The sequence below is a fragment of the Elgaria multicarinata genome, chromosome 7 (genome assembly GCF_023053635.1).
Source record: "Elgaria multicarinata webbii isolate HBS135686 ecotype San Diego chromosome 7, rElgMul1.1.pri, whole genome shotgun sequence".
Lineage (NCBI taxonomy): Eukaryota > Metazoa > Chordata > Lepidosauria > Squamata > Anguidae > Elgaria > Elgaria multicarinata.
The window spans coordinates 76,287,427-76,359,515 of NC_086177.1; the positions used below are offsets into that span (position 1 = coordinate 76,287,427).

Genomic DNA, 72,089 nt, shown 5'->3' on the forward strand with positions numbered 1-72,089 from the left:
GGCTGAAATAAGATGGCCGCCTGGCTCATTTAGGAGCCATTTCCTTCTGCAGATAAGCCAAGGCCCTGTCTGGCTGTGGAGGCCAGGGAGGGAGAGAGAAACCATCTGCCTTGCTTGGAGGGAGGCCCTTCCCTAGCCTCCAAGGAAAAAGAAAACTTGGCTGGCTCAGGTAGGGGTTTGATTGACTTTGTTGTGTGTCTGTGATTGTGAAGAGGGAGGTGTGTGTGTGTGTGTGTTTGAAGTGCTGGTGCATCCTTCTTAATTCAAAGTAAAGAATATATGGCAAACTTTCCTTTGGGGCAGCAGTTCTTCACTCAAAGTTTAAAGTTCTCTTAAAGTTTAAACTTTATGGAAAGAAATATTTTGAGACTAGGAATGAAAGGAGGTTAACCGTGGCCTAAATGCCATGAGTTTAAACTTCTTCAGGTAGTGTGTGTTTCTTTAAAAGGTGCTGAACTACATTTAAAGCTTTCTTTTATAGATGTGTGTGTGTGTGTGTGGGGGGGGTTATAGGCCTGTGAGCCTTAACTCCCAATTTCCCTGCTTTTTGGAGTTTGGTTGAAAACTGTAGAGCCTTTAACATTGTTTTGTAAATAGTAGGTTTTTTGTTTATTGAATATTCTCTAGAATGATTAGCACAAACATCTAGCAACAGAAAGAAATTATAGATAAATGGTAGTTTCTTGGAGCTGCTAATGCAGCCTTTTGGAGAGCTTCACACCTGAGCCTGCTTACCTCACGTTTCATGTGCTGGGCCTATTATGTGTTCCTGCTTTTGGCTATCTACCCTAAACACATTACTGATTTTGTCTATCTGTCATAAGTCTCATCTACACCTAAGGCCTTCCAGGATGGAGGGGAGGATCCCAAGCTTACCTTCTTCCGGGAATGTCCCACTGCATCTAAACACCAGAGTGTCATCCCAGAAATGAAGATGGACGTTTCTAGTGCGGTGGGTTCCCCCCCGCCCCCGGAGACATTCGCACAATTGCAGGGCCCCAATCCAGTGCCTTGGTAAGTTAAAAAAAAAAAAGTTGGGAAAATTCAGCGCCTCAACACGCCAAGAGCCATCCCCGGGATGGCAAAAATGCTCCCCCCATCCCCGATGGGCACGGACCCCCTCACACAGCTCCATGCCCACTTGAAGAGCCCTCCTACTCATGGGGAGGAGAGAGGAACCAGGAGCCCACATCACACCACCTGTGGTCCTCAGGGGTTGTCCTGGGACCGTGGTAAAAATCAGGATAACTATGGTCCTGGTTATTCTGGGACAACAGAGAGGTCATCCCCAGTAGACCCCAGGATCCCCTGTGCATCATTTGGATGCACAGGGGTGACCTCAAGCTGACCCCTGGGATAAATGGTAGGTGTAGATTAGGTATTGGGCTTTGAGGGCTAAACCAGGAATTTTTGTGGTGCCACATGGGTGAAAATAAAAGCTTCATGTCAGAGTATTTCCTGGTGGTGATTTCTTTCTAGGCTTTGAAGTGACTCCATCCACTTATCCCAACTATTGGCTCACCACGACCTGAAAGAAAACTGAAGGCTTTCAGGTCAGGCTAGAACATTGTGTGGGCAACAACAGGATCAACTGCATATTTCTGATCCTTTCTGGCCACCATCCTTTCTTTTTTTCTTTACTTACTTTTTGCAAAGGATCGGGTCCATGCAGTTGCGTGACTGGTTTCTCTGTCAACCCCCGTCCCCTGGAAGCCACACCGGAATGTCCCTTTTGACTTCCAGGATGACACGCTGGGGTTTAGATGCAGGGGGACGATCCCGTAAGCAGGTAAGTCTGGGATCCTCTCACCCAGCCTGTCCCGGAAGGCCTCAAGGTGTAGATGAGACCTTAGTCTTGAAGACTTTTCCAGTCCTGCTCTCTGGCTATGGAACTTATTCTGACAAAATCCTGGTTTCTACAACTTTTGCTTTTCTTAAACAATATACTAACTTAGTTAACATTGTTTGCCTTATGCACTTTTACCATGGTTCTTTTGACTATACATTGGAAGAAAAGGCTTTTATAGCATTTTAAAAAAGAAATGGGAAAATGATGAAACATCTGGAATTAATGCATTCCCTTACGTTTTAAAAGACCCCCTTCACATATTTGGGAACAGAAAAAAATAATTGTCAGACGCTTTTATCCAGATTGCTAAAATATATATTATGTCTTGCTGACAGATCATTTTTTGAGAACGTTATCATCCTCAGTCAGTGGGTGGGTGGTCCCTTTAGGATTTGAAGAGAGAAAGCGCATAGCATTCACAGATTTGTACAGTATGAAGTGGGTTACCACACAGTTCCTGTGGGTATATGGCATGTTAGTTTTAACTGTGTGTGTAACATTTAATAATCCACTCAACATGAGCTACATGAAGAAACCCAGAGGGCATTAGCAATTCATCATCTGCTCTTTTTTCCCTTTTCATATTACACTTCTTATGTAGCAGGCAATTTTATCATGAATGCCAATAGTGGTCTTAAGTATTCAACAGGGTAAAATAGGAACTCAGCAACTTATCATGTAATACAAACAGAAACTTTCTCAAAGAAAAGTGAGTATGACTCAAAATGCGTTGTATTGGACTATGATCTTTTTATTCACACCTTGGGCTTTTTCTGGGGTGGTGGTGACACCCAAATGGTAAAACTCCCTCCCAAATTATTGTTAAGAAGTAGGCTTTACTTTATATGAACATGAATATTACACACATTCAAACCAAACACACTTTTGAGGGATCTTTGGCATTGAACTCTGGTCACTTGTGAAAACATGATATCCCCCAAAGTTGAGAGAATCAGACACCACAATGAGGTCTTTGAAAGTCCTTTGTTTAATTAAAAAAAGATTAAAAAAGAATTAAACATACACATCAATGGAATTAGAACCATACATACGTCAGGGGGATTAGAATCACACATTAACACTGGGAAAGTTAGAAGATAACAAATGTTAAAAGTCAGTAGTAAAGCTGGGTGCAATAGGATACATAGAAAGTTGTGTGTATATGTGCCTGTGGTCAAAAAAAGTGTGTATGTCCAGCTGATCACGGAAAAGGGAGAAGAAAGCCCGGAAGAAAAAAGTTTCAACCTGGAATAATTTGAATGGGAGAGAAATAGGCTCTTTTTGAATTATAGAGGGTTTTGGAGCAAATGCAAGGGTTTTAAAAGAAAGTGGATTGAAAGGCTTAAACGAGTAACAGGAAGTCCCAAAGGTGAGGGGTTTTGAAGTTGGGGATGGGGTGGAATATTATTTATTTTATTTATTTATTTTATTACATTTATATACCGCCCCACAGCCGAAAAATGGTAAACATTAAAAGTATACAAAATTTAAAAACCATCAAAAACATTGAAAACAGTATAAAAACAACAGTATCCATTTAAAAACAACAATTCTGGGGTCCATTAAAAACAAACTTAACGTTGTTAAATGCTGTTAAAATGCCTGGGAGAAGAGAAAAATCTTGACCTGGCGCCAAAAAGATAACAATGTTGGTGCCAGGCGAGCCTCATCAGGGAGATCATTTCACAGTCGGGGGGCAACCACTGAAAAGGCCCTCTCCCTTGTTGCCATCCTCCGAGCTTCCCTCGGAGTAGGCACTCGGAGGAGGACCTTAGATGTTGAGCACAGTGTGCGGGTAGGTTCATGTCGGGAGTGGCGTTCCATCAGGTATTGTAGTCCCAAGCCACGTAGGGCTTTATAGGTAAAAACCAGCACCTTGAATTGGGCTCGGAAACATATAAGCAGCCAATGCAAGCGGGCCAGAATTGGTGTTATATGCTCAAACCTCCCTGTTCCAGCTATCAATCTGGCCGCCGCATTTTGCACAAGCTGCAACTTCCGGACCGTTATTAGGGAAAAGAGAATAATTGGAGTATGGACCTTAGGAGAAAAATAGAAGTTAATCCAAAGATTCACCTCTCTATATCTGCTGAGTTGTAAAGTGACGGGGGTCAGCGTCATCAGACAAGCGTTTTATTGCACACTTGTTACTGCCCACTCATGTTTTTTTGCACATCCTTTTGATGATGTCATCTGCCTCCTGCACGTCTCCAGACCCTTCTGGTAGACCCCAGTAAATCAGACTTATTTTTTAAAGTGAAACTTGCCACCATTTCCTGCTGTGTGTAGGAAAAGCAGCACAATAAAAGTGCCCACATGGTCATTGCTGCTTCCTCTTTCTTTCCCTATGTAAAGAAATCGTCACTATTGTGGCCCAGCAGCAGAGGCCAGAGCGAGGTAGGGAAATGCAATTTCCCCCTCCATCTGTTGATACTCAGAGAAAAGGAAGGAAGGAAGGGTTTGCAGAACTAAGGCAATCAGAACACAATGGCTGGCCAGAAAATTGCTTGCAAGAGTTCTACAGCCTACCTGGGATGTGCAAGGCATGTATATCCTAATGGAACTTGTTATTTTGCCTTTTTCCAAGGCCGAGAAAACCTGTGCCCTTCCACATACAAGCCTCTTCTTTCCAGAAGAGCAGGATTTGGGGGTGATTTTTAACATTATGTTAATCAGGCACCGTTCTATTATCTTTTTGATGTCTTTTATTTTGGCTCTTCCTGCTCACCATCTTCCCCCTTTAAATCACCCACCTGCCAGCCCTCCAAACAGCTCTTTGGTGAACTGGAATGAGTGTATTTGTGCTAGGGAACAGAGCTGTCCCTACCATTAGGCCGAATGAGGTAGCAGCCTCAGGTAGCAGATGTTTGCAGGAATGAATGGTACCAAGCAGTTGAAGGTGTGTGTGTGTACAAAAATAAAATGATTAAACTGGTGGTTTGGAGTGGCATCTTTTATCCTCTGAAAACAGCAGGCACAAGATGGTTAAAGTTAGGAGTTTCAAACCCTGCTGATTTCAATGGGGAGATTTAAGCACATCTTTACAATGGCTTAGTTTTGAGTGAATCATGCCCAGTAATAACACTATTATGTTTAGGATAGTGAATTTAATTTACTGATTACTTTCTCCTAGGTGCTTGCTTGAAATATGGCAATTTAACTTTTGATCCACTGTAGGCTAGTGTAGTACAGTGGATGGACTACTGAGTTTGGTCAGGATTTGGTCTGTGTAGTTTCCACAAAGTCTTTACCAGGATATAGATTACATTTGTTGTTTTGAAATCAATGGGACAATGCTGGGTTTAGCATAAGTCCAAGTCCATCACATTTAAGGGGACTATGGGCTCATTTACACCAAGCAGGATATTCCACTCTGAAAGTGGTATGAAAGCAGTATATGGAGGCAGGATCCTCCATATACTGTCAGTATTAAAGTGCACTGACAAGTGTTGGGGCCCATGACACATGCCATATACTACTTCATACCACTTTAAGAGTGGAATATCCTGCTTGGTGTAGTTGTGTCGTGGGCCCCAACAGTTGTCGGTGCACTTCAGTACCACTAAAAAGCAGTAGTGTAGATCCTGTAGTGCAGTTCAATACTGTTATAAAGAAGTAGTGTGGCTCCTGCCTTTTATATACCACTTTCATACCACTTTTATAGTGTAATATCCTGCTTGGTGTAGATGAGCAGGACTAATTCAGGACTAACTTTTTTTTTGGATCATGCCTCCAGCATTGGAAGAGACCAAATGGCCATCTAGTTCAACTCTATGGCCTTAGCTAGACCTAAGGTTTATTCTAGGATCATCCCAGGGTCATCCCTGTTCATGTAAATGACACACAGGATATCCTGGGAGCAAGCAGGGACGACCCCAGGACAGTCCCGGGATAAACCTTAGGTCTAGCTAAGGCCTGAGTCAAAAGGCAGGAGCACCCATTAATCAGTTCACCACAGATCCAGAGAGCAGGTACCCAGCAAAATAAATACCTTTGCACTGCTAGTGCTAGTTTTAACTCAATACTTGTTTTATTATTCACATAATTATTCATTAAGGCATCTCTAAAAAGCCAGAAACGGGCCACACAAACACACAACCCTGGCCTGGCATCTATAAAGCAATTTGCCCAGTACAAGGAACCACTGTTTAGCCAGGTTAATGCTCGAGCCCATAAGCTGAATTGTAAATGACTAGCAAATAAGCTATTAATTAAAATGGAAATTGAATCCATCTTATGGGATTTGCAGGAGAAATCTGATTTTCATGAGGTCTCTTCTGCATGCTCCTTGAGTACAGCTGGAAGCAGCACTTTAATTTTTATATAATACAACTCAATAATTAAAATGATATTTTTTCATCAATTTTAAAATATTAATAAAATCTGTCTAGCCAGACTGCTGCAGGGCAATATTAAGAAGCTGCTAATGATGATCTTTTTTGGAGATACATTTTGGTTCACTGTTGATTGCAGGTTTTATTCACAAATATGGACGTTATTGAAATTAACTAAAATTGGACGATAAATGATCAAAAGGCAATTTCCCTTGTTTTGTTGCCTGCAATCTACTGGTCATGACAATTTAAGTGAGACTTCTGTTAGCGATCAAAGCTAATGCAAATAGAATGCTAGTAAATAGGTGTGGATCTCAGTAGTGATTGTTCACCCAACAGTCAAGATGAGAAGATGTCTGGGTCACTAGAACTCACAGGGCTGCTGTTTAATAAAATCCTCAAAGAGAAACACAATCTCCTTGATCACACCTATTTTTCCAACATTCCATACAAGTGAATGGAGCAAGAAATTCTTTCTTTTCCTTTCTTCATTTCTGTGGAATGAGGAAAAGAGGATTCAATAACAGGGAAAACTATTGAGAACCCTCACCCCACCCCCATGTGTCACAGACAAAATAGGTTGAATCCATTTTGGTCCTAGATATATCATCCCACTGTCTTAATAGTGCCATGAGGCAGGTTGCCTTCAAGCTGTGTCTGCTTAAGAGAGGGGAGTTCTCTGCCCTTGGGTTTCTGAGAGGAAAAGCAATAGCCTGTTTCCTGGTGGCTCATCAACCTTGGGTTGGATCAAGATTCTGCCCGTGGAAGCTGTTGGCTCCAATGTCATTGGAGTGGTGAATCCATTTTGGGTTTCAGTCAGAACCAGACAGAACTCTGAAGGAGCTACCCAAGCTGCTTTCTTTAGTGTTCTGACTGGTTCTGACTAGAAACCAGAGTGGATTCCCTGCTCCACTGACATTGAAGCCACCAGCCGACACTGGTATCTGCCCTCTGCAAGAGGAAGGGATACTTCTTAGGAACATAGGAAGCTGCCTTATGATGAGTCAGGCCATTTTTCCAGTATTGTCAACACTGACTGGCAGCAGCTCTCCAGAGTTTCAGGTGGGATTCTTTCCTTGCTCTACCTTGAGATGCCAGTGATTGAGCCTGGGAGCTTCTGTATTCAAAGCATGTGCTCTATCACACTGAGCTGGTCTGTCCCTAAGAGGAGGAAGAGCTCTGTTTGCAGAAGTTCCCTCCATCCAATTTTTGGTGATCCTCCTCCACTTCCATAACTCACTCAATTCAACAAGGTCTCCTGACCCCCTGTGTAGCACTTTCAGATGGCTAGAGGGGCTGACATGGGAAGGAGTGTAGTTGATCCAAAATGTTGCATGCATTGAATGTTTGTTTGCTCAGATTCTGAAAGTATTTGAGTAGTTGATCCAAAATGTTGCATGCATTGAATGTTTGTTTGCTCAGATTCTGAAAGCATTTGTACTACTCATAGATTGCCTTCTCTTTTGGAAGCTGCTGAGTATGGTCGATGTAGTGCTGTTTCTTAGCACAATCTGTTCTGGCCGCGAAACATGGGCAAATAACAATTGTGCAGCTTTTTAACATATACAAAAATTATAATTATAATTCAGCAATACGTAGTGGTTCATCGTATTTTAAGATCATTGTTAGTATTTTGATGATCTTATGCCAGTATTTCTGCACAAATGTATCATGATATGTACCACAATCCTTTTTGCATCTCTGATAGGTTTTAGAATATGTCATGTTTATTTCACCAATTGTTCTTGCCCCAACACAAGTTGGGCTGTATATCTGTCTAGGCAGTTAAATTCACATCCAATCCATTCCTATATAACTCAAATCTTCATCTTTATTGAAACATAACATAAACGGTAAACACAGAATAGATACAGAATCAATACAGAATATTAGAAGGATGAGGAATGGATGAGCTGGATGTATGAAATGGACAGAGAAGGTGAAAAATACTAATGCAAGGACAGGCGTTCAGGGTGCAATTCAGAGCAGTAGCAGAGGGAAGGCCTGAGGGAAGTTTCTTTCAAAGTGAGGAAGAGCTGGTGCAAACCAGATAGAAATTATTCCTAGGGACAACAAATCAATGCATGACATCAAGGTTTTACCAATTTCTAACATAAAGGGTGAGTTAGAGCGATTACCAAAGCAGAGCCTTGGGAGCAACGTAACATAATGCCCGACTGAGGTAGAACCTAATCTTCCTGGCTATTCAACAGGGCTGGCCCTGCCATGCAGTAGGATGAATAAAGTTTGGGCAGGGGGAGGGCAGATAAAGGCAGGAAATGGTGCCTGTGTGGTGCAGTGGCTCTAACGGGTTGGGGTGTGCACTTGCACTCCACTTCAGGGAGGAAAGTGTTTTGGGCAAGAACTGAAGGTCTACAACCCCATAGCTCCATCCCGAGCCAAGGAAGCCAACCGAGTGTTGTAGGGTGAGGGAATGCAGATGGTATTGGGGGTTGGGAAATAGGATCATGGTGGTGGGCCATGACTCTGACCTACATCTAAATCTTATGTTCACCACTCTGGAATCTGTTTTAGACATGGAGTGGAATAATTTTTTTTGTAAATAAATACATTAATTCAGTACATTGTTTGCATGTACACATGCAATGTATGCATTCCAAAAAACAGATTCCCTGATTATGTGTACAGCCTACATACATACATACAGCTTGTTTGCACATAGTTCATTCACTCAGTGTATTGAAGACACAGGTTTATTTTTAATTATTACATTTAAAACCTGCCCTTTTCCCCTCTTGCAAGGAACCCAAGGTGGTTTACATGGTCCTCCCTCTCCATTTAATTCTTACAACAACCCTGTGAGGTATATTAGGTTGAGACAGTAAACCATGGTGAAGTGTGAACTAGAACCTGAGTTTCTCCACTCCCAGTCCAACATTCTAACCATTATTATTATTATTATTATTAGTAGTAGTAGTAGTGGTAGTATCCTGCCTTTTGCTCAGTACTGGACCTCAAGGCAGCCTACACCACAGTGACTGTGGGCGGAGCATGCTATAATGATCCTGCTCTCTCCTTCCTTGCTCATTCATTCTGCCTACGTTGATTGTCTGTGAAAAGGCCGAGCGTCACCAACATTTCCATGAGCCTACCAAAGTGCTGCCATCTGAGGGTCTCCAGGGTTGCCTGTGAGTGCTGCTCTTGCAAGGAAATGGTGTGGTCGGTAAAGAGACAGCTCTTGATAAGTTTAAGACCACTCTATAAAACAGTGTCAGTGGCATTGGCATTTAGGCATTGTTTTATGATCACCATCGACTGTTCACCACAGACACTGACTGCATTCTTGTCGCTGGTTTGGCTAGTGCACTTCTTTTGATTCTACTTCATCCAATATGATGTAAACTGATGAAGCAGCAAAATGGTATAATTAATTGTTCTTCTGTAGAGCCACAGAGCAGTGAAGGATCTCTGTTCTTCCTATCTGAACATCCTCACACACAAAGTCCCACAGGCATCCATGTGTGAAACTGCGTGACAGCAATGTGGCCCCTCCCAGTCATCTAATTTTGCTAGCCCACAATTGTAGAAAAATGTGCTGGTGACCCACAATGCTATGTTTCATATTATTCTCTTAGGCCACCTTCGCCACCAGTAGCGTTAAAAAGAAAAGAAAAGAAAAAGTCAGCTGACCATAGTTTAGGAAAGAACAAAATAGTTCTGGTTGAAAGGCAAGTTCCTCTGAAGATGTGGTTGTAAGCTCATTCAATTCCATGGAAAGCAAAATGATTTTCACAAATAATATAAGTCTCTGAGCTTCACATTTGGAGTTTGGATAATATATACTTACTAAGTGCCATTATTTCTCACCATCACTCACAGTGATATTGCTTCTGATACAGAGACCAAGCTGTTTACATACTAAAATATAAAACCATTTTTTACTAAAAAAAAATTGCAAAACCAGGCCATTGGTCCATCTAGACATGTATTGTCTGCTCTGCCAGTAACTTTCCAAGACTTCAGACAGATATTTTTTCTAGCCTTCCTACCTCAGTTGCTTTAGATGCCACCAACTTGACCTGAGATCTTCTACATGCAAAGCAGATACTATATCACTTAACTCTGGGTACTCCCATAATCTCTAGTTTGTTCATGCATATGTCATCCTTAAACCAGATTACCACATTTCACTTTCTGTGATAGTGAGAATGAGGACTGCCTGTGACAGCTAAAGTAAATGATGGAATCAGGATGGGTGACAGAATCCATAATTACTAGTTTTGTATTATTGTTTTTAATAGTTGTATTCCGCCTTTCCATAGCAGCCATCAAGACAGTATGCAGCAGATCAAAATAAACTAGTAATACCATAGAAATTCAAAATTCAGCAATAAAACCATGCTAAAACATTAAAACAAATCTAAAACCACTAAAAATGTGCAAAACCCCACAGAAATAAGTCCCTGCTTTCCAGCCCGTACTGCTTCTGGTTTTGTGCTAAACTGCCAAAGTGGCAGGACCAGCCCTACCATTAGGCAAAGTGAGGTGGCTGCTTGGGGTGGCAGATGCTGGGGGGCAAGCAGTAGTGGCAAGATGCAGGACAGAGGTGTGTGAGCCACGGTGACTGCCCTGCATTCCCCTAAGCTAACCTTCTGCCCTCAGGTGCAGTGGAAAACTCTGTCCCCTCAGCATTGTTGAGTCCAGTCATGTCAGCTTCTGTACATGAATGGGAAGTGGGGGGTCTGCTTGGCCTTTTCCTCAGGCAGAAAAATGTCTTGGGCTGGCCTGCGAACTCAGAGCCCAAGAAAATGATATTCACTAGTAGATATTAAGAGCATAGGGAAGCTTCCAAGTTTATCTAGCCCAATATTCGTGACTGTCCCTGGCTGTAATTCTCAAGGGTGTCAGATAGTCCTTGAGAGCTCTTTTATACTTGAGCTCTTCCACATGACCATTTGCACTGGAGATGACAGTGGAAACTGATCTTCACTAAAGATTGATACTGGGATCTTATACGTGCAAAGCTCTGAACCCCCCTTTTAAATACTACCAACTGAGGGCACTTTACCAAAGATGGGTTCTCATACTTCCACCATGGGATAACCAGGCCCTCGTCTATATGACAGTGGGATAGCTCCTCATTAAATAAAAACCCGATTTTTCACTGATTTGAATGTAGGTAAAGAACGTCACACTGTAGTAGCAACAGCGATTTATTTCCTGAATTATTATTTTTTATAGTGAGTTATTAATGCACACATGGGGTATATGGGGTATCGCATTACCCCATATACGATGATAAAGAGTAGAAGCCAACGAAGCTATAAATCTTATCTGCAAAGCTTCGCAGACTAATATCACACACAAACCAAGTGGGAGCGGGGGGTGGGGGACAAGGCTACAGAGGGAAAGGAAGGAGGCTGGCTGCCTGTTTCCCACTTTGTTTCCATTGGTCCTCGTAAGGAAATTCAAAGAAACAGCCTCCATGAACCGGGAGCGGGGGGGGGGGGGAGGGATGGGGACGGGACGAGGCTACAAAAGGAAAGGAATATATATATAGAGAGAGAGAAAAATAGAGGAATGAATTTATATTAAGAAGCTTTCTCTGCGGAGCTCAGCAGAGAGACTTCAAACTAAAATCGGTGCGAACGAAGGAGGCAGCGGATTGGTGCAAAATCGGGAAATGAGCGAATCACGTTATCCTACCCTCAAAGCTCCGCCCATATGTCAAAATCTGACATAACTCTCCCAAAGACAAACAGCCATAACGCAGTGCAAACTTGAACCCGATCTAAAAGTCGTGGTAAATCGCTGCGTCATGTAACCTAAAATGTGAATATGCGCATTTAGGTCGGGGTAAAGAAGCTGTATAGACAAGCCCCAGAATGTTTAAAGGAAATCTGTGTTTTCAAAAACATGCAGTCAACATACTTATAGGAGCCACAAGCTTTGGAACATTTGTTTACCATATGCTTTCAGACATATTACAGAAAAGATGTGGCTAGCCTTCAGTGGAAACACCAGGCCCATGTTTTGAAGTGATCTGTGAAGTGGTCTGAAGCATCAAACTTTAATTTGCACAACAACAGTATCTTAAAAAAAATCTTTGTTTTTCCAGATTCAAAAGGTAGATTTTTTTAAAGCATTTAAAACCTTAAATGGAGCATGTACATTTTTTAAAAGAAATGTCTAAGATCTAGCAGGACAAGTCATATATGAAATGATAATTTGCTTTTACCCAGTAAATAAAATAATTAGAAAAATGCAGTAACTTTTATATCTTTCTCCTTTTCTATAGGGCATCTCTTTGTAATCCATCCAGAGAACAAAGGTTATTGGATGGATTAAAATATAATAAATAAAATAAATTCTGATCTTTTAAATAATCACTCACAAACAATATAATTAGAAATAATCTAATGCAAAAAGTTTTTATTTCCCTTCTATGTATGAAATTCACTTTGACTTCTAAAGTCTGTATGGAGACTCATTCTAGTCTCAGTCAAACCCACATTTGTCAAGGTTGCAGAAATGTTATGTTCCCACAAATCAAACAAATGAAGTCACAGCAGAGTCATAAAATTTAAGTGCTTATTTACTTTTTGATATTTAACAGCCCAAACTGAAATTGTAATTATCTTAAGATCTATAGCTTTTGTTATATTTTCCTGAACAAAAAGTTGCAATACATTTTTATGAGGAGATACAAAATCAGTATATAAGAACATATAATCAGCATATAAGGACATAAGAAAAGTCTGGCTGGATCAAACTAGCATAAAGTGAAATAATCTATTGGATTTAATTTCTGATTATGTAGGATTATGCAAGATTGCTTGCTATCCAAATCAAACATCACTGAAACACAAACATATCAGTAGTGGCTATATAAAGAACTAGTCTTAAAGAAGCCAGATTATCCTAGACATTGCAGTACTCTGGTTCATATGATTTGGCAAGTGATGCTGCATATCTCATGATGGTAAAAATTACCTCAGCTGAAATATTGCTGCCCTGCCCTGCCACTGCTTCTCTGGTACATCACAGATGTGCTATAAAAGTGTTTTGCTATGCTTCAAATTCAGGAGCAGGGATGATTGGAAATGCAGATGTGGCCAGTAGTGCCAATGCACCGTGAAGTGACATGATGTAAACACCATTCAGGCGATACAGGTGTTACTTCTATGTTGTAGTATCCCTCAGGCATAGAGACCATACGGGTGAGCTTACCTGCTCAGCCCTCCGCTTGCCCCTAGACTACCAGGCAATAACTTCAGAGCCTTTTCCTTGCTCGATTCCTTTATTATTGAAACCTCCTGGAACAGCGACACTCCAAACTCCATGCAGCAAGGCCCGCGCCACCAAATGGATGAAACAGAGGCCCCGCCCAGGCCTTCCATGAGGACCTGGAGTCTAGCAGCTACAGGCCTCTTAAAGGTACATACATCCACATATCACATATGTGGTTTGTCCATGCAGTACTGAAAGCATGAAACTCGTGGGTGGGGTGAGCAGCATTGATACGGACTTCGCTTGCCAACCCCCCCACTGATTTCATACGCGGATATGACGTCTTCCCACCTTCATTTCTCTGTGTTTGAGAAAAGTAAGTTTCAGTACAGACTGAGCCCCTGCGCCCACTTTCACGTACAAAATGTCTGTAGGACACTGGTTGAGTTGAGCACATTTTCAAGCTGTTTGGGTGAACAGCAATGTCTGGGGTTGCTGCTGCTGCTGCTGCTGCTACTACTACTACTTGAGAAACAGTGTGGTGCAATGGTTAAGAGTGTTGGACTGGGATTCAGGAGACCTAGTTCTAGTCCCGATCTGGCCATGAGCAAACTTTGGACCAGTCACTCATTCTCAATCTAACCTACCTCACAGGGTTGTTGTGAGGATAAAATGGAGGAGGAGGAGGAGAAGGACCATGTAAGCTGGCTTGGGTTCTTTGCAATAGGGGAAAAAGTGGGATATATTTATTCTTATTGCAAGGCCCCCATGCTTTTAATAGTTGCCTGACAGAAAACTCCAGCAGGTGTTTTTTCACCCTCACTGCATCTCTGAGCCAGAAAGTTCCTGTGTGACATCTGTTGAATGCCTGCCTGTCACTCAGGCTGTGTCATGGCACCCTGCCAGCGCCACCCCTCCTTCAGCGCTTGAGTTGAGAAGGTCACTTGGGGGCCGGCCAGCCACCAGGTAAACCCAGGCTTCCCTCTTTTCCCACATCAGCCCAGAGTAATTGCCCACTGACCCGCCCCTGAGTAGGTCTGTGAGTGACATCACACCCGGCGGCTCGCCCAAGCCCTTGACGCGGGCGGCTGCCGCGCATCCAGTCACCCAAACAGGGTCAGGCCGGTGGGCGGGCGGGATGGCGGGGAGGGGTGAAGAGCCAGGGCGCGTCAGAGTTGGGTGGGTGGGTGGCGCCCTACGAAGTGGGGATAAAGGGCCGGCGGCAAAGGAGGCAAAAAGAGAAGCGCTCAGCAGCTCCTCAGGTTTGCAGCCGGCCGGCCGCCACTGGGAGGCGGGAGACTCCGTCAGTGCCGGCGAGGGGGAAAGCGAAGGGTCCCCCACGTAGCTAGACGCGGGAAAGCAAGGCTGCAACTTGGGCTCAGGCTTGGAAGGCGCAAAAGTTTGCAGCAGGCGCCTGCTGGCTTCTCGGCAGCTTTTCCCTCCCCAGCAAGGCGGCTGCAGACTTTACTAGAAGAGCTTTGGGAGGAGGCGCGCTTGGTTCCCTTCACAGTTGTGTGCGTGTGTATGCGCGCTTGTGCGTGTACATATATACACGGGCACACACGGCGACCTGCCCTCAAACGAGGCCCGAGGTAAGAGTTTCTCTTCACTCTAGGCAAACGGTTGCGCGCGGGGTCTCTGCAAAAACCCGGCAGTCCTTCTCTCCCAGTTTGGCAGCCCCGGCTTGGAGCCCTTTGAACTGCAGGGCCTGCAAAGCGCGACCGACGAACACCGTAAGGGATCAGCCAGCCTGCGGCTCTCACGTTTCGACTCTCCGCCCCCACTCTCAAATCCCCTCCGCCCCCGGCTCCCATCCCTCCTCCGTCGAGGGAGCTTTTGGGGTAACTTCATAAAAGTTCACGAAGAGATGACTATTTCAGAATTAAAGAGCAAAACGATCATGGGTATATTGCGGTGTAGTGGCTAAAGTGTTGGACTGGGAGTCGGGAGATCGTGACTTTGGGCCAGTCACAGACTCTCAGCCCAACCTACCTCACAGGGTTGTTGTGAGGATAGAATGGAGAGGAGGATTATTATGTATGCCGCCTTGGGTTCCTTGGAGGAAAAAGGCGGGATATAAATGCAATAATAAAATAAATAAATAAATATTGCAGGCTTCAGAGCTGTGATTCGTAGCATAAGGGGAAATGCTTTTTTACATTAATTTTTATATCTCCCTCAGTTCATTTGACAAAAATAGGCACCAGAAACCAGGGAAGCAGCCTCAAGCGTTTATAAGGGGCCGCCTTCAATTTAAGTATTGGCAATAGGGTGATTGGTAGTCACTTACAGATGACATTGATGTTTTCATCAATAATACATTATTCTGTCCCTTGTATGCCTCTAAGTCAAAAACTTGCTCCACAGCTTTACAATGAAGTTTTGAACAAGGGATGATGAAACATCAGTATGGTTGTGGCCACTTTCCAAACTAAGCAGTTGTGTGCTAATAGAGATTAAATGCATGCAAGTTTCATTAATTTATGTGAGCACTGTATGCTACTTATCTAATGTGCAGAAGAACTATTCAGGATATTGACTACAGTCATTTTTGAGAGTCTCTGTACCATTCGAGTTATGCACTTAAAATATGGCAAAGTAACTTATTGTTTGTAGGGTATAGCAGACTTAGTTTGTGGCTTAAGAGTTTTTAAAAATTGATTTCAGGGAGAAAGTTAAGCACATGCTTAAATCTCTCTCACTGAAATCAATAAGTCAAGCAGCACGTTTATTTGGAAGTCCTACTTTGTTTAATTGGGCTCACTCCCTGGAAATTGTAAGTAGGATTGGAGCCTTAAGATGTTTACATTTAGCTAGATTATGCTTTATAATAATAATAATCACTCAAATCTCTTACCTCTGCACACATAATATTCCTTATTCCTTATTTTATATTCATTGTGCATCTTCAAGTTTTTAAAAAAATGTTTTTAGAAGGGTTTGATTGTAAGAGGGCAGAATTAATCAGTTAATTCTATGACTGCCTCTTTTTAAGTACCTTCGTGGGGAAAATGAGTTTCTTTCATAAGTTTCTTACATGTGGATTCAAGTAGCCTTGTACAGCATACTTAAACAGTTTTCAGTTCATGAGGGTGAGTGAAGATAAGTTATCATTCATACCCATAATGTAAATGTTGAGTGTCTGCATTGGTTGGCTAATTAGTCAGGCTCTCAAAAAACCACATTGGAATATTCCTCCTTCAAGAACAGTTTCACTTTTGTTATTCAATAAAATAATTCATAACAGTATCTTAACCTCAGAATTACTTCATTCTCTTTTGCAGTTGCAGCCAATAAAGCTAGAAGAAGGCTTTGCCTTGGAGTTAAGGCAGAAGAGTTTTGTGATCGTTCATCATGAAGCGCGTAGCTGAAGAAAGATTCAGAGTAACTGTTTTGCTTTTCATAGTTCAAGCAGTTTCTGCTATGGTACTTCCCAATGCAACATTATTTGAGGAAATGCTGGAAAAATACATGGATGAAGATGGTGAATGGTGGATCGCCAAGCAAAGAGGAAAAAGAGCTATCACTGACAGTGATATGCAGAGTATCTTGGATCTTCATAATAAATTACGGGGTCAAGTGTATCCACAAGCATCCAATATGGAATATATGGTAAGGATGTATTGCTACTAATTTCCAAAAAGGAAAAAAAATGATGTAATGATTTCCATCGCTAAACAGCATAGAAATATTGCTTACTTGACATTTTAGAACACTTATTTTCCATTTACCTTTTCATGAAGTCATAATGTCAACCAGGACCAGATCTTTACCAAGCAGGATATAACATTATGAAAGTGGTTTGAAAATGGTACATAGAATGTGTCATGGGCCCCAACAGTTGTCAGTGCACTTCAATACTGTTATAAAGCAGTAGCATAGATTATGCTCAAGTAGCATGTCTTTTTCTTCTGGGTTCAGCTCTTTCCAGAAGTATTGAAAGATTTTCTTAATTCCATATTTTGAAAATAATAATACATTAATGATAAGGAACTGTCCAACATGATACTAAACAAAATACTGATAAGATTTTCAAGGCATGAACTGCCCAGAAGTTAAACACTTTGAAGTCATATTGAGTAGGAATGACTGGAGCATGTATGTAACTCCCACACTGAACTCCTGCTTAATTTTGGCTGGGTCATTGTATTATTTTGTATAATGGCTTATTGGACAGTTTCTACAAATTACTGTAGGAACTAAATCTGTAAGATCTGTTTGCAGTATCTCCAAATGCAGCCTTTTAGTTTCCATAATTTCACTTTCCTTTTACTTTCTCAACCTTTTACTTTCCAGAAAGGCCATTCACTCAGAAGTAGGTAACTTCTCAGATGGTAATCCATTGTGGGCTATCCTTGAAGTCTCTTCAGAAGCTTAAAATAGTGCAGAATGTTGCTACCTGCCTCCTGAGTGGTACAGCGAGGCAGGACCACAGGGTTGGTACATGCATTACCTTCAGTGATGTGGAGACCAGTATAATATGGTGGCTCCCATGCTGTAACATTTGAATGATAGCAACCATGTGCTACCCATGCTGGACAATACTGGTACTGAAAGGAAAAACGTGTAACCCTGTCAATGTGATTGCTGTCATTTAAATTCCAAGAGCAGTGTAGAAAAAAGCCATGCTAATGAAGACAGTGTACAAGCTAGGCTATATCCTGTTTTCTGCCACCTGCATTTTCTACTGGTGTGCTTTTGGATCTGGTTTAAAGTTTTAGGTTTAGCCTTTCATGGCATGAGCCCATCATGTCTCAAGATACATTCTACTGCGTTAAGCTGCCTACCTTATTCTACATTTGGATATTTTTGTGCTGTTATAGAATATAAATGATTTTACATTACTCAATTTGTGTTAGCTTTGTATAAAGAAAGGTGGTACATCAATATCCTAAATGAATAGTGAAGTGTATATCCCATTGAGCAGCAGCTATAACCAGTGGTTTAATGGCTAATTTTGAAGTGCAGGCACTCACCAACACATTATCATAGCCACACCTCTAAGAGAGTCCAAAACTGCTGCTACCTGTGGTGAGCCACGTCTCTCTCTCTCTCTCTCTGTGTCAGAGAGAGAGAGAGAGAGAGAGAGAGTATGTATATACACACACACTTGCTCAAGATTTTCCAGGTGTTCTTTTCTCCAGCATCAGGGAGCTAATTCAGAGGGAATAGGAAACTCTGAAGAGGGTGGGGAAATTATGCAATTTTCTTTGCTAATCAGAATTTTCCAATGCTTCAGTCCTGTGAGCCCTGGCCCCACTATATTGGTTATAATCCCCAAAACAAGAGCAAGATGAAGATGTTTTCCCTGCTCTAATTCTCCATGGGACTGGAGAATTTGGAACGGCATGGTTCTGATTAAGTCATATCTGTACATGAGCTGCTTTGTGTTGCGATGTATCCTGGGATAGGCTACTCAGCATTGCACAATCTTGCTGGATGATCTAGGCCTGAGATCCTTCAGTACCAAGCTAATGTGGCATCCTGGACGTCATTGGCTTTTACATGAGTCATGTTACCAGAGTGGCATCCCTGGGCATGTCTTTGCTGTGCCTATATCCCGGGATCATCTCCAGGTCGTCCCTGTTTATCCGCATGATGCACAGGGGATTCTGGGACAACCAGGGACTTTCCCCGGGATATAAGACCGCAGATTTCCCGATTTTTCTGTGGCCCCATCCCAAGGAGTGTGGGCTATGTGGCTGCTGCTCCTGGGTCGTCCCTTCCTCCCCATGAGTAAGCGGAGCTCTTAACATTGGCACGGAGCTGCATGGGGGCAATCTGTGCCCATTGGGGGTGGGTGGAACAATTTAAAAGTTTTTTTAAACAACAAAACTTACACATGTGGTGGAGCGCAATTGTGCTCCGTCTCTGTTGGGGTGGGTGGGAAATGGTGGCCGCGATGTCCCTCCTTCCTTCCAAGATGTTGCGCGGCCGTCAAGGTGCTGGGGGAGGATCGTGGAGGTAGGTAAGTCTGCAATCCTTCCCCCTCCCTCCCTCTACATCCTTAGGTGTAGACCTGCGCCCTATGTTCTCTCTAGTCTTGATTCTTTTTAACTTGACATGCTGGGGATTAAACCTGAAAACTTATCTATGCGTGGTTTGCATGCATGAGAAATTCATGCATGCAAACCATGAGTTTACTATTCTCCCCATGGTAGAAATGATAGGTCTTTCCCATGACAACTGTCCTTCCCACTGCAGCATCTTCCATCAGTTCCCATGCTACGTCAGCAACATAAGGAACCAAGTTTTAGGAGTGTTAAATGCTGAAATAGGACTGGCTTTGCTAGAGTTGAGGAGGAGGAGGGGTCTATTGCTATGGAATCAGAGCTCTTCCTGAGATTCCTTAATTAGAGTAAGGATTTCACTTAACATTCCATATCTTGGGCCAAGCTACAGGCTTTAAATCTTTGCCCCATTGTGGTCCTGATCTGGATTGGTTCCCCATATCTGTAATTTTAATTGCCAAAAAGTGATGCATTTGTTTTAATGGCTCATTTGTTAGCAATAAAAATTGCAGTCATGGGCCCCCAATCTGGATCAAGACCACAACGAGGAGCAAAGGTTTAACCCACCAAGCCCCCTTGCTAAGGTCTTGATCTAGATCCATTCCCTGTGATTAGTTTAGAGTAAATTACAAAGAAAGATATAATTACTAGCTGGTACCTGAGTTTGGGCCTTAGGTACCTGAACTTTGATACCATGGGCATCTTCAGGAACAGCCAAGGAAGTGCAGTTGCTCCCCCCCCCCCCCGGATGAGGCAACATCAGTCCTGCAAAGTAGCCCAGTGTTGTCATTTCCATTTTGCACTGTGTGTTGTGCGTGTGAAGGGTTGGGTAAGACAACTCTGCAGTGTAATCCGGTGTTGTCATCCTGGTGTGTTGGTGTTTTAGGGAAATGCAGATGGGCTGTGAAGTTGATTGTAGCAGCAGTGCAATTAAGGATTAGAAGAGCTTGTTCATATGCAACAAAGTGCACACAGAAGGAAAGTGCACAGGTGTGTTGTAGTGGCTTGCGCTGTACATGCCCATATTTGATACAGTTTTTAAATGGGAATGTGTATCAGCCTGTGTATGGGTTCCACAGGCGTTATACATATTTTAGAAATTCAGAATTTAAGTGTAAGTATGTACAGGTTTTGTGGTGAATGACTTGCCATTGCCTTTCAGTTTCACCAGTATCAGAAATCTTTATTGCCTTTTTTATTGTTGAGTTAGAGACTGCGGCCATCAGAGGTATTCCTTGAATAAATTAATATATTAGCAGACTTACTATTATTGCATCAAATAAACCAGGGGAAGCATGTTAAATTGAAGAAGGCAGAGTGCTTCCAGACAATGTCTCTTTTCTCCAGTGATCGTAGTGCTTTGGCAGGCGACTAGAATACTGATATGCTGGCTGGCTGCGTACTCTCAATCTAGGTGTCAAAAGTGCCACAAGTCATGCTGATCACTGCTATTCCAAACATAATAGCAGGCAGCATGGAAAACCGCAATTGTCATGCAAAATTGTGTCACCTCTGTGAGGTACTTCCTGTTTTATTTCTTTGTTTGTGATTACCATCATTGGGGAGGCTGACACGTGGAAATAACCTTTTATTCAAGCAAGTATGGTTACATCTGCCCTACTTACTAATGTTTGGTTGCGATTTCTATTATGAAGCCAAAGGTATGGATTGTAAAAAAAAGTGAGCTCCCCTTTTTGATTACTCATAAAGAGGTGTAGGCTGAATGGGGTCCTGTTCATAGCCTGCTACAAGCAGGTCCTGTACCTTGAGTAGTCAGCTCAGTATCCACACCTTACCTCCCAAGTCCCCTCAACTTATTTGGGGCAGAAGAAGGAGAAGAACCTCCAGCTTCTCAGGAAAACTTCCTCTCCTGCAGAGGGCAGCAGACATCTCATTACCTGAGCAGGAAAGCGACACTATTCACATCAGTTTTTGCAGATGGATGGCTGTGCTGGTGGACATTGTCAGAAATAGCATCGTTTTCCAACCAAGAATGCGTAGTCCCAGTACACCCTTCTGCAGGAAAGGATGCTGTGCTGGAGAGCTCAGCACAGCAGTCCCTTCTTCTTCCCCAGGTAAGTTGGGAGAAGAACGCTTTATGGATCAGCAGAAGTGGTAGGTGACAGAAGCCAAGGTGGCATCAGGTGCCAAAACACCTGTGAATGGTTTACATATGTTCCCTTGGAGCATATACAAAGAATCGGGGCTCTCTGAGGTAGGGACACTCATAGCTAGAGGGCTGTTATTGTCATCACCATTCCAGGATTACAGGGACTGTGAATGTCTACAAAAAAACCCAGATTGTTTTGGGTTGAATAAGAAAATAATTGCTGATCGTTGAAACTTAACTACTTATAAAATGATACCTTGTTCACTTCAAGAGCAGCATATATAAACAGACTAACACTTATGACTTGATTTTTACAGGATGCTGCACTGTAATGCTGTTTCCTAACTGAACTTTGAATAGTTACTACCAGGCACAGTGTCATTGTTTTATGCAGAAAAAAGTAATAAAGTTCTGTTGCTTTTTTGTGGTTGCTTGTAAAGCAAGTGACAAAGCTAATTTGATAAATTGAGGCTGAGCCTTTCTAAGTTCGATCTTTCCAGGGATGTGGGTGGAGCTGTGAGTTGTTATAATGGAGCAGCATTACAGCACTGAACTTATGAACTTTTTCTCTGAGCTTATTCCTTTCATGTATTTCCCAATTTGCAGCAAGTAGGCATACTTCCCAAAGAATAAATAGAACAAGTAGATTAATTACAGTTCCCACAAGACCCTCATTTCATTTAAGTGCCACAATTGTATTTGTTCCCAGTTCTGTTTAGTATAAATGGTTTCTTGATGCAACTTGGAATACCCTAGCTAAGTGCTACTGGGTATACTATTTTGCAATCAACTACTGTAACTGAAGGTTAACAATAATGCTGGGCTTTTTAAAAGTTCCATAGTGTTCAGGTTGTCTTCTGGAAGAAGGAAAGAAAGCAGCTGTAAAATAAAATGGCTTAAGAACATAAGTACCATGCTGGATCAGACCGAGGGAACATCAAAGCCAGACGTGGTGCAACAGAGCCCTCCCACCCATGTTCCTCAGCAACTGGTGCATATAGGCTTACTACCTCTGATACTGGAGGTAGCACATAGCCATTATGGATAGTAGCCATTGATAGCCTTCTCCTCCAGGAATTTATCCAACCTCCTTTTAAAGCTATCCAAATTGGTGGCCATCGCTACATTTTGTAGTAGTGAATTCCATACTTTAACTATGTTTTTTTAAAAAATAAAGCATTATTGAAGAAACTAAAAGTAGAGACAGTTATTTATTTTTTAATCTGAAAAAAACTACATCCTTGACTTCAGTTGATTTCGGATTGCGATTATGTGTGTGTTAATATAAGCTGTACTTGATACCCCATTCCTATTATGATTTCAGAAAGCAAAATAATTAAAACACACAGAAGGTTATTCTGTTAAGGCTGAATGTCTACTAAGACATTTGAATATTCAGAGTTTCCACTTGGAATTCTCAGGGGTGCAAAAAGGTGGTCCAAACCAAGACTATTTGGATAGATGAAAAATTATCTGTTATGTTCAAGGGACTTATCAATGGGTGGCAATCAGGGACAGACTTTTCCTTACTTCCTTGTTTGGGAGGACCACCATTGCCTCTTTGGCAGGGGCAGTGAAACTCCCCAGAGGCCACTACTTAATTTTCTTGGACTGCTATGAGTAGAGCATCATTCCAGGACATCTTGGGGGAAATAAAGGGAGCTCATACTGGCAGCTGCTGTATTTTCTTAGATGTTGTGTCATATCAGAGCATTTGGGGTGGGGTGGGGTGGGGTGTGGCCACGTACAAAGTATTGCAGCCACCAGTGAGGCCACCATTTCCCCTCTAGAGAACCTTGGAATGACACACCAGATAAAATAAATTAGAAACCACCAGTCAGTGGATGAGTTCACTCCCTCCTCCAAATTTTCCCTATCCCTGAAAAATCACCCAAAATCCCTTCATTTCAGCTTTGAATTGAGAGGGGAAATGGGGGCAGACTTTGGCTTGGCTCTATGTTCTCTGCTACTTAGTTGTAAAGTATTATACGTGCCTGTCTTTTATTTCTTCTTATGAAATTTAACTAGATGTCTTCTCAATATTGGTAAATGAAATACGCATAGAATATTTCTTGTTTCCATCATGTAGCTATCTGTGACTTGGGTGGTGGCCCACTAAGTTTTTATGTATGGGAAAAGCTCTTAAAGCAGTGCATGCTTTAGTGCACATTAAATCATGTTTAATTTTTTTAAATGAGTTTAATAATTTGCCTCAAGTTTCTTGAAATATCAAGTTTTTGTAACTTGGGCTACCATATGTATTATGTGATCAGTCAGTGCACAATGCTGTTTCATTAATAAGAGGTAAGGATTTCATTTTAACCCAGCTGATAAATTCTTGTGGTTATTTGGACCCTGAAGTATTTTCTGTTCACAGTTCATGGTAAATATTTGGACCAATGAGTAGAGCCTTAATTTGCTGTCTGGTTCTCATTCCAGTGTAGACTGCATTTACAAACCCCATTGAAAGCTCTTTCTCATTAATCATATGAGTTGTGAAACACAAATTGGATGGAAGTTTTGTACCTCTGTGGATTGCAAAGGAATACTGTACAGTAAGGTTGCAAAGAAATCCCTCCTTGAATTACTCTGGAGTAAATGGTCTGTAAACTGTGACCATGGCCTCAGCAAGAGGGAGGTTGGAGGGAGGCAATCTCATGATTTTAGGATTGCGAGATCGTCGCCCTGGTTCACATGCGGCGTGTGACATTGCACCTGCTATTTTATTTTATTTTTGTTAAAGGGAATGGAGCTCACAAGCACTTGTGCACAAATAGTAAGTTTTTTTTTTTTAAAAAAAAATCCATACTCCCCCTACCCCACCCCCGATGGGCACAGAGCTGCCCGGCTCACAGCTCCTCATGGTTACTCGCAAGGATCCAGGACAAACCGTGATGCCGGGCCACACATTCTGCGGTCTCGGGATCATCCCGAGACTGCGGAAAAAGCAGGCTACAACTGTAGGGTGATATCCCAGGGCAAGGGAGGGATCATCCCTCCCTGCTCCTGGGATGCCCTGTTCGTCATTTGGACGCACAGGGATGATCCCGGGGCGAACACCAGGATATTGCCCCATCTATCTATGGGCCTTGGCATGCAAGGTTTATTTTATTTATTTATTTATTTATTTAATTACATTTATATACCGCCCCACAGCCGAAGCTCTCTGGGCGGTTTACAACATTTAAAAATAGTAAACATTAAAAGTATACAATTTAAAACACACACACACACACACACACACACACACACACACACACATAAAAACAGTATAAAAACAACAGTATCCATTTAAAAACAACAATTGTGGGGTCCATTAAAAACAAACTTAACGTTGTTAAATGCTGTTAAAATGCTGTTAAAAATGCCTGGGAGAAGAGAAAAGTCTTGACCTGGCGCCGAAAAGATAACAATGTTGGCGCCAGGCGAGCCTCATCGGGGAGATCATTCCACAGTCGGGGGGCCACCACTGAAAAGGCCCTCTCCCTTGTTGCCATCCTCCGAGCTTGACACAAGGTTGACACAGACTTGTTTAGATGGTGAATCCCAATTATAATAAAGTTATTTATGCTCTCAGTGAATGCATACACATTTGTTTGTAAGAGAAGACAGACAACAGGAGAACGAGGCAAAGGGGGTCAGAGGTCAAAAAAGGTTCAAGGAAGAAAATGTGGGTTAAAATTGGTTGATAACAGGGCAGTTGGGACTGGTATTCACCTGCCTTCATATTAAAGTCTAGTTTTATGACCATATTTCCATTCGCGTGTTCATTATTAAAAGGTGCAATGACTGTAGCTGAGAGGGGTTGAAGAGGAAAAAGGAAAGAGGCAGGGCTCCAAGACAATACCTTTAAGAGGCAGCAGATAATAGGTGTAAGAAGCCCAGAGAAGGATGGGACAGGGAACAGGTCCATGAAGGCATGGAAGGTGGGGTGACCAGCAGAAAAAGAAGGAGGCAAGGAAAGGAAGTTTTGGAGGCCACAAGGTCAAAAGGAGAAGGGGCATATGTGGCTCTGGGGCATCAAAGAGGGGAACATGGGAAAACAGGGGCCATGGGAAATAACAACAGTGGAACAGCAACTGGGAGTAAGCAAGGGAATTTGTGGCTGGCACTTAACTACTCACCCACTACTTTCTATACATATTCATATTATTTGATGGATATAATGAAGATTTACAACTAAGTGGAGTTGAAGAGAAGAGAGGATGTTAAAAGGAGGTTTCCATATGTTTTCCCACTTATTTTAAATCCTTGACTTTCCATATTTTTTTCTGCTCTGCTTTCTTTTCTCCATATCCACTATTTGCCAGTGGTTTTCAAAGACACCTAATGATCACAATTCCCATTTTTAAGTACAGAGTATTATGGCCTGTGGGATGTTTTAAGTGGTTGGTTTTCATAAGTGGAGCACTTAACCAAGAACTTAGCTAGAGTTTTCAAAGTGAAAATGCTTCCTCTCCGGCTCTCCACTTTCCTGCTCTACTTCAAAGCTGGGTGGAAGCGCTCCAGATTCCATACCAGGGCCCAGAGGCTATTGACATGGCATCAAAGGGCTGAGCGATATTCATCTTATCCTCTTTATTCTTATCTGGAACTTTTCATCAGTGGGATTTTGTCTTGTGAAAGTAGCTAAGAGAGCAAGTAGGTAAGTAAAGTCAGAAGTGTTTAGAGACTACAAGCACAAGTGACAGAAGTGACGAAGAAGCAATAGGGATATAAATGCAACAAGTTCACGAAAGCGGCAACAATAATGTTAAAATACAGAGGCATACTTCATTTCATCTTTTATTTAATGCATTTATTTCTGTTAAATTCTTTGTAGCAGTAAAAATGAGGGTTGCAAGCTTTAATCAGTACAATAACCAACTTTAGTCAGAGATTGATTAAGGTAGCAAATTTTGATTGAAGGTGCTGAGAGTTTTTTTCTTAACCAATATGATTGTAAAGATAAATTTGATAGTTTGTGGGCCATGCCTGGTGAAATTCAAGATGCTAAACAATATTATTAGTAGTTGGGGTGGGGCTTCAGTCACTTCCATAGTCCTTGCCCTTCCCCATAATTACCAGGATAAATTATGCACAATCGGCAAGAATATACATAGTTGCATAATATGTATAATTTATACAGGTTTCAGAATTTAGCTTTTCTTGGCACAGAGTTTGGATTTGTTTTTAGTTCAGTGTCAGTGAAGGCTGGTGGCTCTGGTTTCGGTGGTGCTGTGATTCCATTTTGGGTTTCAGACAGAACCAGCCAGAATTCTAAAGGAGCTACCCAAGGTGCTGAACCTGTTTCGAGCATAGGGTTCAGCACTTTGGACAGCTCCTTTAGAAATATGATTAGTTCTGACAAAACCCGAGAACAGAATCACAGCCCCACTGAAATCAGAGCCATCAGCCTCCACTGTTCAGAGTACACCCACATCCATGATTATAATACAGAGATATTTCAGACTGTGTGTAATTTACTCAGTGGTAAGGAACAATATTTGTACTGTCTTTCAAAGAAAAGCAAATATTTGTTTTGTACTGTTTTCGAAACAGAAGCTGAAATTTCTAGGTAGGTTCATTGATATTTGACCAGTCTAATGTTCTTCGTAAAAAACAAAACAAAAAAACACTACCCTACATGTTCAGGAGGTTTTAAAACATCCCCATTAGTGTGCAGCACTATAGTAAAAATTCAGGTTCTACCTTTTTGAGTAAGGTTTTTTTTTTAAATTAAGTGAATGTGTCCCTGTATGTCAGTGATATAGCTGTGGGCAGTTTCACAAGCAACCCATACCTTACTAAGTGATGCACATCAGATTTAAACCCATGGCTCCAGATCCAGCAAGTGATATTCATGGAAACCTGCTTCTGTACATAGATCTCTTTAGTTGGATCTGGGGGTATAATTAAAATTAGCTACTTCAGTATGGTATTTCTTACCCAGTTTTTATTCTCCTTTTTCTTATTCACTGTAATTTGTCTTAAATAATATAGTGGGTGTTATTAAAAAGTAAATAAGTACCACACTGTACTGTGATGTTTACTTTACCAGTCTATTCCTTATATTTAGAATGAATACCGCATTGAGGCTTTATATCATGCCACAGTAAATGTTTACTTTCGTTGGTGCCAACTGTATGCATTACTTTCTTTACTGTGTCTGAATCTTAGCTCTTTTTATTTTACTTTACAAGGTTTTTACATCTACCTTTGAAAGGGTTCTCTTTCTGTTCTGAATGCTATTCCAAAGTGTACTGAGACTCTGCTTGAAATGTGTTGAATGCAGATTAATAATTCAGTTTTATACCATCCTATAGCCAAAGCTCTCTGGGCAGTTCATAAAAATACATATCTCAATACAAGTTAATAGAAATATAATATAAAATCTCTAACATACAAAGTTAAGACAGTGTAAACAGTTAAAATGTTTACAGTAAGGTACTGGACTTGATAGAAAACAACTGACATAAATTTCCCATCGTATGCCAGCATATCATGGGGCATTTATATCAGTTGTTTCTATCAGGGGGTAGAGGACAATTGGCACCAAAAAGATAACAGTTGTTGGTGCCAAGCAGAACTTGGTGGTGAGAGCATTCCGTAATCGGGGGGCCACACTGAGAAGGCCCTCTCCTTTGTCGATACTTTCTGAGCTTCACTTGGAGGAAGGCCTCTGATGCTCATTGTAGTTTCTGGGTAGGTTCAGGTTGTGAAACCAGCACCTTGAATCAGGCTTGGAAACATTCAGACATATGATGCAAACAGGCGGGAATTGGTGTTACATGCTTCTGGTCTCTATTAATCTGGCTGCCGCATTTTGCACAAGCTACAACTTTTGATCAGTTTTCAAGTGAAGGCCCACATAGAACACATTGTAGTAATCTACCTTGAAGGTTACCAGACCATAGACAATTATTTATTTATTTATTTAAAACATTTCTATCCCGCCCTATATCATTAAGATCTCAGAGCGGCGTACAGATAAAAACATACAGTATAAAACAATAAATATGCACAGTTAAAAACAAATTAAACCATGATCCAAGTTAAAACAATATATAATTTATTGTTATTGTATAATTGAAGCGAGATTATCCCTGTCCAGACAGGAGTATATCTGGGCTACCGGCCGAAGCTGGTAGAAGCCTCACGTGACAAAGATGACTCCAGAACAACGCCCAAGCTACAAACCCGCTCCTTCACGGCAGGTGCAAACTCACCTGAAAGAATTACCCAATAACAGCATCTCAGTTTTGTCTGGGTTGAGTTCAGTTTATTCGCCCTCATTCAGTCCATTGTTGCAGCCAGGCACCAATTTAGGCAAAATGGGGCAAGACAGATATTACTTTAAATGTGTGCCTAGCAGTGACACTTACTCAACTGGATTGGGACCTTATGGTTGGCGGCAGGGCTTTTATGATCCTCCCACCCTGCAACTACTCTAGACAAAAAAAAAAAATGAAAGAACTACTACTACTATTAACTAGATACTCATTTGAAATAATGTCTGTTTTGGCTTTGTATGCTGCATCATCTCTTAAGTCACAAGCCTGTACAGCTTCCTTTTAAAGAAGAAACGTTTTGGTGGGAACTTTAGAACACTTTTCTCAAACAAACTGCTGCATTGTGTAAATCCAGTTACTCCTGGACCCAATTTCAGGGCTCCCTGCCTTCAGTTCCATGTGAAATAAAATGGCTATCAACTTATGACTCATGAGTCCAATTCAGTTGGGAGTTTTGCAGTGATATAGAGTTGGATGTGTTTGGACACCCTACATTTTAAGTGCCTGTGGCAATTTTTAAATAAAGCTTTGTTCTGAATGCTGACTCAAAGAAACCTAAAGATCCAGAGAGGATTAAGAAAACTGTTATCTCCAGTGTTAAATGGGGGAGGGATTACTTAGGGTTTTGGCTAGGTGTCAGCCTGCTTTTTCCAATGGACTGCTGTGTTGAGGGGGAGTGGGTGGGTTATTTCTTTAACTTTTGACACCAGGAAATCAAGATCCAGCACAATTTGCCTAGTAACCTTTGAGGATGAAGGGAATCCGTATGGGCCGTATGCATTACGATATCCCTGCCCTGATCACCACTCCATAGGGATCTCCATAGGAAGGCGACAGGCACTGGTGACCCACCAGCACCCTTCTCAATGTGACCCTTATCAGGTCACCTTGGCAGCTGCCATCTTCTTGCCAGCAGCCTTTCAATATACATGAAACGGTGCAAGTGCATCTGTCTGGTCACGATTGGCTGGGTAGGGCAGCTCACAGTCAGGTTCCATCTTCACTTCAGCTCTCTTCTCTGTTACAGTACACCAGACAGGAAATGATATGCCATTCTGCTGGCACCTAACAAGAGGAGAGGGACCTATTACCTGGCTTTCTAAAGCAGGATAGGAAGAGGGTAGGAGGATGGTGGCTAGCTGGTGATTTAGCCAGTGGTTGACTGGTACAGTAGAGATGATGTAAGCAATGTGGCTGCTGTGAGTCAGAGAGCAGCAGCGGATGGGTGGCATGGCCCTGATCTGCAGTCCCCCCTAGTGCCTGAGGCCTAAGAGTAGAGGTTCCATAATGGTCTCCATACCATTCACCTAAAGATGCATTTCATTGAGAAGTTAACTAGTAGAAATACCCTCAGTTATTGGACATGGATCAGTACTCGCAGAAGAAATGGCTTCTTTGCACAGAGCTCATTTGTGTGTTGCATAGGGCAGAATCCAACAGGGTGCTTATGCCCGTGCCAGTTCTTGTACGCGCTGCCAATTCTGTATGATGCAGCATACAGAGGCCACCAGTGAGGGAGGAAGCAGCAGCCAGGCACCTCTCCACCATGCCTGGGTCCAGCTCCAGCTGAGAGCCCCCTCCCTCCTGCTACCAACTGTCACTGCAGAGGCCACCAGTGAGGGAGGAGGCAGCAGCCAGGCACCTCTCCACCGTGCCTGGGTCCAGCTCCAGCTGAGAGCCCCCTCCCTCCTGCTGTCAACTGTAACTGCTGAACTTTGCAACTAAGATTGTAGTGCCTGAATTTGCTTTCCTTTTCCCCCTCCTCCTCATCCCTCCCAATCCCCTTTCCTTTTGTGTCATGTCTTTTAGATTGTAAGCCTGTGGGCAGGGACTGTCAAGAAATACTTTTGTAAGCCGCCGTGAGAGCCTTTTTTGGCTGAATGGCAGCATAAAAATCCATAAATAAATAAATAAATAAATAAATAAATTCTGTTGTGCAAATGGTCCCTGCTGCTTGCACAACAGCGAATGAGTGCTTCTGAGGCAACCCAAGATGAGCAGAAATGCTCATTTCTGGAAGGAGGCAGGTTGGCAGAGCTCGCATAAGGTGGGTTCCACTTGTGCAATGGAATTGGTGGGACCCACTGCCTGCAAAAGGAAATCGACAGGGGCGTAAGCACTATAGCAATGCCATTTACCAGAATCGTAAATAACATATACATTCTTGCGTCTGCATTTAAAAATACAAAGAGAAGCAAGTAAGGTATTTTGTAATGTGGAAACTTTAGAAAAGAGAATATTTTTGTTATGGCTTTTGGTTAGAAAGTCATAGGAATGACTTTTGTATGTGTGTGAAAAATGTAAACCTTTCATAAACTTCTTGAATATGCTGCCCAACTGTACAATTCCTAAGGGTGTGTTTATCTTTCATGAGTGGCCACAATGTGAATGTTTCATCAAATATGGTTTTTGCAGCGATTTAGACACCTGCATTTCATTATTCTCTACAAATATGGTTTTCTGTTAAAAATGCACTTGATCAAAATCCCTTGCTTGCTTGTAGATACAAATGACAGATTAACTAGATTAAGGCTGTGATCCGATATACATTTTCCTGGAAGTAAGTCCCATTGAACTCAGTATGACTTACTTGTGAGTAGACATGCATAGGATTGCACGGCAAGGCTGCAAACCTAGACACATTTATCCAGGAGTACAGCCTATGGAACTTAATACTGTAGGGCTTCTATCATAGTAGATATGCATAAGGTTGTGCTGTAGATCTAGCAGTTAATCCATAACTTTTCAAACAAATTGATACTTTGAAGTGGAAGTATGGAATGGAAGATCCTGAAAATACAATTAATTATCTCAAAGAAGAAAAATCTTCAGTAAAGGCTTTAGAAAATCGCTGGTTTGAGGAACTGCTTGAAGCAACGAAAAATGGATGAAATTTAGAGCAGGAATAATCCAAGGAAATACATACTAGAATATTTCATTATTTGGTTTTCTTTATAACACAGTATAGAGAACTGTAGTGGTTTGGAAAGTATATATAGCTATAGTCAGGGCGTGATAGAGAGAGACAGAACTGTTTACTCACTTACTTGCTAAGGATCCTGTAAAAATGAATTCATAATCCAATAAAATAAATAAACTAGTTTACCATAGAAAGAATTATTATCTCTATTTAGATATTTATTTATACAATTAATTTTGCTAAGTTTATTCATCACTGGTGGCTTTTAGTTGGGAGTACAGATACTTATTGGGGGTTATTCATTCGATTGATTTATATATTGATTTATGCATTGCTCGATGTTTACTTTTTCTCAGTGTATTCTTGGTATCTTTATTTACTCACCTAGGAGACCACTTCATGCATTTAACTAAGTAGATTGGTGGGCTCATCTACACTAAGCAGGATATTGCACTATGAAAGTGGTATATAAAAGGCAGGAGCCACACTACTGCTTTATAGTAGTATTGAAATACACTGACAACTCTTGGGGCCCATTGACACATACCACGCATACAGCTGTATCCTGCTTGGTGTGTGGCTCCTGCCTTTTATATACTGCTTTCATAGTGCAATAGCCTGCTTGGTGTAGATGAGCCCTCTGACTCATGGAATAGAGCAGAGACATCACACTGACAACAAAGGTCCGCATAGTTAAAGCAATGGTATTCCCCGTAGTAACCTATGGCTGTGAGAGCTGGACCATAAGGAAAGCTGAGCGAAGGAAGATAGATACTTTTGAACTGTGGTGTTGGAGGAAAATTCTGAGAGTGCCTTACCAGTCCATACTCCAGGAAATAAAGCCAGACTGCTCACTTGAGGGAATGGCATTAAAGGCAAAACTGAAGTACTTTGGCCACATAATGAGAAGACAGGATACCCTGGAGAGGAGGCTGATGCTAGGGAAAGTGGAAGGCAAAAGGAAGAGGGGCCGACCAAGGGCAAGATGGATGGATGATATTCTGGAGGTGACAGACTTGACCTTGGGGGAGCTAGGGGTGGCAACAGCCGACAGAAAACTTTGGCGTGGGCTGGTCCATGAAGTCACGAAGAGTCGGAAATGATTGAACGAATAAACAACAACAAAATGAGTTACTCTTCAAGGTTTCACAATACTGTTTTTTCGGGGTGGGGTTATCCAATAGACTACCTCTCTAGAATTTTCAGGGGGAATTATTGCTATCTGGTTAATACAGATGTAAGTGTAATGACTCTTCAGGGACAATTACAGCTTTTGAAGGGTGAAGTAACACCACTGCAATTTGGAATCTGGCAGCTGATTTACGAGTCTAACATATAAGCTCACACAAAAGCTCTCTTGTATTACGAGCTTTCAAACAATCTGTCAGTTTTTGTATATAGGTATCACCAAAATGCAACTTGGGGACATGGCTTATATAGAATGACATTCTGTTTCATAACACATCCTTTTCTGATCATTCTGAGGATGTTTGAATAGGCATTTTTTAATAGACTGAAGGAAATGAGTAAGATCTGAGCATGCGCAAAGGCGATGGGTTTGGCTTAGAATCATAGAATAGCAGAGTTGAAAGGGTCCTATAAGGCCATTGAGTCCAACCCCCTGCTCAATGCAGGAATCCACCCTAAAGCATCCCTGACAGATGGTTGTCCAGCTGCCTCTTGAATGCCTCTAGTGTGGGCACCTTAGTGATGCCAACCACAGAGGACTGTAAAATTAACTCATGATAAATATCCGTTTTAATTATGAAAATGTTAAAGTTTCATTGGATTAAGTCAGGGTTTATTATAGATGTAGAAATTACAAACAGACTAGATCCAATATATAGACCAATTTTGAGTTTTGCCAGCATCATTAATTTCAGCTCAACCTGCCTTTTAGAGAGGAGTGGGAGCACAAAAGCTAATTGCTACAAATGTGACTTTGACGTATTGGAAGGTGTTTAATCGCTGGAATAATCTTTGTGGAATGGTTGTGGGAGCAATTTTTTTTAGGGGGTACAAAACAGAGCTGGAAAAATATACGAAGGATGTCTTCTGCCTTCTATTCTGGTACCTTAGTTGTGGCCTTTAGTTGCAAAAAAAAATAGCTCCCGCTCCATAGTTTGTTTGCTTCCTACTTCATATCAAGAAATAGCATCGCGTCCTGTCATAAGTAGGGACAAGATTCTAGTCACATGGAGTTCACCTCCCCCACCCAAGAAACTTTAGAACACATGGATCTCTGTGACCTTCCCCTTCCTCTCCCCATTCTAAGGTTGGGAAGGAATGCCAGGAGTGTTTTGCCATTTCACATAAAACGTTCTGTGAGCAGCATATTATGGCATTAATATAATGCTCTGGATTGTGTAAATGGATTGACAGAAATGTTGCCTCAAGGCATTTGATGGCCATTTAATCCAGGGGTGCAAAATCTCAGGCCCACAGGCCAAATACGGCCCTCTAGGATACCAATCTGGCCCTCCAGGCATCCCCAGAAGGCCATGTCCCTTTCCCCAACCACCAATTGTTTGGTGGTTTTCCAGCTTTTCGGCAAAATTTTTCTTTCCTAAGTCTTATGCTTGATCTATGCCACTGCTTTATAGTGGTATTGAAATGCATTGATAACTATTGGGGCACAGGACACATTCTATATACTGCTTCCATAGTGTCATTTCCTGCTTTTTATTCCATGTTATCCAAAATAACGCAACAAATGTCATTGTGTGTCCTACGAAGTATAAACGCACAAGAGAGATATTGCATTGCCATGATGGGATCGTAATGATTTGACATAAGGTGTGGATCTGGCCTTAGAGCTTTAAGATAAAATATGATGGTATTTGGGGTATCTTTGGTATTTTGGTCCCACAAGTTTTGCCTTCAGCATCGTCTACCATTGCATTGCGACCCCTGAAAGCTTTTCTGAAATGGAATTTGGCCCTCGGTTCTGAAAGGAGTAATACACCCCTGATTTAATCCCTTTGTTTGCTGATTTTATGAGCGGAATGTAACATGTTTCTTACAGACATCCAAAAACAAACCACTTTAGGGAAGGAAGAAAATCATTTTCTTTTCATAAACTTAAAAATATATTAAAACAGCAAATTTTTATGTCTGCTTCTCTCTACCCTCCTTCAAATATAGACGTGGGATGTAGAGCTGGAGAGATCAGCACAGTCCTGGGCTGAGACATGTCTTTGGGAACATGGGCCTGCAAGTCTTCTTCCATCCATTGGACAGAATTTGGGAGCACATTGGGGAAGGTACAAAGAGAACATCTGTTATCAGTCTTTTCAAACTATGTGAAATGTGATTCTTTGGCTAAATGTGGTAGGAAATTATCTCTGTTGATAACAGCAGTAGCTGTTCAAATGATTTTGGCATTTCTTTGGTTCTTTTTTGTAGATACAGACCTCTAACATTTCACATCCAAGCATGGTATGATGAAGTAAGAGACTTCAGCTACCCTTATTCTCAAGAATGCAATCCTTATTGCCCCTATAGGTGCTCTGGGCCTGTGTGCACTCATTATACACAGGTGGGTATGGGTTTGTTTAACTTCCCAATATTACACTTATGTTCATTAGTTTGATGTAAGATATTTTAGAAGGATAAAAAGTTGATAAGGGATGAAATAGGAAGAGGAAATTGCCCTAAATTGGGTATATTTGGGGCAATTTCCCCTGCCACTGCAAGTTCCCCAGAACTGTTGTTGTTTAAATGGATACTGTTGTTTTATACTGTTGTTTTTATATTTTTGATGGTTTTAAATTTTGTATAATGTTTACTGTTTTTAACTTTTGTAAAACGCCCAGCTAGGGGGTGGGGTACATAAATTAAATAAATAAACAAATAAACAAATAAATTATCATGCTGTTCAGGGCCCCTTGACCCTCTTTGAGAGACTTTTGAGAGATCACAGGGGGATAAAAGGGATTGGAAAGTTCTGTCGCATGAGTGGCCTTCCACTAATGCAACCTTTGGATCCAGTTCATACTGTGAATTGGTAAATGCTCTGTCTCTGTGCATTGTCAGGGCCACTTACTTGGAGACTTTGTACTGAACTGAGCATAAAATAGCAAAAACTTCCCATGAGCAGCACTTGAAATTACTGGACAAATGTGGTAATACACAATCATGGAAAGTAACTGTCAATTTTGATTGACTCATAAATAACCAGAAGTTGCTACAATAATGAATAAAACACATTACAAATTATTTCATAAGTTTCATACATAATGTTTGTCAATTTTTGTTTGTTGCACAAAAAAGCCTATTTTTCTTCAATGTGTTATAAATTCAGTTTTAAGATAAAAATTTAACATGTCTTAAATTCAGATTTCACTTCAAGTAACATTGGCCTCATGCTGCTTAACCAGAAGATGGTTAACAGAATGCATTAACCTTAATGCATTCCGTTAACCATTTTGTGGTTAAGCAGCATGGTTTAGCGTGTTGTCTGAATGGGACCATTGTTTTTAAAGTGGCAGTTAATAAAATTGAATTTTTAAAGATAAAAATATTATTTAAATTATAATATTAAAACAAAAGGGTGGACTCCAGTGAAGCTTTTCTACTGATGGAATTGCTTCCATCAGTGAAATGGAGAGTTTGTGATTCTCCGTCCCATCTCTGCAAACCCCAAATCTGCTCCATTCTGTTTTTAAGAGTAAAATTCAGTGGGTTGGATCCAGGGGGAGTGGCGGAGGCCATCTTCATCTCCCCATCTTCCTGCCCTGCATTTTTCTAGATGGGCTTTTTTGCCCATCTAGCAGAAGCATTTCGGAGGGGGTTGGGGAAGAGGCTGGAGAAGCCTCAGGATAGCTCGTATACTGGCCTGTCCAGTCTCCTGCCCCACCCACCCACTGAATTGCCCCCCTTTCCTTTCTCTCAGATTGATTTCCCAACCTTGGTGAGGCAGCAAGTTCGGTTCTTTCTGCGCTAGCTGTGAGGAGGAGGGGGAAGCAGGTTCGGAGCTCCAATTTCCAGTTCTACATAAGATCTGGGAATCTGAACTGTCCTATGGCCCTTCTGGCACTGTCTAGGGGCCATAGCATTGATCTCTCCAAGTATAAAATCAATGAGACTTAGGCTAGTGTACTTATTCATATTAAGTCTGGATCCAACCCCTTATTTTTAATCAGAATCATAACTATTTTTAATGAGATTGACAGTGGATATAAGTCAATGGAATCCCATTAGAATCCATGTGTGTTAGCTACAGATCTGCCCTCTACTTTTTACCATTTTCCCTAGAATATTCAGGGTTTAGTTACACCAATGAATGTTCATCGAGATCCTTATATTAAACCTACTCTCTGTATATGAGTGGAGTATGCCTGTAAACATGTTGGTGTAAGGAGAAATGAGCCGTCATTGCTTTTTAACTTTTAGAGATTGCATTATTATACACACTCCTCCCCCCTTTGAACCAGGTGTTTAATCACTTTTTAAAATGTTTTTGTCCTCTAGGTGGTTTGGGCAACAAGTAGCAGAATTGGCTGTGCTGTGAACTTATGCCATAACATGAATGTCTGGGGACAGATATGGCCGAAAGCAATTTACTTGGTGTGCAATTATTCCCCAAAGTAAGTGTGTATGTGATAGATAAAAGGTGTTTTTTTATATGGTATACAGAAAGATACAAAAAAGAACCCAAATACCTTTTTAAAAAAGCTATTGTGGGGGGGTGGTTCAATTTGAACTAGAGTAATGGTATGAGGGAGCGCTTAATTCTCTTCTTACTTATTATTGCTCCACTCCAAATTTCCCCCTGTCCCAAGCAGCTTCACCCCATAATGTGAGTGAATGAAGGTTAGTGCGTGAAGGTAAAGCATCCCCTCTCCTGACCATCACTGGTTTACTCCAAATCCCCCCTTTCGTTTATTTTCTAAAACCGCTAGCTGATCAGACCTGTGTGATCAGTCACATGGGAGCTGGTCACAGAAAAGCTCTCCCACATCCCTGTAACATGCACCCTAACCACTACACCTACTTTTATTTATAAAGTACAAAGCAACTTACAAACCACTACTTAATGTTGGAGAAAACACAGACTGAATTTTCTGTTTCAGGTTTCTTCGACAGTGGGTTGCATCGTTTCTAGTGGAGCTTTTATACAGTGCAATGCTAACACATTTAAAATTTTGAGAGCTCCAAACTAAATCTCTTATAGACCAAAATCACAACATTCCAAACATTCTCTAAAATCTGCCAGCTCTATTTATGAACATAATCTGCTCATTTTGTAACTGATGATTATAAGAGATCTCATTGGCAGCAGTTCAGCTGAATTATGGTGATCTTCTGTGGTGTTGAATAAGGCCGCATTCTTGCCTGGCTTTGGAACAGCATGGGCAGGATATGCCAGCATTATGCCAGTGGAATGGTCATGATATCCTATACTTGCAGGGGAGAGATAAAGCACACAGCCAGAAAATCCCCAAACTCGAAAAAATGGTAGTCACCGTTTTGGAGCACAGCACAGACAATGGGAAGGAAGGAGAGCAGGATGCCTTCACTTGGGACGGTGGTGGGGAGGGAGTCTTTCGCCAAGCAACCAAAGGGAAGGCCCAGAACACTCAACAAAGGAACCCACAGCCGCACACTGACAGCAAAAGCCTGAAATTGGGTGCACAGTAGGCATTTGTGACGAGGTGAGGGAGAAGTGGGAGTGAGGGCAGAGGATGTGGAGCTACCGGAGTGCTCAGCCAGTGCTCAGATGCAGCCTCCTCCCATGGGGAAACGGGTTATACATATCCCTTCCTTTCCCCCTTGAGGGTCGTGGAATTCTGTGTATGGTAACAGCTTCTTATCCTGTATGCCTCTGGTTGTAATCCTGTTAGAAAAAAGTGCTCATGACATTTGACAGTATTGGAGCAGAATGTCTGGCCTTTAGTACCAGAGAGCTTGCCTACAAGTGGGGATGTGTGTTTCCCCTGTGTGGGTGACAATGCTCTACACAGCCGGCTTATCTATCAGGGGCCCTTTCTACACCTAAAAGACTTTGGGGAGGGAGGGGGGATGATCCTGGACTTACCTGCTTCTGGGATCATCCCTGGGCGTCTAAACAGAAGTGCAACATCCCAGAAGGGAAGAGGGACATCCCCCCCCCCATATTTTTTTGGTTAAAAAAAGGAGCCAGAAAAAAAGTAAGTAAAAATAACATCTAAAAAGCCCTGACCCTGCTCCCCCCAACCCTCAATGTCCCTGGACTCCCCCTGGCCCAGCTCTTTCCCTCTGCTGATCCCCGCTACTCGCAGGGAGGAGAGAAGAAGCCAGGATGGGCGCCCACACCACCTGTGCTCTTCAGCATCATCCGGGACTATGGGTAAGACCGGGATAACCGAGGTCTCCGTTATCTCAGGAAAATGGAGGTATCGTCCCTGCCTGCTCCCAGGATCCCCTGTGCATCGTTTGGATGCACAGGGATGATCCAGGGGGAAAAGGCAGGTGTAGAAAGGGCCATGGTGATGGTATATCAGGCATTCTGCCAGTGTATTCTGCCAAACCAAAGAGAATTGGATTTTGAATTGCAGTTTGCACAGTGCTTACATAGAAACAAATTATGGCTGACATATCATGGTAAAGAATGACTGGCAGATATTGTATGTCTTGCTGCACATGTGCAGAGGCTTTCTGTGTTAATGTAACATGGAGCTGTCCTTGTTCTTAATTTGGACAGAAAGCCTCTGAGCATATGGGAGCCTATGAAGGCAGTGTAGTCTGAACTAAAGCCTGCTGGAACCTGCTGGGTTCAACTAAGGCCTTAGCTAGACCTAAGATTTATCCCGGGGTTGTCCCCGCCTGTTACCGGGATATCCTGTGTGTCATTTACATGAACAGGGATGACCCCGGGATGATCCCGGAATAAACCTTAGGTCTAGCTAAGGCCTTAATGAACTTAGTTCACAGGGGTATACAGATCTGAAGCAAATTCTAGATTTCACTGTGGAAAATAGTTAGAATCCTGATGTGGGGGGAAATCAATTCTACTAAATTATTTCCAACAGCAAACCAAGCTGTTCTATAATCACTGGAATACATCCAAAAGCTCTGTGGCATACAGCAGTACCTTGAACTGTGTTGCAAGCACATGCTTTATTATTCTCATCATATTTTTGTCTGTTGATTGGGAATAATTGGATTCCAGGGAAGACAGATCTCCATAGGAGGTGAAGGTGCTTTCCCTTCAAAGAGGGAAGCACTAATTAATCCCTCCATCGGAGCTCCAGACTATTATTGAACTGTGGAGCTAACTTTGAAGAGTCTCCGGGAACTTTAGTTGGTCCACAATGCACCTGCAGGGATGCTGGTGGGGACTTGCTCATGGGATTATGTTATACCATTCTTGCAACAACTGCATTGGTGGGACACCTTGCCTAGTGAACTATGATTGCTTTATATTTTTTGATGGTTTAAAATGTTGTATACTTTTTAATGTCCACTGTTTTTTTAACTTTTGTAAACCGCCCAGAGAGCTTCGACTATGGGGCGGTATATAAATTTAATAAATAAATAAATAAATTGTCAAAGCTTTTGTTTTGTGAAACAGATAAAAGTTATATTAACTGTTGGGAGTGTCTTTTGTATTGATTGTTTTGTATTATGAAATTGTTGTGAGCTATCTTGAGTGGTGTGTTTGCATTAGAAGGGTAGAGTAGAAGTGCATTAATTAAATAATTAATTGATTGATATAGTTGTTATTATTATTACATTTCTAAGTTACTAAATTAAGTATCAAAGTTTGGGAATCCTGGAAAGGCATTGCACACAGAGGGCTCATCTACACCAAGCAGAATATCCCACTATGAAAGCAGTATGAAAGAAGTATGTAAGAGGCAGGAGCCACACTACTGCTTTATAGCGGTATTGAAGTGCACTGACAACTGTTGGGCCCATTGACACATACCGTGTACCACTTTCATACAGCATTCATTGTCAATGCTTTGTCAAAAGCTTTGCTGAAGTCAAGATATGTGAAGTCAAGATATATGACAGCTAAAAACTTTTCTTTTTCCTAAAGCTTTTAAAACTTGATGTTGTTTGGACTTTACACTGTTAGTTTTACCCTACCCTGTGCCTGTTTACCCTACCCAGTGCCTGTTTACATTCTCTTCCCCTCCTTATTGCTTTACTATGATTTATTAGATTGTAAGCCTATGCGGCAGGGTCTTGCAATTTACTGTTTTACTCTGTACAGCACCATGTACATTGATGGTGCTATATAAATAAATAAATAAATAATAATAATAATAATAATAATGTTATATCCTGCTTGTTGTAGATGTGTCATAGGCCCCAACAGTTGTCAGTGTACTTCAGTACCATTATAAAGCAGAAGTGTGGCTCCTGCCTTTTATATACCGCTTTCATACCACTTTCATAGTGGAATATCCTGCTTGGTGTAGATGAGCCCAGAGACTCTTCTAAGTATTCAGCTTTATGCATGGGTGTTCCATACAGCCATTCTAAAGAATGCACATAGGCCAGTGTATTTTATTATGCTGACAATGTTCCCCAAAGCTTCCCTCATTTAGTTGTCTGAGTCACAAACGAAAACTAAAATATAAAGAATTATTTAAGCCCTTTCCCTTCTCTACATCACAGACCCACCAATTCCCTAAGGCAGTGGTGCTGAACCTCTTTCAGCCTAAGGCTGAATTCTGTTTCAGAGAAACTCTTGGGGCCCACATTCCAGTGGTGGGTGGGGTAATAAGTCAAAAGGGCAGGGCCAAAAATACACCAAAAAAAAGAGCGAGCGAGTGAGCATGTTTTAGCATATTTTAGCTTAAAGCTTTTATTACCAGTACCTGGCTAAAGAGAGGCATTTTAATCTTTTAGAATGGGGGGGGGGAAGTGATACAAAGAAACAGTCAGTGCTTGGGGGTTAGGAGTCGGACCATGGGGAGGGAGGTTGGCTAATTTGGGAACCCCAGAGTTCGGATCCCATGCAGGCCAGATTTTGTCCCTGGGCTGAGATTCAGTAAACCCACCCACCCCCGGCCTTAAGGGATATGCAACCCAATCTCTCCTTTACTCTCATTAGGAATAATACTGACGATTATCCACCTCAGCTCTCATTTGTGCTAACCACCAGTTCATTCCATAGTGCTGTCTTTACCAGTGGTGAAGCAGGATCAGTAATCTTCCAACCCTGCTTCTGAGGATTAGCTATAAATGTTGTAACTATACCAAAGGCATTTATTGTACTAAAGGCATTTATTGTGCAATTCAGTCAATAAAATCATGCTTCAAAAGCCCCCAATGATCTAACTATATCTCTGCTCTCTACCAAAAGGTCTTTTAGTGCAATACTTTGGTGGTTCATCTACAGTTCATAACATATATTGCAAACTATAGCTGCTACTAATGTTCGTAAGACACCAGACAGGAAGGTTAACTGGCATATCCCAAAAGCAGTTGAGATGAAACAAATAGCCCCAGTGGGTGAGAGAATATTACATGCACAAATATAGCTGCTAGATGTATCTTTATTAGCTCAGTGGCAGTCTTTTTAAACTGTGTATAACAGAATATCATAAATTCATTTCACTAAATAGTTTTCCCCCCCTTTCCTAGGGGCAATTGGTGGGGGCATGCTCCTTACAAGCATGGCCGCCCATGTTCTGCATGTCCACCTAGTTTTGGAGGAGGCTGCAGAGAAAATCTTTGTTATAAAGGTATGTATTCAGCAAACTAGAATATGTCTATACCTAGGGTGATCATATGAACAGGAGGACAGGGCTCTTGTATCTTTAACAGTTGTATAGAAAAGGGAAACTCAGCAGGTGTCATTTGTATGCATACAAAGGTGAAATTCCCTTTTCCTCACAACAGTTAAAGCAGCAGGAGCCCTGCCCTCTTTTGTAACTGGTCACTAGATTGTCATGGACAGGGGAATTGTGCACTTTCAGGAGGCCCTGAAAAGTGTGCTTTGCTGAGGGATCAGGAGGCTTGTGCAGCCTCCTGAGCACCAGGCAAAGGCTCGCGTGGCCCACGAGTTCTCCAATGCCTACTTTCTGTGTTATTTAACCCCAAAACAACCCAGAATGTCTGGGTTTGGACATCATGCTAACAATCTATGAACGGGGCAATCGTATGTTGATTGAAAGCAGAATTGAGGAATGCACTGGAGGCAGTGTGCTTGCTTGCTTGCTTGCTGGCTCACACTCACCCCTACCAGTTTGTGGGTTAAATAAACCACAGATTGACATCACATGTGAACTGGGTCATTGAATTAAGTCTGTTGTGAAAAAATAGTAATTACTTAATATATTTGCTACCACAGAAGGTTCCGAAAGGATTTATTCTCCAGAGATGGAAACCAATGAGATTGAACGGCAGCAATCGCATGTCCAGGATACACCACAAAATCGATTAAGGCCACATGTAAGTGTCCGTGATGATGGTGAAAGAAATGAAGTCATAAGCAAACAACAAATGTGTAAGTAAAGTTCCTTTTCAACATATTTTATTTTTTAACTGGATCCCCAAACACCTTGAAATCATACTGGCTGTTTTTTCCTCAGCTCAAATTGTTTCCTGTGAAGTACGGTTAAGAGACCAGTGCAAAGGAACAACTTGTAATAGGTAGGATACACTTCGTAGTTTATTCAGACTTCATGAGACCACATGCATGTTATCTAAGAAAACTTTTCTTGCTGATCATGCTTATATCAATTTCTGTTTTAATTTTCTAGATATGAGTGTCCTGCTGGATGCTTGGACAGCAATGCCAAAGTTGTTGGAAGTGTACATTTTGACATGGTAAAAATACTATTATTCATATTCAGCGTAGCACTGTTGATTGTATATTTTTCAGTCCGGACAGTTAGCTGATGTGTGTTATCACTGACAAAATGTTCAGTAAACATTCAGTCAAGAAATACCTTTGTAAGCCGCCATGAGAGCCTTTTTTGGCTGAATGGCGGCATAAAAATCCTTAAATAAATAATAAATAAACAAACAAAACTTGCCTAAAAGTAAGCTAAATTTCTGAGAGATAATTATTTGGTTTGCACCCATCTGCATCAAACTTTACTCAGTAAGGGAGAAATCTCATACCCTAGACAGAGTTGGGGGTGGGGGGGATAGGATGTTAGGGACTCCTGGATCCGAAGTTGGAGACAGTGTACCAACCTCGGATCCAGGAACCCAAGCTCTCCAACTCCTCCCCACCCTCGCAGTTGGTGTAGAAAGGACTAGTAGACTCGGAAAGGAGGGAAAGTGGGTGTGCTGGTGGGAGGGGAGGGCACTATGGAGGTCAGATATATCCTTGGCCCTCCTTTGTTTCTGCTCTGATGTGCCTCTGCTAGACAGGTGAAGAAGCCTGTCTAGCCAATATACAGAGCGGGAGTAGTGCAAAGGTGGATTGCCTCTGCCTCATCCTGCTCTGCATTGGATGGCCGGAAGCCTCCAAGTCCAGAGGTTTATGGCCATTCCAATAGGATTGTGCTCATACTCATTCTGAATTGGCACCACATACGTAAGGTAACCACAAATTTAGTAAGGCTGGCATGTCATCTTTGACACTGGGCCTGTTCAGAAGACACCTTAAACCCTGCTGGTTAAGGCTTTTGGTTAAGCAGCAGGGTTTAAGGCAGTGGTTCTCAACCTTCCTAATGCCGCGACCCTTTAATACAGTTCCTCATGTTGTGGTGACCCCCAACCATAAAATTATTTTCGTTCTTCTCTACATGATCCATTGTCATGGGATGGTTTACTAATGAAAATAATACGTAACAATAGCTTTAATAATACAAAAGATGATACATGACATAGTTCAGTCAATACAGTTTCCTAAGACCATCGGAAATATGTGTTTTCCGATGGTCTTAGGTGACCCCTGTGAAAGGGTCATTTGACCCCCAAAGGGGTCCCGACCCACAGGTTGAGAACCGCTGGTTTAAGGTATCTTGTGCGATGCGTTTTGCTAAACCCTGGTCATTCACTAACCACAGTTGGACCGTCTGCAACAGGGTTAGTGGCTCTAACCTTGGCTTAAAGTGTTGAATGTGACAGCATGGCTTGTGGCTCATGCTAACCCCAGAGAACTACAGTTTTGCTAACCACGGAGCTTGAAATGTCATCTGAGCAGGCCCATTGGCCCTTTCTACACCTAAGGATTATCCCAGGAAAATGGAGGGATCGTCCCTGTCTGCTCCCGGGATCCCCTGTGTGTCATTTGCATGCACAGGGATGATCCCGGGGCAATCTCTGGAGAAAAGGCAGGTGTAGAAACGGCCATTGTATGCTAACTCACCACGGACAGCATGAAACTGGAGGTGGCAAATCTATGGTTGCCTTCCAGAACACCCAAGTTTAATAAAACACAAGTATTTTCTTTGGGAATAAAGTGTTCCTGCCTTTAGAAATATAGGCTCTGTGTGTGTGTGTGTGTGTGTGTGTGTGTGATAATTGTTTTATAAATGTTAATTTTGGCTTCTGGGTTTTTCTTCAGCAATCAAGCATTTGTAGAGCTGCAATACATTATGGCATCCTAGACAATGATGGTGGCTGGGTTGATGTTACCAGGCAAGGAAGAAGAAATTATTTCATTAAGTCCTATAGAAATGGAGTTCAGTCAATTGGGTGAGTAAAAATAAAATACATTGTTCTTGGTTACTAGGTTTTACTTTGTTTTGGTAATACAAATTAAATAATTATAAAAGATATTCAAAACCCATGTAAAAACTATAACTACGTAAAGAACTATACCATGTCAAAACTATATCACTTTGTTTCTTCTATCATGTAATACTAGTTACTATTCACTGCTGAGTTGATTGATGACCTAGCTATTTAGCTTGAGTATCAATCAAAAAATAAAAATAAAAAAATACATTCAGTATTCATTTTACTTCCCATGCATTCACCTCCCCCAGTTTGGTTATATAATTTCTGCTAGCCCTTGTTCCTCTCCCTCACAGGGCAGATATATAGGACAAAGGCACCCCATTCTATAGGCAATTCTAACCTATCCAACGCAAAACCATGCCTCCTATGCAAAGCAACTAAAAATAAATGATGAAGCGAATTACCACATTTACATTTGCTCAAAATTCCATTCATACTTCTGATAAAAATGAATGAACAAATGGGGGGTTATTTGGGCAGTATCTAGTGGAGCTGCCCCGTCTCCACTGATTCTGTTGTGTTTACAGGGGACACACTGTTCATCCAATCAGGCATTGGCACTTCTAAAAATTACTCCAGAATTGAGCAAAACCACTTGTTTCCAGATTGGGATAGGTCAGCAGTGCTCTCTTCTGGGAGCTCTGCTACTGCTCCATTCCAGGAACAAGCGATTTTGTAATTTTGGGTTCTTTTTCGACATGCCAAAGCCTGGTTGGATGAGCGGTGGTTCCCGTGACCACACAGGCACAGTAGGATACTACCCTTTGTTTAACTCTTTGTTCATTTATAAACAAATGCACCGTTCCACATAGCTAATGTAGTCTGTTTGAGCAGCTATTCGTTTAATGTCTGAGAGAAAGACCCATCCTGGCTGGGGTATATTTTATTCCAGAAATCTGGATCTAACCCATAGTATTTTAAATTATTTTATTATTTTCACTGTTTTATGATTTTGTTGTGCATTCCTTTGTGTAACTTTCAAAAAGAAATATTACTACTTCTAATTAATAATAATAATATTTTTATTGTAGCAAATACCAGTCAGCTAATTCCTTCACAGTCTCTAAAGTACCAGGTTAGCATTTATTTATATAATATAACATTAGTGGTTTATTTGTTTATAAACCATTTAATAGCATCTAATTGTGTGTGGATTTTTTTTTCCATTCCAGTGCAAGCTGTCACTTGTGAAACAACTGTAGAACAATTATGCCCATTTTACAAGCCAGCCACACATTGTCCAAGGTAAGCCATTTGATTCATTCTGTTGTTTCATTGGAGGAGCCTATGACTGAGCATGCAATGTGAGCTTTTATTTTTAGTCACGAGACTTGGGTACCTTTTCAACTTTAGGCTGGTGAAATTTTCCTGAACTTCGTAAATGAAAGTAAATACATTAAAAGCTGTTTTCACCCCTATTCCTGCAAATGGATTTGGTGTCAAATCCAGAATTGTTGGGAAATCTACAAGCAATCCATACTGAAGCCCATGTGATATAGTGAATAAGAAAAAGAATACACTAAAGAAGTGCATGAACATAGTACCTTTCCCTAGGGATGTCATGAGCGTCTGACTGGGTCTGTGATGACAGTGGACACCCCCCCCCCCTCGGTAACTGGTCCTCATGAACCCATTTGGACATGTTTGGCACAAGTGTAGACTCACGCCCGAGCCCCCCATGAGTGCTTGGCAACCACCTGTCATTGCACCCATTAACTCATTGCACCCATTAACTCAGTGCAGGGAAATGCGCATTTTCCAGAGGCTCAGGAAATCACATGTTTCTCCGGTGGGGGCCTTAAAGGCCCTCTTAATGCAAGGATAAACCTATACCCGTGTGTTAATAGGGCCTTTAAAGCCTTCATTGGAGAAAGGGGGAGCGCGATTTCCAGAGTCTCCGGAAATTGTGCATTTCCCCCTTCCATACCAACGGCAGCCACTATTAACGCGGGGGTGGGGTGAGGGAACGCACACTTTCCAGAGCCTCTGGAAACTGCACACTGCCCCCCCCCCCCCCGTATTAATAGCCACCATTAATGCAGCAAGTTTCAGTGGGTGGTTGCCAAGCACTTGTGACCCTTGCGAGCGCTCGGTGGAGACTTGCACAACTCAGCTCACAGGGGCGGGCATTAGCTGCAAGGAAAGAGCCTGAAGGGCTCTTCTTTCATTGAATAAAATGACAGAATAAAATGCCTTGTTATTATTTAATATAATATTCACAGCTGAAAGCGTTATCTTTCTCTTAGTTTTTTAACCCCTTTTCTATTTTTTAAGGGTCTATTGTCCTCACAATTGCATGCAGGCAAATCCACACTATGCCCGAGTGGTTGGAACACGAATTTATTCTGATGTAAGTAAGATTACATTTTTATATTTGGAGTGTGGAATAATTTCATTTATACAAGTATTAACAGTCTTATTAGATGACTTTAAAAGGTGAGGAGTGGAACTATTAAAATTTTGGGTTTGGTTCCAATTCAATTTGGCTCTCTGATTTTGAACTGGTGCAGGCAATAACTTTAAAACAGGTGCATGACCTCAGGCTTAGGGGCCAATCCAGCCTTCCAGGGATCCCTGTGTGGCCCTCCGAGGTTCCCCAGATGTCGATGCACCTCCCATGGCTTTGCTATCTTCCCCCATCCACTGATCATTTGGTGATATCTTGGCTTTTGTGCACCCCACCCTGTTCTAATAGATTTTAATGCTTCACCTCAGGCTTAGTTATGGGCAGTAAGAGCTTTTTTCTACAATATGCTACTATTTTGGATATTTTGTCTCTTCCCCTTTTGCCTTTGGCCTCCCCTCTTCTGCCTTGCCCACCACTGGAATGTGGCTTCCAAGCGCTTCTCTGAAATGAATTTGGCCCTTGAGCTGAAAGCAGTTCAACAGTTCTGTTTAAAAAGTTTGTCGCAATCTGGCTCAGCCACTTTGAACTGATTTCGAACCAGACTAAATGGGGGAACCATCTTTTGCTGCGGAAGAAGGTGAAACACTGGAACACATTAAATAATTCTATATTTCCCAATAAATCTCTCTGTTCTGAGTATCCATATTTGGGACTTAGCTGGGCTAACCATGTACCCACAGTAAGGATGCTACTGAAAACGACATTCCCCTGTTAGGCCTTAGCTAGACCTACCTTATAATCCAGGACGGAGGAGGGAAGGTCTCGTATTGTGTTTAACGCGAGATCCCTCCTCTGTTTACATGTGAGGCGTGATGACCTCAGGAAGAGAGGCTTCGCACCTGCCATTTTTTTTAAAAGGAGAAGCAGCGCATGAATACTCGTGCGCTGAAGGGAAGTGTTTTTTTAAAAAAATTAGTTTCCCCATTCCCCCCCACCCTAACCCTGATGGGCGCAGCACTCCTGGCTTTGCAGCAACGGGTCATCCCTCCCTGATCCCGGGATCCCCTGTGATAAAGCCCGGTCTAGCTAAGGCATTAGATTCTCTCCCTTGCTCCACTCTAACATTTTGATACAATATAATCTAGTGGCATTATACTGTGTGTTTTCCCACCCCCTGTTCCATGTGATTGGATTGTGCTGGCGGAGGCAGAAAAACTCTCAGTATGATGATGCCGTAACCATACATGGTAAACGTCCCGGACCATTAAAAGTGTGGGTGCATTGGGGTGGGGAGAAGAGGCGGACATGTGGCTGTCATTTTCTTTAGCATTCCCCTGCTGTGCAGAATGTCTGCTGCAGTTCTGAATATCAGTTTCCAAACATCATTTTTCCCATCCCAAAACACATCACTGGCACACATATGCTAGAGTTGAGCGATCACCCAAGTGAACCCTTGGGAAGCTTCCATGTTCCTGCCACCACCACCTTCACTGCTTGCCTCTCCTTGACTTAACCCTGGAAGAACTGGTGCAAAGGATTTCAGCCTCCTTATGGAGGTTCTGGGGCTTATAGTTCCAGTGGGAAAGGCTACTCCACTAGGGAACACATTTCTACACCACCTCCAACTGCCCCAAAATACATTTTTGGACCATTGGGGCAGAGGGAGATGGCGGATAAGTGGTTCAAAAAGAATCATGATTCATCAGGTTACTGCTTATGACTGTGCCCAATCTCTGCCCAATCATCAGAGGGCTCATTCCTGAGTGTGCCACCTGCCCCTGAGGTTTGCCTCAGGAGCATTTGCAGTAGTGCTGCAGCACCCACTCTCTTAAATGCTGTACCATCTGATATTAGATAGGCCACCACAGTTGTGATGTTTAGACATCTTAAAACTTATCTCTTCACACAGACTTTTCCTAAACCGTCCAGCTATGGTTTGTAGCACAGTGTGAGGGTGCAATGCTGATTAATTTTGTATTGTGTTGTTTTATTGTTGTACTTATTGTTGTTTTGATGCTATTGCCTTTTATATTCTCTGCTTTGATACATCTGTGGAAAACGATATATAATATAGTAAATAAATGTCTCATGGTATCTCTAACATGTATACATTGATAAAACACACTTCACAAAGGCAATCTGGATGTTGTTATATCTAGGATTGTATCTATATTTTTTGCATATGGAGATTTACTGATACCTACTTGTATATCACAAAAAATCAGGTTTGCTGTGATTGCACATATGGCTGTATCAAGCTACTTTGGAATGGTGTTTTAACACTGCACAAAAAGAACCTTATTACCGTGTTTTATCAGTGCATAAAACAAAAGGGGAAAGATGCAAATGAGCTGAAAGAACTGAAAGCATTGCTTGTCACCTGCTCAGGTGACTTGCTAGTATGATTCACTCTTCACATTGTGTGTCTAGTCAGGCAAATAACATAGTATTTTTTCTGCCTGGATAATTCTTAAAGATGTAAAAAGCTTTCAAGATGACAGTGCAAACTCTATTGGTTGTTGTTTTTAATTCAGGCAATGCTAATGATTCTTGTGATTAGCTTGTAAGCTAGAACACTTACTTTGGAGTTATTTTTTCCCTTTCCCTTTCTTTTCACACTCTATTAATTACCCAGCAAAGAATGCAAGAGTTTGTCTTTGGTTTCTGCAACACCTAATAAAATATGACTGCCGTCTTGAATAGCCTCCAGGGTAATATAAGGTGCACAGTGAACTCAACACGACTTACTTCTGACTAGACATGTATAGTGGTACACTGTAACTGTCGTATAGAGTGAATTCACAAAAATCATAGTACTCTTTTCTTTCTTGAAGGATGACAAAATTCTTTCTACTGTGTTCCAGCTTCCTGCTATGCAAGAAATAAACCCTTATTTATTTATTTATTTGTTACATTTTTATACTGGCCAATAGCTGAAGCTCTCTGGGCAGTTCAGAAAAATAAGCCTGCTTAGTTAATTATTCAATTATTTTAGTAGGAATCAGGCATTTCAGAATGATGCCTTCCGACAATGTCTTTTAGCTTTAATCAGTACGAAATGCACAAAATTAGCAGAAAATGGGGACTGGTTTCGTTGCCGTGAAATGCAATGGCAACATCTGTCATTTTTCAGAGCAGACAGTAGATTATTATTTGGGAAAGAATGTAGTCCAAGCTTATTGTTAATGTCATACTTGTGTTTTAGTGCTCAAAAGAGGTATGCTGGAAAGCCCTACTCTTGGAGGTTGCAAGACGGAATGTGGCATGGCTGGCAGTCAAATAAGCTAGACATGGCGCTTGCCAAATGAATGTTTCCACAGCTCATTTTCATGGTTTTCATCGCCACTTGCTTGTTAAAGAATGCTGTGGCAATATTGGCTTATTCAGAAATGTGTGCAAATTCTCAGCCTCCATGCCTTTTTACGATATATATGCTGATGAATGTAGTTGTATGCAACAGTAAAGGCTGATGTCAGCTATGCTGTTAATGCTAGCTGAGGATCATGTTGCAATTTGGAGTGTGTGTGTGTGTGTGTGTGTGTGTGTGTGTGTGTGTGTATATATATATATATATATATATATATATATATATATATTATATATATATTATATGTCTCTCTTCCGTATAATGTAAGCTCGTCTACTGCAGAACAAGAGAAAATGTCAGGAATACCATCCGTCATCAATAATATTGGGAACAACTACTATCTGTGGAAATAAAGACTTACAAGAGCCTTTAAAAAGTGGCTAATGTTCCTTTGCAAGCTAATGCTATGCTGTTGTAGATATCTGGTATTTTGCTGAGTAGCAAAAGAAGGAAAATGATTAAGCAGCTTGGTATTCAGATTCTGTGACCTGTTAAATACCAATGAATACCAAAGGGTTCACAGCACAGCAATAAAGCAAAGCTGTGTAATACTGTATGAAATGTTTATGCTAACTTTGAAAATACATTAGGCTACCTTATGTATGCTTGGGGTTGTATGGCATCTTGGTAAACTCATTAGCCTAAATCTGTAGTTCAGTCTTGGAAAACAAGTTGTTCCTTTAAGAGTGATGGCAAATATTTTTTCTGAGTAAACAATGTTAAATGCAGATTATGAATCTTCTAGTACCTTTCAGGGCTAGCTGGGAATTCCCATTTGGGTCTTATTAGAAGTACCATATTCCAAAATAAACTGAAGATCATATGAATACTCAGCTTCTGAAGCTATAGGATATACCATATTTTGTATTACTGCATGTTACATCTTCTGAGTCTTGTTGCATGTATGTCCTGCTTTTGGGTTTTCTGTGGACCGCTGGTTGGATACTCTGTGAACAGAATGTTGGACTAAGACAGACCCTTGGTCTGATCCAGCATGGTTCTTATGTTCTTCAAAACATCAGTGGTGTTGTGTATCTTCTCTCCAACAAATTGTAATGATCACAACATCTCAGAATAGAAGTGATTTATAAAACCACAGATGTACTTCAGATTAATCAAACATTTTCCCAGACTTACTTGAAAGAATGAAAATTCCTTTGCAATGCTTTTTTATATTTAAAAATGAATCGGTAATAGAAACTTTTTAAAAAACACACAACCCTTTATCATACTTAAGTAAATTATTTGCAATTACTTTGTCCCATTAATTTCAATGGAATTCTAACTTTCTTTGTATTTGCAAAAAGTTAATTACTTTTCAGTCTCCCTTTGATTTCAGTGAAAGAATAAAAAACAAACAAAAAACTTTCCTATTTGAATTAGTTACCAAGAGCATGCCTAGGAAATACTCAATAAGAACAAAGAAACAAAAACAAAAAAAGTGGGGAGGGGGGAACAACAAAGCAGTGACTATAGAAACTTGGTCAATCAATCTGCCAGTCTACACTATTTTTAAAAAAAATCCTTCTATTTTTAATGTTTCTCAGGTATCTAGTATCTGCCGGACAGCTGTACATGCTGGAGTAATTCGCAATGAAGGCGGCTTTGTTGACATTATGCCAGTGGATAAAAGAAGAATGTACATTGCTTCATTCCAAAATGGCATTTCTTCAGAAAGGTACAAATCACAACTTTAAAGTATATTGTTTGCTGTCCACATGCATACATATACCTGGCATTCTTTGCAGTGCTACGTTACATATTAGACTGGTTGGACTAAATGCCAACTAAGCAGACTGAGTTGTATAACAGTGGCAATTGCCAGGAAGAAGCAATTGTACCAGAACTTCCAGTTTCCTGTAAGCTAAAATCATAACCCTAAAAACTTCTTATGGATAAAAACAATGTGCTTGTTTATTGATCCTATAACAGTGTAGTATCAGATAATAAAATTGCATTAATTTTCTTTAGAATTGTCAGGCTGCTTGATTTTGAAATCCTGAATATGCACTCAAAAGATACATTCTATGCCATAGTGGGAAGAACTAAAAACAACAAAACTAAGATCCCACCCACCCACCCTGTAAAATTATAAAGGAACATTAAGGTCATACAATGCCTGTCAAGGCTTCTCCCCTAATACTTGTTTGATAGTTCTTTTATATTATAATTGTATGGGTTACCTTGCACTTATTTGTCTGTAATAACCTTGAACACAAAATTGGGCTTGGAGGAGCTGCTTGCTTTTTTCCTCAAAAATTAGAATTGCTTTTTTCCGCCAGAGGTCAGTGTTATGGGTTACATTCACTGTTGTGCAAGTGGACTTCTTCTCAAGCATTAAAACTTTCCTGTCATCCACCCTCTTCTGGTAGAAGGCTCTCATCAGCAGAAGAGGGGTGTGTGTGTGTGTGTGTGTGTAATTTCCTTCCCTCTAGCACTTCCAAAATCTGTTTCGGATGTTCCCCCAAACCAGGGTGCCGAGGGCTGGAGGAGGGAGATTGAATAGTCCTCCTGCCATTCCACTGATAGGAGTCTTCTGTCACCTGAGCAACATTGCTTGGATTTCTCACTAGGCATCTGAGAGTAAAGCCAGAAATTTATCACCGCCTATTGCTGTATTGAGAGTCCAAACACAACTACTTATATATATGTGTTTGGATTGCTACCTCTGCTGCTTTTTTCTTTCATCACCCTCTTAGTCCTTATGCAGTTTTGAACAATAGGGTTTATTGGATTTCAAAGTTCTTATGTAGAATTCCAAATAAGAAGTGGAACCAGAAATATTTTGTGAACCGCCCAGATAGCTTTGGCTATTGGGTGGTATAAAAATGTAATAAATGAATAAATATTTTAGATATAGCAATATAAGATGTTATTGAATTGGCCCAAATAGATTGTTGTAGAAGGATTCATATCTGTGTCTGTGCACAGTGTAGCAGGTAATAGGCCAACTCTTTTGCTACAATATGACTTTTTCCTCAGAGCAGGTTGGGCATGTTTGGATCATAAGACAAGATTCTCATACATGTTTGTGGCATTGTTCAACACACAGGTCTTCAGAATTATACACGACTTACAAAAGGATACTCATGAAGATTTGAGGGCCAGACATCTGGACCAAAATAATAATGAGTGTTGTTGGTTTTTTAAAAAACAACAACATTGTTGCTCCTGGAACTTAAAAATATTGAAACTGTTTTTATCTTGACTAGCAAACAATTAGCATCAAAGCAAATAATAATAAAAACAATTCAATCACTAAGTAAGCAGTGAAATAAACAGTAGGGAAACTAGCAAAATAAACAAACAAAAGCCCAGTGCACTATAATCAATTTACTATAAATCAATTTACCCCAATGTGCTCTGAAAAAAAAGCAGTTTTCACTTACCATCAAAAAGCTAACAGGATCAGACTAAAACAGACCTCCCTAAGGAGGGAATTCCATAGCCTTGGTGTCACCACTGAAAAGCTCCTGCTCTACATAACCCTGCACCTCATCTCCGCTCATGGGAAACATGGAGCAGACTGGTATAGATGACCTAAGTGTATGGTGGGGTTCAAGTCATAAGAGTGCTTAGTAAGGTTAGGATCTTACAAACTAATCTATGTGAAACACATTACTTCTTCTTTATTTTCATTCTGCAGTTTACAGAATCCTTCAGGAGGCAAGGCATTCCGGGTGTTTGCTGTGGTCTGAAGACAGCAAGTAAACTGTACAAATAACATCAAAATACAGTGCTTGGAAGAAGAGAAAGAAAATGCCATTTATCTACTTCCTCAAGTTTGTATAAAGCTGTAATATTGCTGTACAGAAGATATTTACTATTTTCTGATTGAAAAAGTATTTAACTGCTTGTAAATCTTACTGGGGTGGGTGGGAATCTGTAAAGTTAAACATAGGAAAATAACATATGAAAAACTATGATGATAAGTAACTGGTTTTGAATCCTGTGTAAAATATTGCTATATTTTCTTAGCATTTATTCCTATGCAGTTCATTCAAAGCTCATAAATGTTCCAGTTTAAAAATCTGAATACATGATGATGATGTTTTATGTATGCCACTAACATTAAGTTTAAAGGGATATCTATGATAGATCCTATATCCCTGTTCATAGAATTGTTCATTGCTTATAACTGGGAGGAAAGTAACTGATATAAGCAGTGGACATGTATTGCTACAGAAACATACACTAATCAGCATGGAAACACAACAGAATGGGAAATTGTGCCAGTTTTAGACCATGTTTCCTCTGAATATTTTTTAAAAAATGTCAATTAGAACAAATCTTAGGACACAGACTATATATAGATTTTAAAATACATTCATTGTATAGGCAGCTTCAGTTTTTGTATTGTGTTTGTACACTTTTTTAAAGGAAAATATAAACAGATGCTAGTAACTGGGTACTACGCAATCATTTAAATAATAAACTGTAAAGTATGATTAAAATTAAGGGTTTTTATCTTGCAGCCTTATCAGGCATCACTGGGTTATTGGAATTTGAGCAAAACTTTAGGACTGAATTTAAGACAGACTATTAGTCCTGTCCTTGTAATGAAGCCCCATAAAAGTTTCTGTTCTGAAATTTTGTAAGCATTTATCTGTAACTTAAATCTTCTAGGAGCCAAAGTAGGTGTAGTTAAGATTTGGTGGCAATCATTTTGGAAGATGGCATCTAGAAAACCTATTCCAGACTATGATGATATCTAGCCATGTTTTTCTGGTTTTCATTCATATATATCTAGGTTTTGTTAGTTACACAAATCAGAAGAGAATTTTTTATGGGACTTCATTACAGGACTTCATTACATAGTTCCACTTAGCTCCAGTAAGTCAGTTCTGAGAAATGCAAGTAAGCACAGACTTGCTTATAGTACTGATACCCCATACAACATATTTTGTCCTATATAGGATTGGTGAATGGCAAAACTGCACTGTAAAAAAATGTATAGCATAGGCCCTAAATACTCTTAATTTCTTCAGTCTTATGCAGATGTTCACCTGCTAACATGTAGGGCTAAAGTGGAGAGGACGTGAACACACACGTAAGACCTTCTCCCAACGTTCCCGTACACCTGGCTGCTAGTTAGACTTTTGCGTATTGAGCACAAAGGTCTGAAGAGCTCTCTGTAAACATGGTCAGCAGACCACACATACAGAGCTTCCATATCAGAAACCCTGATAAGGCACTGTTCACAGTCACAGGAGGTCTATAAGCATGTGCAACATGAGAAGATTTAACCAGCAACCAATGCTGCGAAGTCTTTGGAGTGTACACCCACGTTCCCAAGTCCTCTTTATCCTTACATGTGAGCAGGCACATGCCTGCATAGAGCTTTCACTTGGCATATATTCCTGCAGGGCAGGACATCATGCCAAAAATGACTATTCTATCATTATTCCTCCATTTCATTTGATCTCATTTATGGTAAATAGCCCTGTGCATCAAATCTACCATATTGTGGTATATTAGAAAAATATATATAATGATGACAATATCAAGTTTTCTATGAAAAGTATATTGTGTAACACTGTAAAACTGATAAATATTTTTGTGTGGTTTTTGTTTTTGTGTGTGTAATATTATAATTTGGACTTTATAATTCCTTTGAAAATACTATTGGTACTGATAGTCTTCATATATGTATCACAGTATTACTTTGTTTTGCTACATGTACTACCTCATGTAGTTAGGCAAGTATTGTTAGCTTTTTTTAAAAAAAATCTTTTTGAATAAAAGTCAAGTAAATGAAAAAATATATATTTTGGTTTTTTAAAAAAGTCTTACAGAAATCTCTCTGTCTGTCTGTCTGTCTGTCTGTCTGTCTCTCTCTCTCTCTCTCTCTCTCTCACACACACACACACACACACACACTTCACACCATACCCAAAGCTATGTTCAGCATTGGCAAGAAAAGTGGAAGCATCCTGCATTGCTTGCTTCCTCATTCTCCTTTGCTTCTCAAAGAAGCAAAGGGACACAGGGCTAGGGACACAGGGCATAGGGCATCCTAAGGGCCAAAACAGACATCACTGTCCCCCATTTTTATGGTAAAGAAGGTGCAGGAGCTCCCTTCCGGATTGAGATCCTGGCATGGAAAATAAAGGGGCTTTTAAAATCAGATTGGGCCCTCTATGGGGAAAAAATACTTAACTGCTTGACACATTTAAAGTAATGTGTCTGTTTTGGTCCTTAGCACCCAGGAATTGACCATTGCTGATCTCCCGGCCTGAGCTCCCCCTTGAAACCATTCCCCACCCACCCAACAGCTTTAGCTGTGCCTGAGAGTTGCCCAGTACTAATCAGCACTGTACTGCTTCTGCCCACCGCTGCTGTCACGTAAGTCCACCAAGGGCATTTTGCTGAAGGCCCCTCAAAACTGAAGCCAGCTCTGAAGAAACATCAAATGTATTGCTTCCTATCAGCAACCCTGGAACAGTGTAGGAGGAGGACAAGAGGCATTTACATCTAGGTACACTAATATTCTCTCTCACACACACACATACACCATAGAATGAATGGTTGACATTTGCTTATCTGGGAGAAAGTAAAAGGAAGCACTCAGTGACACACTGGATTCAGACCTAACCTGCTTCCCGTAGCTGCTTATCCCATCCATTGAGAATCAAACTTTTTCCTGTTTGTGTAGCTACAACCTGTTTATTGGTCATAGGGTGGCCATGTGTCCTTTTTAGACCACAGTCCTCTATTTCAAAGGCAGTCAGAGACAGTCTTTTATTTGGAGGTATTCTCCATTTGAAGAGTTGTCTGGTCTGAGTCCTGTTTAACGATAAAGACACAGGGAGAACAGGATCCCCCAAAGTTGTCTATCAACAGCTAGCAGATCAACACTCACCAGCGGAGTGAGCAGCCAGACACACAAATCACCTGGCCCCAGTATTTCCTTCTATCATAGACTATATTTATCTTTAAGTTACAGTAATTCTAAATTTGAATCCATGTCCTCTTTTGTACTCTTTTCAAATGTGTAAATGGCCACCCTAAATGTGACAGAATGTTGGAAAGTGATATAGAAAGGTATTGAGAATGACTTTCATAAAGTGATTCAAGGAGATCATGGATGAGCAGTGCTTTGAACTCTGGTTTACCTAATCCCATGCCAACACGCCACTTGGATCCATTGCCTTTATTCTCAAATGCAACCATTGTATAATACCTAAAAAATAATCTGAGAATGAGAATAGTCAATTCCACTACATAAAACCTGCTTTTTAGACTGTGTGGCCTTTGTTCATCATTTGTTAAAACCCATCTGTTTCTTGTTTTATTTTTATTTATTTTGGAAGCATTTGCCTTCTGAATAAGCAATTCTATTATTGTTTCAGAGCAGCTCCAAAACCTTTTGGGCAGCAGGAAGCGTTAAGCACAGAAACAGAGAAATTATTATTATTTTTTTGCATTCAACCAGCTTAGTTTCCAATTCTGGATTAAAACTATTTGAGTGCACAAAGGACTGTATTGTGAGAACCGATTTAATACTTGGTGCAATGGGGGTGATATGCCTAACCTGGCACAGCTATAATTGATCCAAGAGCTAAAGAAATGGTTCAGTGAAATACTCTGATCCACTCTCATTCATCTAGAATGAATTGTGGGCTAAATTAGGCAGCTGTGTGGTGGTTGTTTTAAATGAACAAGTGATTAAGCAATAGTGAAAATAACACCAGAGTCTTTCACCATTAGATCAAGGTTAAAGTATGATAACAAAGGAAGCTGTCAGATTAGTCATCCATTTAATTCAGTATTGTCTGGCATCGACTTTCCAGGTTTTTATACAAAAGTCTTTCCATCACCTTCTACCTGATTCATTTAATAGGAGTTAAATGAATTGATTGAACCTGGGACCTTTGGCATGCAAAGTAAGAACATAAGAGCCATGCTGGATCAGACCAAGGGTCCATCTATTTCAGCTCTCTGTTCACACAGTGGCCAACCAGCTATCGACCAGGGACCCACAAGCAACAGCACTCTCCCGCCCATGTTCCCCACCGACTGGTGCCTATAGGTTTACTGTCTCTGATACTGGAGGTGCTATAGCACTGAGTTACAATCCCACCCCAAAATTAATATAAATCAATTTATATTAAAGACAAGGCTTCTTATTCCATGCATTTGCCAATATCAAACAGTCAGAAGAATAATTATGTATTTTAAGAGGATGACAGGATTTGCATTACAACACAGGAAGAATCTCTAGTGGATGAAGATGAAGGATTTCAGAATGATAAAACTGACAAACTTACCTAGAGATCCTTAGGCAAGTCACTAACTTTTGTGGCAATTTAACTCACATGATAGTTATGCTGACTCCTTGCAGAAAGTGGAATACTAAGGCAATGCAGTAATACATTTGCCAGGCTATGACTTTTTTGTTGTTTATTCGTTCAGTCGCTTCCGATTCTTCGTGATTTCATGGACCAGCCCATGCCAGAGCTTTCTGTCGGCTGTCGCCACCCCCAGCTCCCCCAAGTTCAAGTCTGTCACCTCCAGAATATCATCCATCCATCTTGCCCTTGGTCGGCCCCTCTTCCTTTTGCCTTCCACTTTCCCTAGCATCAGCCTCTTCTCCAGGGTATCCTGTCTTCTCATTATGTGGCCAAAGTACTTCAGTTTTGCCTTTAATACCATTCCCTCAAGTGAGCAGTTTGGCTTTATTTCCTGGAGTATGGACTGGTTTGATCTTCTTGCAGTCCAAGGCACTCTCAGAATTTTCCTCCAACACCACCGTTCAAAAGCATCTATCTTCCTTCGCTCAGCTTTCCTTATGGTCCAGCTCTCGCAGCCATAGGTTACTATGGGGAATACCATTGCTTTAACTATGCAGACCTTTGTTGTCAGTGTGGTGTCTCTGCTCTTAACTATTTTATCAAGATTTGTCATTGCTCTCCTCCCAAGAAGTAAACGTCTTCTGATTTCCTGGCTGCAGTCAGCGTCTGCAGTAACCTTTGCACCCAGAAATACAAAGTCTGTCACTGCCTCCACGTTTTCTCCCTCTATTTGCCAGTTATCAATCAAGCTGGTTGCCATAATCTTGGTTTTTTTGAGGTTTAACTGACTTACCCTACCTGAAAAGGTTCTGAGTAACTCAAAAGTTTGCACTTCCTGCCATCAGAAGTGTGTGTATTTTACTAGAAGCTTTCACCACATGGCTGGCTAGTTCAAACCAGTATTCTTACTAACTTCCACCCCGGCCCATGGCTTCTTCACCATCACTGCCAGGTTACCATGCAGAGTAAGATAGACATAGGATAGTCACAGTATGCAGACAATCACTGGCAGCCCCAGGTTTTTCAGAGCCCTTGGAAAAGACTGCATAAATGGGGGCCCTTGCTTCTCACTGCCATTGGCACCAGCTGCTATGTTTCCTTCTCTTGGACTATGGAACCAATTACCTAAAGAGGCCGTGGGCTCTCCCACCCTAGAGGCATTCAAGAGGCAGCTTTACAGCAACCTGTCAATTAGGCTTTAAGGTAGATTCCTGCATTCAGAAGGGGGTTGGACTCAATGGCCTTATAGACCCCTTCGAACTGTACTGTTCCATGATTCCATGATTCTTTCCCATCGTTGCTACCACCTGCTTGTTTGACAGAGAACCAGTGAGTAAGCAAGCAGGGGCAACCACAGCTCCTTCTTCTCACAACCCCTGTTGTCTGGGCCAGAGTGAAAGGCAGGTGAATAAGCAGGCTGCCATGGCAAAGGACCAAAATGTCCAGGGGACTTTTGTCAGTGGGCTCCTGTTGTGGTGTGGGCCCTCAGCACATGCCTGCCCATGCCAATTCTTGACCCCGGATTTGCTGACAGGTGCTGAGTGTTGTTTGGACTTCTTTCCTTATCCCTTTCTTGATTCAGTCATTGACTCTTTCTACACCATCCATTTTTCGAGGGATCATCCCGGGATCATCCCTGTGCGTCCAAGGGCATGGCTAAACCTACCGACGGAGGGAGGATCTCATGATATGATGATCATGAGATCCTCCCCCTCAGTCTACATGTGGCGTGTGACGTCCCCGGAGGACGTTGCTCCAGCCTTTTCTCTTTTTTTTTGAAGATGAACACTCGAGCAAAAAAGGTAAGTGGGTTTTTTTTTTTAAAAAAAAACTCCTACTCACCCCACCCCACCCCGATGGGCATGGAGCCACTGAGGAGCTCCGTGCCCCGTGCCCCGTGCCTGGCTCCTTGTGGTTACTTGCAAGGAGCCAGGACGAAACCGGGATGGCTGCCCACATGTCCCGCGATCTTGGGATGATCCCAAGACTGCGTGAAAGGTCAGGATTAAAGCCGTCTCTGTTATCCCTCAGCAAGGGAGGGATCATCCCTCCCTGCCCCTGGGATCCCCTGTGCATCATGTGGATGCACAGGGATGATCCTGGGGCAATCCCCAGGATATCGCCCCATCTAGACATGCCCCAAATGACACACAGGGGATCCCGGGAGAGGGCAGGGATGATCGCTCTATTTACCTAGGATAATCCTTAGGAAAGGGCCTCAGACCTCAGTTATCCTGGTTTTACCTGTAGTCCCAGGACAATCCTGAGGACTGTGGGCGGTGTGGGCGCCCATCCCAGCTTCTTTCCCGTGAGTAGTGGGAGTCATCAGAGGGAAAGAGATGGGACAGGGGGAGTCCAGGGCCCTTGGGGTGGGGTGGGGGGTAGGGGGGGCTTTTTTTAACCTTAGGTTTTGCAATGGTGGCTGTGACAGGTGCAACACCTGTGACGTCATGCAGCCCATGTGAACTGAGGTCAGTGATCCTGGAAGCAGGTAAGTCTGGGATCGCCCCATCTCCCTCCCTCTACACCCATAGGTGTAGAAAGGGCCCTTGTCTCTTCTATCCTTTTCCTCAGGTCTCCTTCTCTTTCTTCTCCTACTCTCCCTTACATTACTTTTCCTTCCTTCCTTCCTTCCTTCCTTCCTTCCTTCCTTCCTTCCTTCCTTCCCTCCCTCCTGGGCTTCCTGTGTCAGCTTCCCTACCTAGGACAGTTACTCTGGTCCTTATGGCCTGTATGAGGTTTTAATTCCAGGCAAAAAGGCAGCTTTCCGATCTCTGACAGAAACTGACAATGTTTTTTTAAAGGTTTATTTGATGTTATACCAGGTCAGCCAATTGGTGAGACCAAATTGGCCTCACAATGTCCAGTGGGGCTCCTGCTCCTTTGCAGAAAGTTACTGAAATAGAAATTGTGCTCTTAAAGTGAGGTCAATTCATTGCAGACAAGGAGGAGAGAATTATATATTCGATAAACAGTGCATTTTCTCTGGGAGTGAGTCTTAGGGAAGTGGGCTTGAAGATCTCTTATACAAAGTTTGCTGTGATTACTATCCTTTTGCCACAACACAATTGTTTTTGGAGAATTAGCTGTTTCATGTTATTTAATGAACAGCTGGGATATTCAAAGATATCGAGACGTGTAAAGAAGAGATGAAAAAGGATTGAAGGGAAGAGAATTGAGTTGTGTGACAATGAACCACAATGTTCGTGAAGGCAAGTGAAGAGAAAAATTGGACATGCTGAATTAGGCTTCAGATGAGCCCAAAGTAGCATCCTATTATGTAGAAAGGGAACCTCTTAGGAAGATGATGGAGGAATTCTGTATTTCTCTAAAACGGAGAGATTCCTCCTCATGGATTTTCTTATCTATTTTATTTGCGAAGTACTCTGTAATTAGTCTTTGCCATCGCTTGTGATGCTGCCAGAGTTCACAACAAACAAACCAAGCAAGCATGTGTGGCTTCGCTTGTAAAATAAGTAAATCCCTCAGGATACAGAGAATATTTGCATAAGTGTTCAGAAACAAAAACGGTTGCTTCTATAAAAAGCAAATAAAGGTGCCCTACTGAGAAAAGAAAGAGTAGAAGCTTTTGGAGAAGGGGGTCATTGTTTTTTATGGAAAAGAACTTGACAAGCTCTTGACCAAAAAAGCTTTCATGCTCTTGGAACCAGTCACATAACTCTTGAATGCTGGCATACTGAACCCTTTGAATCTAAGGTTGGTTGAAATTGTCTCCTTTTTTCTTTCTATCCACAAAGGCTCTGCTTCCTTCTCTCTCTCTCTCTCTCTCTCTCTCTCTCTCTCTCTCTCTCTCTCTCTTTAAAAAATAGACATTTAAGCAATCTAATTTACTTTCGATACTGGTTTTTGGCAATCTCGGGGAAAATATCATCTAACTACACACTCTGTGTAAACAGCGAAAAATAGCCTTCTTAATGTGCATAGTAAAAGTAAATAAGTATCTTCCAACATAAGCAAACCAGGTTGCCGGCAAAGCCAGATAACTCCCTAATAAGGTTTCTTGAGGGCAAAAAAAGGTTTGCCTTTATAATAAACTGTATAAAGGCTGAAGTCTTTTGCAGAATGTAAAAATAAGTCTGATGTTACAGTAAAAACAGTATGGCTTGTTAGAATTAAAATGCCTTATGCAAGCAAAAGAACCCAAAGAGTCCTGACTTTAGTCCTTATTAGAGTGCAAACTGTTAGCACATTAATGGTAAATATATGCGTCCATGTTTTTTTAAAAGAAATAGTGCATTGTGTTTTCACAAATGAACTGCTTAGCTTATTTGAGATAAATAACATTAAGATAGGGTTGGCTTCGGCAGTATACTGTTGATGATCCTAGAAAGCGAAAAAGGTGGAGATGAGATATGAACATAAGAACTGGCATGAAGGATTGAACCAAAAGGCCATCTAGCCCTGTATCCTCCAGATGTTTTGGACTCCATAACCCCTGGCCATTGACAATGCTGGTTAGGGCTGATGCAAGTTGTAGTCAAAAACATTAGGGGTGGTGGTGGTGGTTCCAAGTTCCCCTAACCTTCCTATGGTTTGTTCCTGGCTTCTGGGATTTATAAATATAGTATACAGCTTTTTGAAAATGAACATCCCAGTTTCAGGCACTGAGCTTCTTCAGACAAGCATTTTTATCTCCTGCTTGTGACTGGCCACTCACAGACTTTCGCGGGTCATTTTGACGATGCAGTGATCCTCCTGTGCGTCTTCCACTCTATTTCCTGGTTTTAAGCATTGTAAATTAGTCCACAGAAAAGCCGAATTCTTTGAAATAAGACAGTATTTCCTGCCGTGTGCAGGAAAGTTGTGCTGTAGAATGCCTACTAGAGGGTGCTGTTCCCATTGAACTGATGGGCTACATGGTCTCTACGATCTTTCTTGGTGTACTTTCAACTCTTTCCCAATACAGAAGAAAGCAGGAAGCCAGAGCGACGGTAAGGAAACGTGATTTTCCCCCTTCTGTAGACGCTCAGTATTACGGATCAGTATTTTTCCCTCTCTTGTTCCTAGATCCAGTGGAGGCTGGCTGAATTCGGCAGGGCCGTGAATCCATCCTGTGTTTTCTTCAGAACCAGCCAGAACTTTAAAGGAGCTATCCAAAGTGCTGAACCTTATCCCCAATATGGGTTCAGCACCTTGGTTAACTCCTTTAGAGTTCTGACTGAAACCTAGAACAGATTCACAGCGCACTGAAACCGGAGCCGCCATCCCCCACTGCCTAGATCTTGGGGTCACCTGGCGAAATTGATTTGTATTACAGTAAGCTGAGGACAAGCAAAGTAAGGTTTTTTTTTAGCACGCAGTTAACTTACAGAGTTCAGTACCTCTAGCAGAGCATGACAGAAAAGCTTCAGTGTCTTTCAGTCCCCTGGAAACTTCCCTTATAAATTATATTAATATCATTATCTTTTTTAGGTTTTGTTATTGTTTTTTAGTACCTCTTATAATCTTTTTCATCAGTGGGAGGAACAATAAGCACATTGACAATTTACACAAAGTTTTATTAAAGTAGTTATCTTTCTAATATTGGGACTGGGAAAATTGTAGTTTTTGTTCTAAGTCAGGAATAGTATCTTTTAAGCTCTGTTTGAATCTTTAAAGGCTACAGAATTCCTCGCCTGAGAAAGATATTTTAGAGGAACCTGAAGATGGTTAGCATCAAATCAAGTTTAATGAAGGAGAAATCAGCTATTACTATTTAGAACCCTGGGAGAAAATTACTGCTTTTGAATGCCATTAGTGTGCTCAGAAATTGAGTACAATCACTGGCTAGATTGAATCACATTATCAAATCATTGAGCAATTTGTGGTGCTTATGGGATATCTGGACAATGGTGATAGGAAGCCACTGTTCTAAACTGCATTAAATTCTGACTGGGAGAAGACAGCCAGAAACTTGTGTCAACATATAAAGGTACTCAATTAAATCTTCCTTTTTTTTTCATCTACTTAAAATCCAGAGTTCTACATCACCAGAGATAACTTCTGAAGATGTCACTAAGATTCAGTAAGTCCTTTACAGAGAAGTAGATGCCCATGTTGGTCAATAGCCACTAGCCAGTGACACACACTCATCATGATTTGTGCGCCCATAATAGTGCCATGTTTCTCTTGCCTTTATCTTCCCTTTCCCTCTTCTCATCATTATCAAACTGATCCTGAACTGATCACATGGCCAATTCTTCCTAGTGTCTTTACACCTGTGCAATACTGGCACATACGAAATTATCATCATCATCATCATCACCAACAACAACAACTGGCCATCAAATTCAACCTCATCAAACAAACAACATCATACTATACATATGGAAAATGCAAAACATAAAATATACTAGGACAGAACAATTCAAAAGGACGAGACAATACCTTACAACCGACCAGACATAACAGTTATAGACAAAAAAAGAAAAACTCGTACCTCATTGACATACCCAATGACAAAAATGTTGTAGAAAAGGAAGAGGAAAAGAGAGGAAAATATCCACCACTGGCCATGGAAGTTAAAGAACTATGGCAACAGGAAAAGGTCACAAATATTCCATTAGTCACATAAGTCACCAGCATCACATCAAAAAATTATACAGAAAACCTTCAGAAACTGGGCCTACTAAAATACATCAACACCAGTATCCAGAAAGCAGTCATACTTGTCCAGATGCTCAATTGTCAGGAAATTGTCATGTCCTGTTGTGCCAGCAGTCGGTTCCGCAGATTCAACAGAATGGGTGGAGATGAACAGGCAGCATTGGAGACTGCCTTGTGGAAGACCTCTAGTCTCATGTTCTCACTTACATTTAAAAAAAAAAAACCTGTACAGGGAGTCATTGTTTGTGTGTGTGTGTGTGTGTGTGTGTGTGTGTGTGTGTGTGCTTTAATGGAATATGATATTATCTCATTTTATAGGAGGTGTCCTGGCTTGTTTTGGGTCAAATTGGAAGTGTTACCTTTGAAGCCCATTCTTGACTTAAATCCAGATTATTTGAGAAACTGTCTTGCATACCAACCTGCCAAATGAGATTGAGATGGTATCTGCAGCAGCAAAAAGAACACAAGAGGAGCCATGGTGGATCAGATCAAAGGTCCATCTAGTCCAGCACTCTGTTCAAACAATGGCCAACCAGCTGTTGACGAGGAACCCACAAGCAGGACATGGGTGCCATAAAGCCTTCTCAACAGAGTTCCCTCTCACTTGATTCACCAAATCCAAGAGCTCCAACCATTTTCTGTTTTTGTGCAGGCTTTTAACCTTGAGTAGGTTTCATTTGTTTGGTGCCGCTATTTTAATTTCTTCTGCTGTATCAAAGAAAAAAATGTTTTTCATTGTGATTATGTTGCTGTTTTCTTATTTTATTGACCCACTTCATTATTCTCTGCTTTGAGAATCTTTTGATTTAAAAGTGGATTAGAAATTTTCCAAATAAACATCACGAGATCTTTCCAAATGTTTTAAGGGCATTTATCTAACATCCACAGAGGCCAATACAAGGTGATACAAGCTGAAGTCCCATCATGGGAATGGTGCTTTAAAATTTTATTGGTCTTCAAAGCAGCTAAACTTTTCCTCACCAGTTTACTAAACAATGTTAGAACTTGGGAAAGCCCCATGCAGCCCATTCTTAAAAAGATGAAGTCACAATAAGTAAGCTTTCATGCTGTTACAGTATATAACTTTAAGCAGGATTAGTATTTTGAGCCCTTCTGTATTTATGAATGCACTTTGGAGATGATCCAGCTTTATTTTCCAACTGGTGACATGGTGCCTGGTCTCTGATCTGTACAGAAATAGGATCAAGGGGCAGGCACGCTGATTTGTTTACATTCCAATGAGAGTGGAAGGACCCAAACTGAGACAGCGCAAACTCACTCTAAGTACGTTTTTAATAAGGGTTTATTTCATATTAATTCTGGCCATTCACCTTAGCCGTGGGAAATATAGGTGTAATTCAGTGCTTTCATTTAGATTTATTTATTTTTTGCAAAGAATTAGATGCTTTGGAGATCAACCAAATAGCATGTAATATACTCTATTTAAGACAACTTTTTAAATGAATTTGGAGGCAAGGGATAAAAAATAATGGCTAATAGATTACCAAAAAAATGGGGAAAATACTTATTTGATTTCTATGGGGCAGAGGAGAGGAAAAGTTTTTTGATTCAGAACAGATCTGCAAAAAATTTGCAGAATTTTATTCAGAGCTGTATAAATCCTCCAATCCATCAGAAGAGGCTATTAGGTTACACTTAAGTACATTCAATTTACCAACCCCAAGATAGTGAGGATGTGAGATCCATGAATGCAGAGGTGACACTTGAAGAGGTCAAGGGAATAATTAAGAACCTTAAAATGCCCCCCTAGAACAGTCCTCCTTTGCAGGGCTGGTGCCAGACTATTTTGTACCATAGGCAAGATGAGCTACTTTCAACCCACCCACCCCAAATGCCAACTTTGATTTTTAAGAACATATGTTTCCTGGAAAAAATAAGAAGCACAAAACTTGAAACTGCTAAATTTATTTTAAAGTGCAAGAAATACGTCATGCCAATTAAAGCAAACAAATTGGAAAGGAACGTCTATGGGTCTAAAATGCATTATTTAATAGGAATATCACCTCCAAATCATCCCCCCTCCAACACTCACACGCGCGCACACACACACTCAGCATCACTCACTCCAAACAAACACATGCGTGAACACATGCATTCACTCAAAGACCCCATACGCCCCATTCACCCATATATTCTCTCTCTCTTCCGGGCGCGTTCCGGAAGTCCGAACATGGAGCCGCCCCACCCTCACCCCAGCGTCCCTGGCTTTGCTTCGGCTGGGTGGGCGCGGGGCGCCATCTCGCCCCCCCTGGCCCAGCTGAATCCTCAGGCCGGGCCGGCTCACAGTCAACGCGCGTGAGTGCTGTGCTGCGCCTGGCGCTCCTCTTAGCTTGGCGCTCTAGGCGGCCACCTGAGTGGCCTCTATGGTAGCACCGGCCCTGCTCCTTTGCTTCAGGGAAAATTCCCTGGCATGAGGCCCCTGAGGGACGATCCCGGAAGCACAAAAACCCATATTCACCCTCACCCCACTCCCGGAAGGCCTCCAGTTGTAGATTACGCTGGGGTTAAAGGGATTCGCAAGTCATGTAGGTAACACTTTAAGGTTAAGAGGGCAAGGAGGGGTACAAGCAAAACATTGTATCAGGGGTTAGATGCTTTAAAGTAGAGAAGCTTAGGGGAAGGGGAAGTATAATTTGATATTGCCCGATACATGAGTCATAGAAACTTGTGACTTGTACCAACTGCCTTGTGCCTTATAAGGGAACTAGGTGACTGGTCAAGGGTTAGGGACTCCTACCAAAGGAAGTGAGGTGGGTGACTACTAGGAAGAAAACCTTTTCTGCTGTGGCTCTCTGAGAAGCTCATTCCCGGTTGTGGAATGAGCTTCCCAGAGAAATTTGTCCTGATGCCTTTGTTGTGCTCTTTCCAGCACCAAGTGAAGAACTCCCCCACACCCAGGGATTTTAGTCTTATAGTTCTGTTGTTTAAAATTTGTTATTGTGTTTTAAATCTCTGCACTGCTGCTAAATTTTATTTTGGTTTTACTTTTATATTGTAGTTTTAAACTTTGAAATTTTATATTATTATTTATCATTATTTACTACATTTCTAGCCGAAGTTGTCTGGGTGGTTTACATAGGATTAAAACAATTAAAAATTGTATCTTATGCTGTATTTTGTGGTTTTAATGGTTGTGAATTGCCCAGAGAGCTCCAGGTATTGGGTTGTATAGAAATGTGCATTTCAGGAGGTGGAAAACATAACACCTTTTAAACGTCTCCTGAAGATATACCTTTTTACACAGGCTTTCCCTGGTCTTTAATGTAGCTGGTTTTATATTGCTTTTTAAACTTTTAATGTTTTAAATTTATACTTTATTTTATGGTTTTTAATTGTGCACTGCCCAGAGAGCTTCGGCTGATGGGCAGTATAAAAATGTAATAAATAAATTAAATAAATAAATAAATAAATACATCTGATTTAACCTGTGGCCTTGCAATTCAAGGCAGCCTTCCTCAAACTTAGGGTGACCATATGAAAAGGAGGACAGGGCTCCTGTATTTTTAACAGTTGCATTGAAAAGAGAATTTCAGCAGGTGCCATTTGTATATATGGAGAACCTGGTGAAATTCCCTCTTCATCACAGCAGTTAAAGTTGCAGGAGCTATACTAGAGTGACCAGATTTAAAAGAGGGCAGAGCACCTGCAGCTTTAACTGTTGTGATGAAGAGGGAATTTCACCAGGTTCCCCATATATACAAATGACACCTGCTGAAATTTCCTTGGTCACCCTACTCAAACTGATATCCTCCAAATGTGTTGGGTTACAACTTCCATCATCCACAGTCACCAAAGTATTTATTGTTCTAAATTTTACATTGCTTTGAGGGCTCCTGTGGCCAGGAAAGTATGTATAAATACTTTTGATAAGTAATAAGTAATAACACACTTCAACTGATACATAATATGGCAGCAAGAATGTTGGTAGGGGGTCAAATGTTCAGAACATATTATGGCAGCCTCCCTCAATCTGGTGCCCTCCTTAGTTCCTATATATTATAAACCAGAGCTGGGTAACTTGTGGCCCTCCAGATATTTTGGACTACAGTTCCCATCAGCCTTAAGCAGCATAGCCAATGGTGGGAGATGATCAGAGTTGATAGGACAAAACTACCGGAGGGCCACAAGTTTCCCAGTCCTGTTATTAGGGGTGTGCACATACCCCCCAATCCGCTTCGTGGCCTGATCCAGAAAATCCGGATTGGGCCTGATCCTCTTTGCGCTGCTCCGCCCATCTCCCGCTCTGCTCCACAGAGTGAGATCCGGCTTTGCCGCCGTCGCTACATGGATGGCGGCAGCGGCAGCGGTGCAAAGTAAGCCAACCCCCCCGCCCCTTTACCTGCATTCGTCACGGGCTTCAATTGAGTCCCAGTTGAAGTCGGACGAGGCCTCGGCCTTCACTTCCGCTTTCAACTGGGGCCTCAATTGAAGCCTGCAACGGAGGCAAGTAAGCATCCCTCCTCCCTGCTCCCTTACCTGGAGCCGCCACCGCCACCGCCGCATGGATGGCGACGCCGGCGGCGCTAGGTAGGCCAGCCCCCTGCCCCCACCCCTTACCTGCATCCGTCATGGGCTTCAATTGAGGCCCCGGTTGAAGCCGGAAGAGGCCTCGGCCTTCACTTCCGCCTTCAACCGGGGCCTCAATTGAAGCCTGCGACAGAGGCAGGTAAGCGTCCCTCTTCCCTGCTTCCTTACCTGGCGCCGCCACCGCCGCATGGATGGTGGCGCCGGCAGTGCCAGATGAGTCCACCTCCCCCCCCCACTTACCTGCTGGCGAAGCTCCGGATTGAGGCAATCCTCTTCGCCTCGATCCGCAGCCCCCCTGACTCTCTTCGCCTCTGCCTTTTCCGGAGGCGAATTAGGCCGCCTCGCTCCTGCTTCTCTGAACCAAAGAGAAGCGGAGCACATCCCTACCTGTTATAAACCACACATTAGATCCTCTCTCTCTCTCTCTCTCTCTCTCTGTGTGTGTGTGTGTGAGAGAGAGAGAGACAGAGAGAGAGAGATTTTATTTATTTATTTAGAAGATTTGTACCCTGCCTTTCAATGACTCTCCAGGCAGCTTACAAGCAAGAAGTAATAAAACACAGAGAGAGAGTTCAGAGGTCCTTAGTTCTCTCGGTGACGGATGGGGCCTGCAATTTCTTCTGCTCTACACTCCCAGGGCCCTTCCGCACGTCGTCCCCAGAGCGCATCTATTCGACCCCAGTGCACTCTGAGGACGATCCTGTGACTTGCCTGTAAAAGAAACGACGATGAGACGTCCTCGGTGCTGGCGCCGCCGGCGCCGCTACCTAGCTTCCTGCTCCCCGCCCGGGACGGATAGCTTGTTTTGAAGAAGGCGGGGGAGAGAGCTTCTTCCGCTCTCTCCTCCGCCTTCTTCTGCCGAGCTATCCGTCCCGGGCAGGGAGCAGGAAGCTGGGTAGCGGCGCCGGCGCCGGCAGCGCCGAGGACATCTCATCGTCATTTCTTTTACAGGCAAGTCACAGGATCGTCCTCAGAGTGCACTGGGGTCGAATAGATGCGCTCTGGGGACGACGTGCGGAAGGGCCCCCAGGTGAAACTAGCAGTTGGGGTGGCATGTTCTTTCTAGCATGGAACTGGGAAACAAACCCCCTACAGATCTTTCTATTTAAAAATGTCTTTTTATTATTGCTATGGGGCATATTTTTACATGAGGCAGATTGGTTTAGAGTTCATTGGCTCTGTGTTCGCTCACATTGTTGCTTGTTCATCTGGTTTTGCTGGTGGAACGAAGAAGCCCGTGAAGGGACATATTTACACAAAGCCTGATTTGGTAGAAAACTAACAATAATTTGGGTCTTAGGTGTTCAATAAAAGCCAAGTCCTACAAACATTAAGTGAATATTTAGATTTAAAGTTTCCGCAGTATAGTGTGGATTCATACAATTATGGCTGGAGAGGAAGCTACTTTTTTTCTTCCTTTCACTGGGTTCTCAAACTTCAAAATCTAACAATCTGCTTAAAGTTTGGAAAATAAATAGCTATATGGAAAGTGGCTTGCAAAATTGGAAAAATATCATCAAAGCCACCAGGACCCTGCGCCAGCTGTTCCAGTGCAAAGGCAAATGTTAGCAATCCTGCATCTGAGTGTAATTCACTGCAATAT

At 41.7% G+C, this 72,089-nt stretch overlaps 1 protein-coding gene across 1 annotated transcript; it reads left to right on the forward strand.

The window, feature by feature from the left end:
- Window positions 1-14,929: 14,929 nt before the first annotated feature.
- CRISPLD1 (cysteine rich secretory protein LCCL domain containing 1) lies at window positions 14,930-55,403 on the forward strand. The gene is made up of 15 exons (XM_063129872.1): window positions 14,930-14,966; window positions 16,665-16,986; window positions 34,831-34,949; window positions 35,092-35,224; window positions 37,159-37,274; window positions 42,268-42,368; window positions 42,977-43,132; window positions 43,218-43,278; window positions 43,389-43,455; window positions 45,149-45,279; window positions 46,356-46,399; window positions 46,497-46,569; window positions 47,599-47,674; window positions 52,586-52,716; window positions 54,685-55,403. The coding sequence occupies exons 2-15, from the start codon at window positions 16,729-16,731 to the stop codon at window positions 54,734-54,736; spliced, it is 1,518 nt and encodes a 505-aa protein (XP_062985942.1). The 5' UTR covers window positions 14,930-14,966; window positions 16,665-16,728; the 3' UTR covers window positions 54,737-55,403.
- The last annotated feature ends 16,686 nt before the right edge of the window (window positions 55,404-72,089 follow it).

What these genes read in the sequence shown, in the direction of transcription:
- CRISPLD1 (XM_063129872.1), top strand. Translation starts at nt 16,729, where the DNA reads ATGAAGCGCGTAGCTGAAGAAAGATTCAGAGTAACTGTTTTGCTTTTC. An exon ending in AGAAAATCTTTGTTATAAAG is followed by an intron (nt 42,369 to 42,976) that starts GTATGTATTCAG and finishes TTGCTACCACAG; the next exon opens with AAGGTTCCGAAAGGATTTAT. An exon ending in CACAGTCTCTAAAGTACCAG is followed by an intron (nt 46,400 to 46,496) that starts GTTAGCATTTAT and finishes TTTCCATTCCAG; the next exon opens with TGCAAGCTGTCACTTGTGAA.